Source organism: Gorilla gorilla, chromosome 3 (assembly GCF_029281585.2).
Source record: "Gorilla gorilla gorilla isolate KB3781 chromosome 3, NHGRI_mGorGor1-v2.1_pri, whole genome shotgun sequence".
Taxonomy (NCBI): Eukaryota; Metazoa; Chordata; class Mammalia; order Primates; family Hominidae; genus Gorilla; species Gorilla gorilla.
In genome coordinates, this window is record NC_073227.2 from 164,979,414 (window position 1) to 165,051,502 (window position 72,089).

General features: G+C 37.9%; 1 protein-coding gene and 1 long non-coding RNA gene across 4 annotated transcripts; one reads left to right on the plus strand and one right to left on the minus strand.

Moving 5' to 3' along the window:
- The first annotated feature begins 3,604 nt into the window (after positions 1–3,604).
- On the plus strand, positions 3,605–54,865 carry LOC129533074 (uncharacterized). Its single transcript, XR_010133515.1, has 4 exons — positions 3,605–3,738; positions 13,905–14,103; positions 14,601–14,680; positions 54,773–54,865. It is a non-coding gene; the product is annotated as an uncharacterized lncRNA (long non-coding RNA).
- On the minus strand, positions 19,934–51,375 carry LOC115932847 (glycophorin-A). Of its 3 annotated transcripts, XM_055384758.2 has the most exons (7): positions 51,256–51,375; positions 31,127–31,225; positions 30,326–30,418; positions 29,354–29,392; positions 27,478–27,563; positions 25,312–25,390; positions 19,934–22,033 (listed from the first exon to the last, which is right to left on the minus strand). In XM_055384758.2, the coding sequence occupies exons 1-7, from the start codon at positions 51,290–51,292 to the stop codon at positions 22,017–22,019; spliced, it is 450 nt and encodes a 149-aa protein (XP_055240733.2). In that variant the 5' UTR covers positions 51,293–51,375; the 3' UTR covers positions 19,934–22,016. The 3 variants fall into 3 exon arrangements, with proteins under 3 accessions (XP_055240733.2, XP_063561634.1, XP_063561633.1); XM_063705564.1 differs by lacking the exon at positions 31,127–31,225; XM_063705563.1 differs by lacking the exon at positions 29,354–29,392.
- Positions 54,866–72,089: the final 17,224 nt, after the last annotated feature.

The following is a 72,089-nucleotide window of genomic DNA, read 5'->3' on the forward strand; positions in this document are numbered from 1 at the left end:
AACTCTTGCTGCTGTAGTCCTAATTATGTTAGCGCATATCTCTTTGAATATTCTTAATTTCTGGTCTGATCTTAATTAATGGATACCAATGTAGGTACTTTGGATTTTTGGCAGACAGTAAAACCTGGGGTTCAGGAACAGCAATGTAAAGAGGCTATAAGTTTGCAAGTCCCAACTTTCATGTATTTGATATTTGTCATGAAAATCTATATAGTGCTTTCAGTGTTCCAAGGCCTGTGGTTACAGCAGCAAGTAAAACAAATTTCCTGCCGCGCTGGAGCTTACAATCTAACGGGAGGAGGGAGAGGGCCAATAATACAGTAGAAAATTAATATATAATAGGTCAGTAATGAATATGTGATATGTGAATATGTGATAGAGAAATAAATGTAGTAAGTGCTATGGAGAAAAAATAAAGCAGAATAAAGGAAAAGTTCTGTAGGTCAGATGTGCAGGCAGCAGAATCTGAGATGGAGACTGAAGTGCAGGAAGTTCATTCAAAGTCTTCTGAGGAAGGAAGCAGGGTTGGATAGAGAGAGAAGATGGGCTCCGAAGCAGACGCAGTTGGGCCTCTGCCAACTCCATGGGGAACTGGAAAGCAGGGATGGGCCTTCTGATTGCCTTGACTTGGGATATGGAGGCCAGGCCTTTATATACCTGCAATGGCCAGAAATTGGATGCAAGTTGTCCCCTGGGAAGGGGACTGTGACCTTGGTGACATGACTTTCCTCTGCTGAGGGCAACTCCCAGAGAGGCCTGACAGTAGTGAGCTTCCAGCCAGTAGCACTATGTTCATTACAGGTGTGTGTGTGTGTGTGTGTGTGTGTGTGTGTCTGGGAGGCAGGAGGTGAGATTGCTTTTTTAAAGGATAATCAAGGGAGCCTCTCTGAAAACATTTTGGGAGTAAATGTGAAGGACATGAGGGAGGAACCTCATGAAATCTGGGGGAAAGCAAGTAGATATCTGGGGAAAATATTTCTGAGGAAGATAATTTTGAACTTCTTTGGATTTTTCATATGGATTATCTATATGAGTAATGTCTATGCTCATCTATGGCTTTTCCAGTCGTGCTTATTGTGGTAGTAGTAATAATAGTAATAACAACAATAATGTCATTTTTATCAAGTAATTGCAAGCTTTGCTTTAGGAACTGACGTAAATCTTTCACAAGATCTTACTAGAGAATTAATTAGCTAATTAGTTAATTTACTTATTCATTCAGTCACACAGTGAGTGTTTATAAATGCCCACTGTATGTCAGTTACTATGCGAGGTGCAATGGACACCATGGTGAGCAGGACCAGTTAGTCCCTGAGTTTGAAACTGTTAAGGTGGGGAGACTGACAAGTGAAACAGGCAATTAAAAATATAGTGTAAACAGTGGTCCAGTGTAGTTAAACGAGGTAAGGAAGGTGCAGCAGGGAAACACTAAGCCAAACAAAGAAGAAACCAGGTGTATGAATAAATAGGGAATGGCAAAGCTTTCTTTGAATTGGGGTGGGATGGGGTGTGTGGAACAGAGGTGGGCAAAGTAGTTGAGATAAGTGGCTCTGGAAACGAAACCAAGTTTTGTTTAGTGACCTCTTACGTTGTCGGATGGGGTTAAATCCATAAGGGTCTATAAACATTGGCCTGCTATGTAGAAAACACATGTTTCAATGGCAACTCAGTTGTGGGAGAGGTTTTCATTGCTAACGATGGGCTCCTAGCATGAAGAGATTCAGGTAAATCCTGCCTCGAGGAGTGGGCTGGTATCTCTGATCAGAGCTGGCTGCAAGCTTGTGTAGTGACAATGGTGAGATCTCCAAAAGTGCCAACTCCTACCACCCAACACCCAGGAGAGAATAACTTCTTACTCCCCCCTAACAGATCCTGAGCTGAGCTAAACAACATCTTTAGTTCTCGCAATCCATCTCTCTCCCCCTCTACTGCCCCATTCATGCTGCAAAGATGTCACAGGACTATTTACTTAAAGATTACCTTTCTAAAGCAGATTTGAGTCTATGTTTTCTTTAAAGGCAATCCTGTTTTTTTTCTTTTTTCAACACTGACCCAACAACACTTGGATATAAACAGTAATATCAGCATGGTCAGAAGGTGGAAATTCCACTGGCTTTCCTGTTTCATTTAACATTCTTTGGCTTGGGGATGATACTAAAAATATAAAAATATTATAGAACGTTTTCAAAGTCAACTTGCTTTATAAGTCCCTTCAAAATTTTGTTTGTCCTCTATGTTCATAGCAATTTTAAAGTGTTAGTCTGTAAAACATTGTGTCTACGTGTACAGCTTTTTTTTTTTGATACTCACTTCTGGAACAGGCTGAAAGTCAGTCAGGAAAATTCAGTAAGACCGGTTTGTGGTTTATCCATATTCTTATGTAAACCTGAGATTCTCACATTTGTCACTAATGACAGTAATAAAATAATTAAAGACAAATGAGTTAGTATTTTATCATCTAAAATTTCCCCCTTTTTCCTGAACCTTCTTACATTTCTAGAAAATAGTTAGAAGGAAGTCTGACTGAGACCTCAGGGCTTATTGCTCCAAGTAAAAAGTAAGCTGAAAGAAAAGTTAAGTCATTGAAATTGATATCTACATTTACTTTCCCTTTTCTTTGTACTCTTTGCTCTTGACTTTAAATTCTTTTGATTCCAGGAGGAAGAAGACTGCTAATGCTCTGCCAAGCCTCGCTTTTCTGTCGTGATTGGAAGGTTTGATGTTATCCAGAATTACTTATGGAAGATGGAAGAGCTGCAGCATTACAATGAAAGCCATCTTGCAAGAACCTGAGTTCCTTTTTCTTTTACCTGAGTCAGGAACAAAAAATACTCATGTATATTCCCCAAAAGGACAAAAAGGATCCAATGAAAGGGCTAGGTTGTACAAAGGTCAGAGCATTTTAGTGATAAATGACACCTAAAATCACTGTCTCTGCACGACTTATATTATAAAAGAGAAAATTAAGACCCAGAATAAGATCAAGAGTTTTTCATTGGTCGTTATGATATTAAAGAAGTTTTGAAATATATGGCTAGCTTTCTCACATCTATGTGCCGATTAGACCTCAGCCAGAGACTTCAGGGGAGCCCTCTGCAAATTTCTAGAGTTCTTTGTGCAGCTTTTCCTCTTGGGTTCTCTGACTTGCAAACTCAAACCGCCAGGCTTTTCTTAGACTCAGCTCTGTCTCCTCATCTCAGAGAGACCCTACAGTGGGGCCTGGAAACCCTCCAGGCTCTGAGCTGGACAATGGAGCTCACCTCCATTTTGTTTATTTCCTCTCTCTCGGCAATCACTCTTCTGTGCTACTGATGCCCAGTGTCTGAAATTCATTGTGTTCATACCTTTTGTTTGTTTGCTTGGTGTCATTTCCTGCAGGAGGGTAAATCTGGCTCCTGTTGTTCCATCTGCCCTCCAGCAGCTTCCCATACAGGCAGCTCACTTCACTTCATTTTCAATTTTAATGACTTCTGTTCTTTATTACGCCTTTTGTCTACTTTTTTTTTTTTTTTGGTTATTCTCCTTGTTCTTTTTCTAACTTCTTGAGTTCATATTAAGTTAATTAGCTTTTAGTCTTTCTAAGTCAATTGCTGAATGTTTTGAAGTTTTCACTTTGGGTTGCTTTATATTTTTTAGGCTATTTATTAAACTAATCCACGTTCTGAACTGTTATTGCTACTGGAAACCAGTCGCGATCCAGACGCCAAAAGAGGATTCTTGGATCTTGCACAAGAAAGGGTGAGTCCATAAAGTAAAGTGAAAGCATGTTTATTAAGAAAGTAAAGGATAAAGAATTGCTACTTCATAGGCAGGGAAGCCCCGAGGGCTACTGGTTGCCCATTTTTATGGTTATTTCTTGATTATATTGGTATGAACAGGAGGCAAGGAAATATTGGGTAGAAGGGGGCGGTTCCCTGGCAAAGACACCACCCTCAAGCTTGGAAATCCATGGCCCTAAATTTGAATGGGCATTCCTGTTTTCACACCTTAATGTTGCCTTTTGTCCTGCCACGCCCCCCATCCTATACCCAAATAAACCCTAAACCTCAGGCTCCAACAGCAGAAGATCAGAGGAGCAGAAGAGTGGTGCAGCAGAGAAGGAGAGAAGAGAAGGAATGTCTAAATGTCAAGAGGAGTTCAGCTGGGGACAGTTGGAGAGGAGATAGGCCATGGGGCAGCCAAACTCTAGGGGAAGATCATCTTTCCACTCCATCCCCTTTCTAGCTCCCCATCCATCCCACTGACAGCCACCTCCACCACTCAATAAAACCCCTGCATTCACCATCCTTCAAGTCTGTGTGTGACCTGATTCTTCCTGGACACCGGACAAGGACCCGGATACCAGGAGGTCACTGAGCTGATTAACACTTAAGCCATCTGTGGACAGCAGAGCTGAGAGGTACTGTAACATGTGTATTGGGGCTTTGGGAGTTGCAGGCACCCACCCTTAGATCCTACCACGGGGCTGGAGCCCAAAGGCACTTTCTCCAGCTCTTGCACCTGCCTATCTGCATGCTCTCCCTCCCATAAGGGGTTTGAGCTCATGGTGGCCAAACAGACAAACCACACCCCTGTTGCACGTCCTGTGAGTTGGGGGTCAGGGAACTCTCCTGTTTCAACATGTTAAACAAGGGGTGGATTATTCATGCCTCCCCTTTTTAGACCCTATTGGATAACTTCTGGACGTTGCCATGGCATTTGTAAACTGTCATGGTGCTGTTGGGAGTGTAGCAGTTAGGACAACCAGAGGTCAGATCACCATCTTGGTTTTGGTGGCTTTTGGCCAGCTTCTTGACTGCAACTTGTTTTATCAGCAAGGTCTTTATAACCTGTATCTTGTGCCAACCTCCCATCTCATCTTGTGACTTAGAATACCTAACTGCCTGGGAATGCAGCCCAGCAGGTCTCAGCCTTATTTTACCAGGCCCCTATCCAAGATGGAGTCACTCTGGTTCAATTGCCTCTGACATTACTTCCAAGATGATCCCTTTTTGTCATTACGTAGTGGCCTCTTTATCTTTGAAAATACTTTATCTATCATCTATTTTATTTGATATTAATATAGCTACATGAACTTTCTGTATTTTTACAGCCTCTTTACCTATTTATTGACACATAATACCCATACAATAAATAGCATGTAAGGCACTGATCTTAAGAATAGAGTTTGATAATTTTTTTCTAATGTATACAGCCATGTACCCACCACCCAGATCAAGATAGAGAATATTGCCAGCATCAGAGGAAGTCACTAGCTTTATTTCAGTTGGTATTTTCCTCAGACATCTTTTTTTTCCATCCCTTACTTTCAGCTTATCTATTTATGTTGTAAAGATTTTACTTTCAAACAGTACGTGACTTTTAGTAAAGTTACAGTACACTGATTGATTGATTGTTACATTAAAACCCAAGCCACTAAGTATCAACAACATCCTCTGTTCCTATTTTCCCCTCAAATAAAAGTAGGCTTACCATATTTGTTTAGAATTTCTGTGTCTGCCAAGGGAGTCTTTAATTGCTAAAACTAAAAGACTCTATCCATATTTGCTTTTAGTGCTTTCCTGTTTTTATTTTAGTAACTTAACCTTAATTATGTGAAATATTTTATGTTATAAAGAATGAGTAGTACAGATCTATTTTTTTCTTCTTGAGTATCTGACAAGTTTTCTGAATACAGTGAAAGTGTATCTTTTTATGTTGATTTGAAAGCTGCTTTCTTCATGACACTAAATTATTACATCTATTTGAATTTACAAATGAATTGTTATATTTCACTTATCTGAATATATATTTCTTTACCCAGAATGTTCTTTTAATTAATGCTTAATATAACTCTATATTATAATTCCTGGCTGAAGAAATTCCCACTCATTGTTCTTCATTTTCATACTTTTTCTGACTATTAACACACATTTATTCTTCTAGATGGAGGCTGTTTAACCTTAGCACTATTGATATTTTGGACTGGATAAATAAAAATCTGTAGTGGGATCCTTCTAATTTCCTCTACTTTCTTTTTGTAGCTCTGTTTGGTGCCCTCAGGTGGGAATGCTATGCCAACTCTCCAGTACCTTCTTTCTTTTTGGCCCAAAGCAGATATTCTGCAGAGTTTCTTGTATGAGGTTGGGTTGTTTCTTGAATTTCAGAGTATATTATTGTTTATTCTATACTTTTCTTCACTCAAGCAGATTTCAAATATCTGGAATTTATAAATATTTTGTCAAGCCTCCATCTTCTCATTTTAACTTCCTTTAAGAAATATTTAAATTACCATTTTCACTTATCTGTTTTTAATTGGTCTGCTATTGTTTGATATTTACAAGTGATTTATTATTTTATCCTTTTTATTAGGTAAGAGATGTTAATGGTGAGTTTGAGATTGATAGGAGCTATTTTGTTAGAAATAAATGAGGAACTGTTGCAAGAATGAACTGTGATTTTTACCTTTTATTCAATTGTTTTGGGTTCTTACAGGCTCATGACACTTTCCTTAGTGTTTAACACAAACAACAAAAGTAAAATAACTGCCATTTCTCTCCTTGCAGTTAAACTGCAAACAGCTCTTTTTATAAGAACTGTGATTGCCTCTAGCAAGCAGTCTCAAGTACTTGATGTATAAACACACTATTGCCCTTTTCTCACACTTGAAGTTTGTAGAATAAACCACTAAAAATTTCATAGTGTCTGAGGAGAATGGACCTCTCCAGATAATGTTTTCTTGCCTGGGGCCAATATGTGCACCATAGAGTCCCCTCTATCTGCCATAAAACTTTGTTTATTGCTTTAATCAATCTTCACATGGTAGGATGATACAGGCAAAAGCTGAGGTCTTCCTATACATCTCTTTCAAAGTTTTCCTTCAAGACCATTTTGCTTTTAGTCATTTTTTTTTATATTTTCAGCAGCAGTTATTTATTTCATTTCATTCTATTTGACCCATCCAAATGTTTAACATGGTTTTATAAAAGTAAGTTTATTTTCAGCTTGTCTGTAGATTCAATTTTCTTGTAGTAGCTGGTATAAGTAATAGGGAAAAATGTATCAGTCTTATACAATAAAGAAGTTCACATGAGTGTGTGTGGGAGTGTGTGATATAAGAAGAACCAATCGGTATGTAACAACCGATTGTCTGCCTGCTACACTTTTAATACTTGTTAGAGTTTTAGTTTCTATGAGTATCTTGGACGTGCTGGAATATATATGCAAATTTCCTTCTAAAAGATTGCAACAAGTTACATTACCATAACAACAATAAGAATTTACTGCAGTCTTAGCACATTGGATATTAGAAATACCACTTTGTAGGTTTCATAGAAAATGAATAAATTTTCTGTTGTTTTAATTTACATTTTAAAAGTAGTGAGGTTGAAAATGATGCAATTTGAAATGCATGTGCATAAGAAGTTGAATAGAAGTTTATTTGTGGGAAGGTGGAATGAGTTTTGAACAAGTTAAATGTTTTGAAAAACAGTGTGAATGTACTGAACACTTTTGAGGTGTGATCTTCTAATTGCTCTAGCAAATTGTATTGGTCATAAGAAAATGTTTGAATTTTTCCAGTCAGTCAGTCATTGTATTAGTTCATTCTCATGCTGCTATAAAGAAGTGCCTGAGACTGGGTAATTTATAAAGGAAAGAAGTTTAATTGACTCACAATTCTGCGTGGCTGAGGTTTCAGGAAACTTACAATCGTGGCAGAAGGGGAAGCAAACACATCGTTTTTCACATGATGGCAGAAGTAAATGGGGAAGCCCCTTATAAAACCATCAGATTTCATGAGAATTTGCTCACTATCATGAAAATAGCATGGGGGAAACCGCCACAATGATTCAATTACCTCCCACTACATTCCTCCCACAACACGTGGGGATTGTGGGAACTACAATTCAAGATGAGATTTGGGTGGGGGCACAGCCAAACCACATCACTATGCCCCTGACCCCTCCCAAATCTCATGTCCTCACATTTCAAAACACAATCATGCCTTCCAAAAAATCCCCCAAAGTCTTATCTCATTCCAGCATTAACTCAAAAGTCCAAGTCCAAAGTCTCATCTGAGACAAGGCAAGTCCCTTCCACCTATGAGCCTGTAAAATCAAAAGCAAGTTAGTTACTTCCTAGATACAATGAGGGTATAGGTAATGGGTAAATGCACCCACTCTAAATAGGAGCAATTGGCCAAAAACAGGAGCTACAGGCCCATGCAAGTCTGAAATCCAGTGGGGCAGTAATTAGATCTTAAAGCACCTTAATAATCTCTTTTGACTCCATGTCTCACATCCAGGTAATGCTGATGCAAGAGGTGGGCTCCCACAGTCTTGGGAAGCTCCGCTCCTGTGGCTTTGCATGGTACAACCCCCCTCTTGGCTGCTTTCAGAGGTTGTCTGTTATCCAGTTCCAAAGTCACTTCTGCATTTTTAGGTATCTTTATAGCAGCACCCCACCTCTAGTACCAACTTACTATATTAGTCTGTTCTCATGCTGCTATAAAAAACTGCCCAAGACAGTGTAATTTATAAAGGAAAGAAGTTTAATTGATCTACAGTTTTGCATGGCTGGAAAGGTCTCAGGATACTTACAATCATGATCAAAGGGGAAACAAACACATCTTTCTTACGTAGTGGCAGGAAGAAGAAGAATGAGAGCTGAGTGAAGGGGGAAGCTCCTTTATAAAACTATCAGATTATGTGAGAATTTACTCACTATCATGAGTATAGCATAGGGGAAACCACAGCAGTGATTCAAGTACCTCCCACTGGGTTCCTCCCATGACACGTGGGGATTATTGGAACTACAATTCAAGATGAGATTTGAGTGGGAACACAGTCAAACCGTATCAGTCATTCCACATATTGAGTGATTTCTCTCTTCTATTCACTATTCTTCCACAGAGAGGGACCCATAGTCATTACCTTCAAGGAACCTAAATCCTGGTGTCTTTATGGTTATGGGTGGCATATAATATACAGGTAAGCCAATGTTACAGGATGTTGTGAGACTATTCCTATCCTTCCGTAATTAGCCACTAGGACCACAGCTGAAACCAAGAGGCACTGATTACCACCTCACTCTAAAGAGAATTACTGAGTTTGTGCTCACTGCTGGGGCCAGATCTCTTTGCAGGGCTATGTTAGGCTTTACCCAATGTGACCCTCTAGTCTGTACAAGGAGAGGAATGCAGAGGGAAAGAGATTCACTGGAGTCTCTCGTCAGTGACATGGTGGTGAATATATGGTAATGGGTAAATCCCACTTCACCTAATGAAGAAAAGGAGAAGGATGCACTTCATTCTTAGAATCTAAGCAGGAACAGGAAAGGGAAAATCTAGGAGAAGAGCTTACAAAGACTGTAAATGCCTTCAAGAAGGTGAGAGAAACTAATATTTGCTTTACTGTTAGCAGGCTGTTCGGGTGGCATTTTGCCAATATAGCCCTATCCCTACGTGAGTAAGGGAAAGGGAATTGTGGTTGGACAACCGAGTTCTGAGAAAGGCAGTGATTGAGCAGCTGAACTCCATCCATTTGGTGGGTGAGGACCCCAGAGTATTCAAAGGATCAAATGGAATGTGACTGAAGAGTTATCTTGCTGATCTTACCCAGGAGGACTGTCCCCTAGGCAAGGGGACACTAAACACAAAGAGGCATGGGATAAGGATTTCGTGATGAGAATTGGGCAGAACTGGTGTTTAATCCCCATGTCATGGTAAGGCCCTGTGAAATTCTCTCTATGCCTTTGAGAGACTCAGCATTTAGATTCTGACTCCTAGAGTCCCTTAGTGGCCAGTCAGTGTAAGCTAAATTAGTAGCTACAGCCATCAGGCACACGACTACACTGTGAATAGTGAAGTAAAAAAATTTCCTTTGTTTGCTTTCTTCCTCTAATCCCAATCCCAGAGGCGTGATAAACCTAGAAAAAAGAAAGTAGCTGTATAGCTTTCATTTACATCTAAGATTGGTGTTTTGAAATTTTAATAACAAAAAAGACCAGAAAGTTGCCTATCTCCCGGAGATGTTTCTAGTGAATAGGAATAAGAAATGGGAAAAGTATATTCCATGCAGTATAAGCAAATTTAAAGAATTAATTTTTTTTACCCTACTGAATTGAGACTTGCCAACAACCAGTTATACAAATAAAGAGGGTAGTCCTGGGAGCTGAGTGCTATGAAAAAAATACAGGAAGAAAATGAAAGAGAACTTAATGGGAAGGAGGGAAGAAGACTACAAGCTGCTTTGCCTTGGGTAGGCAGGGAAGACCTATTTCATTCAATGATATTTTACTGAGTTTTCCTGTGTTCTAGCCATTATTCTGGGCTCTGAGGATACATAGTAAACAAAGCAGATGAAAAATATAGTCATCAGAATTTTCTTTGAAGGTGTGAGACAGGAATAATATGGAGGCAGTCAAGCAAAGATATGAAGCAAAAAAAGAAGAAAAAATTAGAACAAAGTTCCTAAGAAAGGAGCAACCTTAGTATGTTGGAGTTTTGGGGGAAAGTTCAGTGGATGCAACCTAATGACAGGAGAGAGTGGGAGAGGGTTGGAGGGGGCAGGCCAGGTGAGCTGAGCATGTGGACAGGTCAGAACTTCAGAGAGCCTGCTAACAAGTGGTGATTTTATTCTGGTGCAGTGAAAAACCTACTGGAGATTTTAAGTAGGAGAAACACATGATCTAATTGACAGTTTGAAAAAATTGCTCTGTGAAGGAGGGAATATAAAAAACAAGAGTAGAGACAGGGAGACAAGCTGTTACTATATTCCATGTAACAAGGCTGTTACTATATTCCATGCCATCTCATCCATTCTTTTTAGTAAGAATAAATGCTGCTGGTCACTTTTTAGTGATTTCTTTTTAAAATTTCAAAATATTCAGAGATGGGGATACTTTAATCTGAGGACATTAAAATATTCAGCATTTTTATGCTTTGGTAGGCCTAGAAAAAGTTTAATAGACTTAGGTAAGACTTACATTAAACTGATTACTTTTGATTTATAGGTAATGGCGTTCAGCTGAGAATGGAAATAATTTTCACCTGGTTGGCAATATTTAAAATCACTTCTGAACCTTCAGTTTTATCCAGTTGAATAATACAGGTCTAAAATTTCCTTTATTTGCTTTTGTCAGAGCAAATTATGTTACCAATAATACCACCTACAAGAGAGAAGAGCCATGAGAAGGGTCAAGGACAATCTATGAGTAACTTAAGTGGAGGCTGATATAACATATTCTCTAATATATGATGCTCTGATAGCATTTGACAAGACCATTTGGAAGAGACCCAGATGGAGACAACAATTCTAGTTAATATGCTCCATTGAGTGATGTTCATCAGCTGATTCTGGAACTCAGGCTGAACTCTAGTCATAAAATTTGGAAAGAAGGCAGTTTGAGAAATGGTATATTCTTCACTGCGAAATGATTGACCTGAGCATGAAATCAATTCTAAAAATAATTAAGGGGCAGATAAGTTCAGGACCAAGCTTATAAAAATGAGAACTACTCAAAAGATCTCCAGTTTTATTCCTAAACCTATCTGTGCTGAAGAACTTTTTGGATGCTTCCCACAGGACTGAAATTCCTGTGTCTAATTTGGACAATGACAGTTCTCTGTAATCCACAATTGAATGGTCACTGGAACATGTTAGACACGCAACATAGTCAAAGAATGCATAGATTAGGGTAACTATGTCAATTATAAGTAAAACCCCATGTAGACTAATGTAACTCTGTTAGGGAGATGTGTACTAGCAACTGTCTTGTTGCTATATGTATATATGTATATATATATTTAGTTTTGGAAAAAGTCAATGGCTTTTGTTATTGTCTCTTTAAAAATGTAATATAGTTTTGTTACAGAAAATTAAGAAGCTAGAAAAAAAAGTATAAAGAAAAAAACAAAAATTAGCTATAATCCCAGCAAGTGAAATTAAGCTCTATACATATCCTGGCATCTCCCCCATCCCACAGCCCCCTTACCCACAGAAAGAACTTTTAATGTAGAACTGTGTGCAATCTTTTAAATATGCAACAAACACCATTCCTTGTCATCAGACCTACCAGATTTTATCATGGTGTGAATGTAATGTCTGAGGTTTCTGAAATACTTTAGAATTTATACCTTCAAAGCAGTCACCTTGAGAGGTAATAGCATTCATTTATTCAAATGCAGATTCTGAACACAGCAGATTTGTGACAATCTCTTACTGCTCACTTAGGGGAGGCATACAGCATATGGCCAAGGCCTGCTCTACGTTCTGTTTTTAGGATGGGAGAAAAGAGACCTCAGACACTCCTCCTTCTGACTCCAAGGATAAGGCAGTCAGAATGTATCTGGTGTGTACTCGAAGAGGAAACGTGCTGCACATTGGGACCCCAGGTCCTTTGGTTTTACCTGTCCTTTCTGAGGCGTGGGCATCCTGGAGTCCCTCAGAGATTTCTGACCCAGCCATCTCAGTAAGATCTGCTGTGTCCTGGAGGTGATGAGTGCTCTCCAGAGTTCATTTGAAAGTCAGGCCCTTCTCTATGTGCTCCTACCCCTGTGCCTGTCATTCTCTTTACTGTTGAGGAGGGACCTTAACTCCTGGCAGGCGAACTATAATTAAGATCAATGGATACTAAAGTAAGCCTATCAAAAATCTGGTTTTTGACAAAGATTTGAATAGAACTTGGTCCTTGCCCTCAAGGATCTCACAGTATGATAAACTTGTCTTTGCTTTTTAAATTACAGTGCCGTTTCAGCAGTCAGGCACCTTGGGTACTTGACTGAATCTTGTTCTTTTCCAATATATTTCACATGAGACTTCATGTTATCCTGGACAACCACCTAATGAGAGTCCAGGCTGAAGTCTTCATTCCCCTTCTGCATGTTCTCTGCTGTTGGCTTTGTTCAGACCCTTCTTTCTTCTCATCTATCCTACTGTAATGGGCTTTACATTTTAAACATAGCTTGAAATAACAAATCATGACTATAATACATGCAAATGGTTTGTATTTTGTTTTATTTTTATTTAGAAGTAGAGAATAGAGTAATAGTGAGGCAGGAGAACAGGGAATTAGGATAGCCAGGGGTTGGGGCATAAGCAAAGGAATAGCAGGTGCAGCCAGTTTGCATAAGCAAGAGAACAGCAGGTGCAGCCGGTTCTAGGCAAGATCAGGCAGCATGCAGGCCACATCCTCATGCCTGTGATAAAAAGACAGAAGTTTCCACTTCAGCCTCTGCTTGACCATGAGCTAAGCCTCCACTTCAGCCTCTGATTGGTCACAGGCCAATCCTTCATAGGGTGTAGCCAATTGGAGGCTTCTAAAGGGTACCTAGGGGTATTGCCAAGTTCTTTTGGCTTTATAAAAACCCTAATTGGAGCCGGGCACAGTGGCTCACACCTGTAATCCCAGCACTCTGGGAGGCTGAGGCAGGTGAATCACTTGAGGTCGGGAGTTTGAGACCAGCCTGGACAACATGGTGAAACCCCGTCTCTATTAAAAATAAAAAAAAAATTAGGTGGGATAAAGTAACAATAATCTCAGGCTGTGAAAATACTAAAAGTCAAATGGGTAGCAGCAAATAGGCTGGGTAGGTGTGGAATCGGGAGCACATCAAGGCTTGAGGATACAGCAAAGTATCTGCTTACAAGAATAGGGCTAGCCAAGTGGGCAGAAACCAGACAGAAGAGTTAGGTTTCAAGTCCAGTTTTCAATCCTGATGGAGGAATTGTGGGAAAAGTCATTCCTAGAAATACAAAAACCAACACTGGTCACTTTGCTTTAAGAAACTTCAAATCATCAAGAAAACTATTTTTACTTCCCTGTCTGCAGAATCCTTGACAAAAACCTCTAGGTCTGTCGTAGTTTTGATTTCAAAAGGAGTAAACTGGTCTATGTAATAATCACTTTGGTGGACTCTATTCTAGACACAGTGAAGGAGTGAGATGTGAAGGTGCTCTGTCATTGCCTCAGTCAAGGCTTTCATGGTACACTGGAAGAAAGAGAAGCGTGAACAAATTGTGTGATACTTGAGGTCATGCTGTGTACCTGTATTGAACAAGAATAAGGGAAGAAAGCTGGGAACCTGGATCTCCCATATATTGGAAGTTTTGTAAAAACCTTGAGGTGAGTAAATAAAAACAAATTCTGAAAGGTTTTTCAAAAAACAATTGATTGCATGGTTATCATGTTTTAGAGGATTCTGTTTGGCTTTAGAAGTGAAGAGCTATATGTGTCAGAGAATGTGACAACTTATAGGTTCTATATCTTTTGCTCAGATGGTCCCAGTGAGAGATGAGGGCTTCATTTGCTTTTCTTTTAGGTTTTCTTTATAAGTTGTATTAGTCCATTCTCACGCTGCCATAAAGAACTGCCTGAGACTGGGTAGTTTATAAAGGAAATAGGTTTAATTGACTTACTGTTCCCCATGGCTGGGGAGGCTTCAGAAAACTTGCAGTCAAGGCAGAAGTCACCTCTTCACAGGGTGGCAGGAGAGAGAATGAGTGCCACTTATAAAAGCCACTTATAAAAGCATCAGATCTTGTGAGAACTCACTCACTATTATGAGAACAGCATGAGCAGCATGAGGGTAACCACCTTCATGATTAAATTACCTCCCACAGGGTCCCTTCCACTGCATATGGGGATTATGGGAACTGCAATTCAAGATGAGGTTTGAGTGAGGACACAGCCAAACCACATGGTAAGTCCTGGTGGGAACCGTGGTCATTGCTATATAGGATGACTATTACACTTCTAGAAATAAACTCTTTCCTAGAGCAGACTTATTTTAAGGGAGAAACAACAGAGGCACATTTTTCTGCCTTCTATTGCTGGGAGTGCACTCTCTTGTTGCTTCCTCAGGTGCTAAAATGGAGAAGTAGCCCGATTTTTCAAACTAGGATTTGAATGATGAATTAAAATGTATTAATCTGATGAAGGATTATATACACACTTGCTTTTAATATTATGTCAAACTGATATATTTGACATATAGATGTTTATTTTATTTAATTAATGAATTTATTTATTTACCTTAAGTTCCAGGATACATGTGCAGAATGTACAGGTTTGTTACATAGGTATACATGTACCATGGTGGTTTGCTGCCCCTATCAACCCGTCATCTAGGTTTTAAGCCCCGTTTATATTTTTATTGAGGTAAAATATACATATATAATTTGCCATCTTTACCATTTTGCATATACACCTCAGTGGTAATAAACACAATTATGTTCTTTATTTTGCCTTCATCATCCCCCTCCCCACTCTCCTTCCCATCCTCTGGTGACTACCGATCTACCCAATCTACTTTCTGTCTTCATGAAGTCCACATGTTTAGCTCCCACATATGAGTGAGAACATGTGATATTTGTCTTTCTAATATGTTTTAATATTAAAAAAAGTTTTAGAAACACTTCACATTTAAAAAGTGGAATCATATTCCTTCCAAGGTATATGAACTAAGTTGTCTTATTGTTGAGTTAGGAAACAGATATTTCTGGCTTTCCTTCCCTTTGAAACATTTCTCCTTCAGCTTTCAAGGCTTATTTTTGCAGAGTCACAGCACTGTTGAAACACACCCCAAAAAACATGTTTCATGAGATATGAACATGGAACAATACCAAGATGTCTCTGGTCTTCAGTTTTGAAGTAGAGCTCTAGCTTAGAAATATTCAACAGGAACCAGAAATGTTAGTACTGCATTGTTAATCTGTAGCACTAGTTCTTGAACAAAAACAAGAAGAAAGAAACTACTGAGTGTTGAAGTTTTTCTTTTTGAGCTTTAAAATTTATGCACTACATATTTTTTTAGTTCAGAATAATCATACTATGTTTTCTATTTTTTCATTAAAAATTCATTTCTACACACATTTTCACTTGTAGACAAAGTGTACACACACTTTTTAATTGGCTACGTAATAGTCTATTTTGTTAATATGCTAATATATAAATTATAACTGACACATAGACATTACTAAGTTAGTGAACATTTGGGTTATTTTTGCTATTCACTGATGCAATTAATATGTAAAGTCAATTACAAAATAATAATTTACACTTTTTTGTAATTTTACTGGAGCACATTCTTCAAAATGGAAATACTGGGCCAAAAATTTATAGACAAATTTGTGAATTTTGGAATATATTGCTCTATCGTTTCTGAGTCAATTTACAGTTACTAATAATGTATAAGTATTTTTTCCCATTATGCCTTATCTAAGTCATCAACAAATGCTTTTGCTACATTAATACTTCTATCTGTATAATGGTTGTATTAAGTAAACAAGACTCATAGAATTCAATTAGAAATAATTTGAGTCATGTCTCTTGTGTCCTTTTAAATGTCTTCTGTAGAACTGGTCCTTGCATTGTTCCTCTGCCCAAACATCCCATTATTCTTCTGGTCACCATTAGGTAATACAAATGGCTCTCCAGTTTGTAATTAAAATGTCTATACCAATGCAATAATCAACATTTCCATTCTGATTTAAAATTAATGTTTGTATTTCTTCTCTTCCCTGGATTCAGGAAAGGAATGATCTAGTCAACTTCTCCCCAACCCCGAACTGGAGCATTTATTCCTTTTCTTCCATCTTGCTACTCAAAGTTTCTAAACCCTCTAGCACTGGAACACAGGAAGGAAAAAACTAGGTAAAGGAGTAGGAAAGTCCGACTAGACCAATATTTCACAGTGGTCCCACATTTTCTCTTGGCAGAGTTTTACATTTGAACCTTCCTCTTATAGGTATTCTTGAGGGTTCTTCAGAATTTTCCCATCACTTGGGACTTTTCATCTGATATTCTCTTGGCTTGCATAAATCCATGTCTGTTTCAGTTGTTTGCCTGCATCCTTCTTCCGTCCCTCACGGGTAAACAAAGTATTAGATGTCTGGCAACACTTCTGTTTTCTTTCTCTTAAAAGCTATTGGCCTCTCTAGGAAGTCATTTCCAACATGACCAAAGATAACTCACAGGAACATTTTTTTTTTTCCAGTTGGTGTGTATAGAGCCCACAAGAAACTCATTTTTTCACTGCCTCTTAAAACTGTAGGAATGCTTGTCATCCCTAGCTTTCCAGTATCTCCTTAATATACTTTCAGGGCAGGACTGGGGCCATTTTTTTGCCCTTTAGATATCTCAAGTAAGAGTCATAATTCTCTGACATTCCAAGGACACATTCTAGTTCTCCCAAGACCCTCTAGAGCTCTTGACAAAGTGAAGAGAGAACCTCCTCACCTCTCTTCCTTAGGAGCGACCTTGAAGACACACAAACAGCTCTCTTCTCTACACTCCCTTTTGTTCAGTCACCAACTCCTTACACTTTTATACTTTTGCTGTTGGTGAGAGTTTTAGAATTGTACAATCTTGAGACATTTCCTTTGTGAATTCTGTATTAAGTCTTATATGTCAACCTGGAATGCAGTCTTTATTGGATATAAGGTGTCAGCCCAATCATCTATTTTAATTTTCTATTACTTCAGCTAAGACTCTTTCTATTATAAATGACAAAAAGCCTAATTTAAAAAAACCAGCTTAAGCAAAGAGGGGATTTATTGACTCCCATAACTGAGAAGAGGTTGTGTCTGCTTAGGCACATCTGGATGCACAGCTCTTCGGGACCTAGCTCACTTTCTCATTCTTCCTGCATTCCTCTCCCTCTCTCCTCCATTCCTCTCCCTCTCTCCTCCAGCTGTCCTTCATGTGATGACTTTATGTTCAGACAGGTTATGCTGATGCATCCAGCCTAGTCTGCTTTCCATGTTCCAAATGATCCCAGGTGGTCTATATCACTTTCCAGTGTTCAAATTTGGAACCATACGCATACTAAATTTGATAATCAGTCAGATGATGAGCACTCTCACCTTCCCTTTCCCATGATTTCCTGGCCTGGCTGTGATACCTGTGCACAAGTATTTTGCACCATTCTTATTCCGGGCTGCTCAGCCAGTTGTCAATTTTAAGATCCCTCATTGTATGGTCACACTTTTGACATTTTAAGTGTAGGTTTAAGAAGAAATATTATCATACCTCTTAATAATTAATTTCTTTTCGTGGGTAAATAAGGTATTAGGAAATAATAAATGTATTTTTAAAAATGAATAATCACAACTCAGGGTACAAAACTATGACTTTATTTTTTCCATAATTGGATTTATTTTTTTATTTTCTTTTTCTTTTTCTTTTTTTTTTTTTTTTTTTTTTGAGTCAGAGTCTTGCTCTGGCACACAGGCTGGAGTGCAGTGGCACGATCTTGGCTCACTGCAACCTCTGCCTTCCAGGTTCAAACGATTCTCCTGCCTCAGCCTCCTGAGCAGCTAGGATTACAGGTGTGCGCCACCATGCCCAGCTAATTTTTGTATTTTTAGTAGAGATGGGATTTCACCATGTTGGCCAGGCTGGTCTGGAACTTAGGTGATCTACCCACCTCAGCTTCCCAGGGTGCTGGGATTACAGGTGTGAGCCACTGCGCTTGGCTGGATTTATTTTCTATTTTGAGAACCTACCTGTTGTGTCTTTTGCAGACAAGTAATATGGTATCTTGCAGGTAAACTTATAAAACATAACTGTGCTTATCCTTTTATTTTTCTTTCTCTCGTATTAATTATGGCTTAATACTAAGCTTAATACTAAGCTCTACATCTATATACAAATTCAATACAAGCACTTTTACATTCTTTAAAGATAAATTAGGGCTAGTTCTGAAAAGCTGCTTATTTTCCCATACAAAAGCAGATTTTGTATATAATCATGTTTGAGGCATCTTTTGCTGTAATATACCTCTTTCCATCAAAAAGCATTTGTGCGCTTCCTCCTTATGGATTAACCTTGGTTTAGTTTCTATGCAAAATTTAAAAAAATCCAGGGGCTTTAGTCTGAGGGAAACAGTTGTGGAGAATATCACTCTACACATTACATCAACATGTAAATAAACTAGACACTTGTCAGGTTTAAGAAGATACGGGAGAGAATTGCAAAAGTTGCACATGACTGCCGTGGGGATTATCTCTCACTACATGAGAGTAAATTTTTTTCCTTTTGTACTGATATTAATAGTTTCTTCTTGTTTTTCATTTTTCTGTATAAATATATAAATCTTGTGACATTTCTGCCAGGCAGTTATTCTAATCTTCATATTTCAGATAAAGAAACCAAAGTTATGTGAATAAATAGTGAGGGTTCAAATCCTGGCTCCAAATCTGATTCTCTGTCCACGCCACGCCAGACCAAACCTTTAAGAGGTCACTGTGTATCATGCCATTTTAAATATTAATAAAGGCTTCATGAAATAAGCAAATTTTGTTAAGCCTCTCAGGAGTTACGAAAATGAATTAAAGTTCTTGCTTTTAATGAATCATAGTTAAGAAGGGTATGGAATTCAGATCGTAGTAATGCTACAAAATATGTATAAGTGCTGTGAGGATTCAGAGGATATGTTTACATCTAGATGCTGAAAGTGGGTTAGCAGTTGGCAATGCACATGCCCCCTAAATACAGCTGAGGGCATGAATGCATTAGAACTGGTTGACACAGTGAGGGGCCTATGCATCACTTTGGGTCAAAGTATTTATTTATTTTTATTTAAATAACATTTGGCTTTTAGGAATTTCTTCTAAGAAATTTGCTACATTTGATAGGATAAATGTTTAGAATAAACCAGAAGGCTATTCTTCAATCACTATATATCAATATCACCAAAATATCCCTTTGCCCATGCTGTTCTTTGGCTCTCCATTCAGAGTTGTTTTCGGAGTTAAATTTCTATTGCAAGAAAAGGTCATTCTTTCTTCACAATGCCTCTCAGCCTTCTCCATTCATTTTTTCCCTCATTTAGATCTTTTGCTCACAACGACACAAGCAAACAACCAGGGCTGAAGAGTACAATTCCATAATCAGCATCACCAAACCTTCCCATCCCATCCCCAATTTCAAGAAATCCAACATGAGCCATCCATGGGGTCATGGTATCTTCACAGGAACGATTTCTTTATTACAATATTTTGCTGATTTAATTATAAAAATAGAAGGGAAATGGTCATTTCTTCCCCCACGAATACCAAATTTAACTATGAAAATTTCATTGCTGATTCGATTGTCACCTCTGGAACCTTTGTTGAAGTTTAATTGCTATTGTAACAGTGTTGGGAGGGGCCTTTAAGGTCATGATTAGGTCATGAGGACTCCATTCTCATAAATGTAATAATGCCTTATAGAGGGAATGGGCTTCTGATGAAAGGATGTGTTTGGCTTCATTTCCTCTCTCTTCATCTTACGCTTTTGCTTGCCTTTCTGCTTTGTTATCATGCAGTAAGAAGGTTCTCATCAGATACAAGGCAGATATCAGTGCCATGCCCTTCGCCTTCCCAGCCTCCAGAACTAGGAAGAAAATAAATTTCCTTTCTTTCTAAATTACCCAGTCTGTGGTATTCTGTTATAGTAGCAGAAAATTGGCTAAGACATTCATATATAGAAGTACAGAGAAATTGCTTGGAAAAGTTCAAGGAGGTCAAAGCAGTTTGTACTTTAATTATTCACTAAATTCTGTAGCTCTGGTTAAGAAGGCACATTCACTCTGATCTCTTCCTGTCTTTGACTTGTAAATTACTTTAGCGAAAAGGTTAATCTCACCCTCTCTTGTTTCAACATATTGCTTTTATTAAAAATGTAAATTTAAAATTACCTTGGCATTTGGGTCATTAATTGGATTAAATTAACCTAATAATGCTCTTAAAATTACTTTTAAAAAACATGTATCAACAGAAATGTTCCCTTCTTAGTCTCATTCTCTATTTTAAGTAGTCAATTTAGTACAAAAACACTGTGCGAACATACAAGTAGGTTAAAATTTAGATTTTTTAATTTATTAAAAGGTAAATTTCTGTTGCCATGCCTGAAAATATACAAAATACAAAACATTTACTTGGTTATCACACAATAATAAAAAGTCATATAGATTTTTATTAGTTCGGAAATAAAGTATCACAGGAAGGTCTTTTTCGTTTTTTGTTTTTGCTTTTTAAGTTTTACTACAAATGAGTGACAGCTGTATAGTCACAGTCCTTAGTTTCTGTATCTAGAAATTTCCTTTAAATGGTTTAAAGCAATTTCCAAAGTTTTATTAATAAGAGAAACTGGGACTGGACAGATTAAAGAATTTAATTGAGAACCTTATAGTAACCTATTAAAATATTCACCTGCATGTCCGGTTTGCACATCTTGTTGAATTTAGAGTTGAGTTTCTGTTATAAAGAAAGGTCATAAGTTCTTTTCCTTCGCCGGATACTCTACTTCCACAAATAACTCTTTCAGTGGAATGCAAGCTTCAGTGAGTGCTCCAACACGGTTCTACTGTTAGACAAATTATTTTAAATATGGCATTTTTATATATGTAATATTTCATATAAATGGGAAAATCTTTTGTGTTGATTTATGCATTAAATGATAAATGCGTGTGTTTGTGTGTGTGTGTGTATGGCATTTCTGAGCATAAGCTTTATTTGTGTGAACAAAATATAGTAATCATTCATGTAATATTATATCTTGCCTGTTCAGCAATGAAGGAAATGAATGATAGGACCTTAGTGTCCCCTTAATTTATTTAAAACAATGACACCAGACTCAAAAGTTTACAATAGGAAGAAAATCTAAACTTCATCTAGGTATTTCAAGCCTTACATTTGACAGAACCATCATTATAATACAATAGAATAGGTTAAGTTAGTATTAAACAAACGTAGATGAATTCAACTAAAGTTTTGGATCAGAATTCTCAAACAATTCTAAAAATTATGCTAACACACAAAAGCAAGCATTCAAGGAAACATTTGTTCTTTATCTTGAAATATTAATGAGCAGAGATTTTTTTCCCATCATTGAGTCACTGGAACTCATTATAATGAAAATTGCATTCTGAAATTGTACAACTTAGGCAGGAATATAATTTATTGGAGTGTCCAGTCCACATGTTAATTTTTCACTTGACTGAAGTCTTATGTCTTCTTTGTGTTCTTTCCACATTTGGTTTGGTGAACAGATTCTCATTGATCACTTGTCTCTAGAAGGATTATAGTAAAAAAAAATACAAGACCGAAATATGAAACATAGTTATGTTTAAACACAACAGGAAATTAATGCACAGTATACATTTTAGGATTCTACATTCTTGCAGAGTTGTCCTTGAATGTAATTAGTAGGAAACGAAAGGACTCTCCTTACATATTAGCTCTATTGTCAAGTTTTGTGTAAAGAAAAATACAGAATTTCTTAGAATATCTATTCTAAAAGCCTTAGGTAAAGAATAAATATAATTACTCTTCTCCTAGTTTCTACAGAGATAAGAAATGAACAGCCAAACTTGTATAGAGGCAAAATATAATGTGAAGCCAGTAAATGATAAGTTGAATCACATATGCATGTTAAAATTTAAGGCATGTGTCTAAGTCTGTCATGTCTTTTTTAATAATGACTTTTTTTTTTCCCCAAGGAGAAGTCTGCAGAAAAGCTTATGGCCAAGTTCCTCTCTGGTTCTAGGGTGTAAAAGAAGGGCACTGGGCTAGTTTTCTCCAGTAAACCCGATGCTCCACTTTTCCTGGTTGGAAGGTTGAATTTATGTTGCTCCTAGAAACTGCATGAAAGGGAGAGGGGAGTCCTTGCTCTTCCAGAAGCAGAGCTTTCCCAGTCTTCTTCTATTTGGGCACCACAGGAACTGTGCATCTCAAACATTCTCCTGTGGGAAATAGGCTAGTGGGTCACATGTGCATGCCACAGTGGGCAGCTGACTCAGATTCGCTTATTCTCATTTTTCACCAATCACAGATCATGTGCACTTTTAGAAGGTTAAAACAATTTATACTTTAATTACTCCTTAACATCATTAGTTCTTGTTGAGATGGTACTGTCATTTTAACTTCTTATGCCTTTGGCTTATAAACTAATTTAGAGCCATATTCTATAAAAGTAGGACTAAAGCATTTTAAATAACCTTCAATAATGTGTTTTCCTATGTTTTCTGTGAGGTGCAGTCAGAATTCATAACTTGTCTCACTAACATACTAAGACATTTAATAACTTCACTTGCACAAATGTGGGGAAATAAAGTGAGCCTAAAGGTTGGTTCTTCTGACTTTCCACTGCCATTACACATATTTGAGACGTGAACAGAGAACCAAAGCAGCAATCCTGCTAATGTGGAAATGCATACAATTCTTTAAGTAAACATATTCTGTCTTCCATGCTTTCACTCACTCAGGCTGCCCTTCTGCTAAAACTACCCTGCCCTAGGTAATATCTATCTGTCTTTTAAGGCTAATCCCAGGTGATTTCTTCTCCAGAAGCCTTTGATACCTGTCTCAGTCTCTGGGACAAGTGGAGCTATTGCCTCCACTACTGTAGAACTTGTTCACTGCAATGACATTCTGTTTTTTCCATTAGTCTCTCAGCTTCTAAAGGATGAAGACTCATATTGGTATATCTAATGTGAGTGTGGTGCCTACCCCACTGTATGCATTTAGCAAATGTTTGTTGCACTTAACTGAATTAAACTACAAGGACATCTTAATGCACTGTGGTGTATTAAATTGTGCCAAACATTTGAGATGCTTAAGATTGTATGAAGAAAAATGGCAGGGGAAACTCTAAACACTAAATTTGTCTCTAGAATAAATAAGTAGCTAAAAGTGTATATAAATTTCAGTTTGAAAAATAGGCTTTAGGTTGTAATTGCTCCACTTAAAAAACTGCATCAAGACTTTTTTGTGGAACAAGGCAGAATGCAGATAAAATGAATATTTTACAGTTACTTGTTCCAGCTGCCAGTCCAATAACAAGATAACCTTAGTAAATGAAGTGAATCTGGCATATGACTCAAAAACTTCTGTTGTTTCAAGTATCTGCAGATTGGATTTTATTAATCCTTTTAGCTGAGAATCATATCTATGCCATTCATTTCCACATAGCAGGAACGTCTTAGGATTATAAACTTATGTAACAATTACTGTTAAGCTTTAAGAATTCACATGATAATGTGATGTGGCAAATCCTGCATATAACCTGTGTAGCTGTGATGGATCTTGAAAACTCTGTGTTCTGTGACTCTAAAGTCTAGAAAACCTAGACTGGCCCAGGGTTAAAATCGAAATCCAGAAGCATACCGGACCTCTGATCTGTCATGATTTCTGAAAATTATGGGAGTAAAATCAATTGATTTTGTAGAAGGCAGAATGAAATCTCTTTTGCTTGAGAAATAAAGCTCATTCCAGAGACTTGTTCTTAGTAACTATCTCCCAAAATAGATGTCATTTGGGTTTATGCTTCAGGCAAAGTTTAATAGAAACTATATGCTTTCTTAGTGAGTTCATACCAGGGGCCACGGTGAATAAAACAAATGCAATTGGCTGGGGATTTAGACAGACAGTACAGGTAGCAGCCACTACTCAGCTCTTAGGAATTGGTCTCATGCTGGTATGAAGGCTCTCAGCGTTTTGGGAGTTTACATTTTTCCCCAGAGGAATAGCAATACTTGATTTTTAAAATGTAACAATTTCCGACTTTTAAAGGTTGACAATAAATATTCTTTTCAAAAAGCACTATGTGGTTTAATACTGTTCTGGATAAACAAAATATATCCATGGCCTTTCACATGTTTTGTATCTGCTTAGCACCTGGGAGTGGAGATGAAAGCATGTGCCAGATGGCTTGCCAGTGTGCACAGGAGGTCATTTGGGAATGACGCTATATTGATAACATGCTATATTGATATAGCATTGATGTCAGTGCTATATTGATAACAGCTAACAGGCATGAGGACTTATGATGGCCACGAATGGTTTTAAATGCTTTACCGGTTGTAGCTCATTTAATTCTCATTAAACTTTGTGAGGTTGATACTATCATTATCCCCATATTAAAAGAGGTTTAGTAGCTTGCTCAGGGTTACACAGCTAATAGGTGTTGGAGCATGGATTCAAATCCAAGTCTGATTTCAGATCTGGGGCTATTACACTATGCTACACCATACTGACCATAGAGTCTCCTATACACATAACTTTGCAGTTTGGGAAATACGAAGTACACTTGGTTTTCTCTTTTGCTTTTACTATTTGATTGAGTTTTTTTTAAAAAAAACAAAACAAAACAAAACAAAACACTTTGTGTCCAAAGGAGAATCTCACTATGCTGCAGACATTTCTAAAAAGTCAAAGAAGTAGAATTAATGAGATAGAATAGAAATGAATCATAACTGGTTTCCTCCTTCCTCAAATCAGAAAGAAGTAACTCACTGGTTTGATTGTTTTTTCCTAAAAGGCAAAAGGAACTGCAAATATTAACACCAACCTGGATTTTCTATTTCAACAGAACTTAAAGGCACGTCTGTGTCAGTTGAGGGGAGAGGTTTTACATCAGATGGGCTTTTCTGTGAAGAAACACCAGAAAATATTAATAACACAATTTTCTAGTCTTAAGACAGTAAAAAGTAAAATGCTTCAGCTTAAAAATATTTTTTTCTAAAATTTTTTTTCTTTTGGTTGAAATCCCCTTTGCAGAGATTTTGTTATTGTTGTTATTACTAGTTACTGGTATAAGCATTGATTTAAACTTGTATTTGTGTTCCTCTGTAGTATTTGGTATTTCAGTAGGAGAAATATCACCTCAAACACTGATACTTACATATTTCCCTGCTGTAATAAATAGTGAAAGTGAAAATAAAAATAAAAATAAAGTGTGTGATCTCTGTATCACGTTGACCAGGACAAAATTCATCCATATACATTTAGAAAATTCTCTGAACTTTGCCAGCTAAATATTTCCTTGGCTTTTTCAGGTTTTAGAACATTGACGAAGAGAGAAGACAACCCACTTTGCCATATAGGCCCATGTAAGACGATGACTTTTCTCTTTTATACTCCAGGCAAAAAAAGCTATCTTATATTAAAGTCCTTACAAAATATCTCACACAAGTGTAGGCATTTTCAGTTACTTTTCTTTGATTAACAAAAAGTATTATTTAAGGAAGATATATTTACATGGAATACTGAAAATCAATTATAGGATTGGATGATGGTAGAAGTTAACTGTTAGAAGTAGTTAAAAAAGAAAAGAGGTAAAGGAACTTAATGTAGATATTACTATCATTCTTCTTCTGATGGCCCCACAATTGCAGTGCTTTCACACCTCTCAGCCTTCTTAAAAGAATTATATAGTGGTTATGGTCTCAAAAATCACAAAGAGAGATTAAGAATAGAGGATGAATGAAAACACAACTGTACCAATCTCATGTGACTAAGTACTTCTGATCTAGGATTACAGAGACAGTGACAGCATCATAAATACACACACGCACATATTGTGTCTTAAATATCGTGAATAGAAAGTGATAGCAAAAGTTATGCACTTCGATAAGCTGTGTTGTATGGATGTAAAAATAGCATTAGTGGGCTGGGCGTGGTGGCTCATGCTTGTAATCCCAGCACTTTGGAGGCCAAGGACAGATGGATCACTTGAGGTCAGGAGTTTGAAACCAGCCTGGCCAACACAGTGAAACCTCATCTCTGCTATTTAAAAAATACAAAAATTAGTCAGGCATGGTGTCCCGCACCTGTAGTCCCAACTACTGCGGAGGCTGAAGCATGAGAATCACTTGAACCAGGGAGGCAGAGGCTGCAGTGAGCAGAGATTGCACCACCTTGCACTCGAGCCTGGGTGACAGAGGGAAACTCTGTCTCAAAAAAAAAAAAAAATTAAAAAAAGCATTAATGATTCAAAAAAAATCACTGATGTTAAGAATTCATGGGTGGAAATTTGAAAAATCTGTTTCAGAACATGTGAGAATTAAGAAAGGCAAAAGTTTTATTTTGTTTATTTTTATTTATTTATTTATATATTTATTGAGACAGGGTCTCACTCTGTTGCCCAGGCTGGAGTGCAGTAGCATGATCACAGCTCACTGCAGCCTTGATTTCCCAGGCTCAAGCAATCCTCCCACTTCAGCCCCCTGAGTAGCTGATACTACACATGTGCACCACCACGCCTTTCTAATTTTCATATTTTTTGTATAGACTAGGTTTCACCTTTTTGCTCAGGCTGGTCTCAAACTCCTGAGCTCAAGCAATCCTCCTGCCTTGGCTTCCCCCAAAGTTTTAAACATATGTAAATATATTATTTTAAATATTTTATACACTAATGGGGTAAATACTATAAGTAGAATCTTAATATTTCCTCAATATCCATCAAAATATGTGACAGCAAGTTAGACAAAAACTTAGGGAGATCTTTCATTGGGAAAATGGGGGACAGACTTATATTTAGACGTTCCCTTTAATTGGGTAAATGCAAAAAAAAATTCTGCTAGAGAAGCACAGTGACTTCTATGTGTCCAGTTGAAAAAGATGGAATTTTATGCAGTTCTGTTTCTCTTCTGAGTTTAACTGAACTCAGAGGAATAAACCCTCTTAGAGCTGTTCACATTGGTATTTAGAGCAAAATTAAAAACTGAATTCTCACCTTTATCAGTCGGCGAATACTGTAAGAAATTAAGAGGATCGTTCCAATAATACCAGCCATCACCCCAAAAATAATGAGTGTTATCTCTACAGGAGATAAAGAGAGCAGCAAAATTATGAAAGTCTGAAATAAATGACCATATAGCAACTGAAAAATAAGACAGATAACATCAGCATACCATCACCTTGCCTTTTAATAGAAAGCACAATTAATATACTATTATGTAGATTTTGTCTTTTTTTAAATTGTGTGCTCTACAGTAATCTTGCGGGAAACTGGGACTGTGAGTGATCAAGTCTTTTGTCCAAGGTCGCAAAATAGTTGATGACAGAACTAAGACCTGAAGCTTCTGATTCCAGACCCAGCGTTCTTCACTAGTGTAACTGTAGATAAGAACTCAGTGGACATTCTCCTCAGATATGGGGAAAAAACCACAAATTCTCCCATAGTTTGGAAGTTATGAGAGAAAACAATATCTTAACATATAAAAGAGCATTGAACAGATCATAGAATCATAATTTTGGAAAGAAACTGGTATAAACAGTTTACAAATGAAGAATAGCAGCTGAATAAGGTTAACTGAGCCTTGGTCAGACAACTAGTTAAAAGTAGAATTATAACTATAATGCAGGTCATCTATATTCTAAGCTTTATTCCTTCCATAGTATTCTTATGCATAGTCTCCAATGTAGTCACTAAAAATGCTTGTTGAGTCATTTATATGTTGGGAATGAAACAATTGAAATCAATGAAGTAAGAGATATTTCCATATTTATAGCATATTTGTAGTGCTTCCAGTTGAAGTAAATAGAATGGAAGGCTGGACATAAAGGTAAAATGGCTCATTTATTTGCCTAATTAATATTTAAAAGCCCTATTGTTGATAAAAAGTAAAAGTAGCATTTCCTCTTGCTGGTGTTGCCCAGTCTTCTTGACCACTTAGCTTGAATGTATGTGATAGTGATGAAGTTCTATGATGTGCTTTTTACCCTGTGAGCCGTGGACACAGCCAAGTGTGAAGGGAGGGTTGGAATGCAGAATAGCAAATGAGCACACACAGTGATACTCAAGTGAGGGGAAGGGATGTCCCTTCAGCAGAGGTTGTCAAGATGGTCCCTAAGTGGTTGCATTGGGCCAAAAATGAATCAAGGCTGACATTTACCCTTGAAATACAGTACCAGTTAATTAGATGATTTTAAATGCCTTGCTTTTTATATGAGGGAAGAGGGAAGTTCATTTGTTTTATAAGCTCTTATGAGGCTTTTTTCAAGTACTCAGGGTTGGTTAGAAAGGTAAAACATCTAACTTAAGAGAAAAACTATTACCAAATTATGTATTTCTATTTCCAAAATGTTTTTATTTATTTTTATTTACTTATGTATTTGTTTTTGAGACAGGGTCTTACCGAGGCTAGAGTACAGTGGCACAGTCATAGCTCACTGCAGCCTTAAACTCCCAGACTCAGGCAATGGATCCGATCCTCCCACCTCAGCCAGCCTCCCAAGTAGCTGAGACTACAGGTGCGTGCCCCATGCCAGCTAATTTTTGTATTTTTTGTAGAGATGGATTTCGCCATATTGCCCAGGCTGTTCTCAAATTCCTGGGCTCAAGCGATTAGCCAGGCTCAGCCTCCCAAAGTTCTGGGATTATAGGCATGAGCCACTGCCCCTGGCCCCCAAAATGTTTTTAAAAATAAGAAATGCCTATTTTAATTTTAAAAAGAGAATATTTTCTTTGCCTTTACAATTTTGTGTGAATAAAGTTAACAACATATGCTCTTCTGTTTTAAGATTGACACATTTTCTTAGGCATTTGAAACAAGCAATGGATAGTTTAAAATGGAATGACTTTTATTCTTTGTCAAATATTAACATACCTGGTCCAGAGAAACGAGGGACAAGTTGTATCCATTCTCCTATAAAGCAAAATTTCAATGTAAGTCCAAATTAGTAAGGCATGTGCAAAGAAAAAAACATTTTGGAATCAAACTATTCTGTGGGTTTCCTTTTCTTAATCATATTTTGAGAGTTTTTGGTCAACTTTCAACATCTAGCTAGTAACATTTATGAGGTAATGTGTCAGTCCTACCATTAGTAATTTCAGTATCTACTTTTAATGACCCAACAAGTATTCATGGATGAGAAATAAGCAAATTGTCTCATAACTGAGGGGAAAGGAATGAGAAAGTATTGGAAGAATCACTTATTGACTTCCACAAGAAGCAATGCATTTTTAAAAAATGTAAAAATAATGAGAAGAAAGGAGGCATATGGAGCCATTACTCCACAGAGATGCCATTCCCATGCAAAGAGGGATCATGCGGCTATCAATTTTCCAGATGTATGCCACAGCCACTGTCTGAATCTAAACTGTTACTGTGTCTCATTTGAGCTTTTGCCAATAGTCTCTCTGGATTCTATGTCAGCAGCAATTGATAGTATGGTTGCCTTACTGTTCCACCTGTGCTAACCTTCCCTCTCAGTCCACATCCTACTTTTGTCTCTGTCTCCACTTGCCATTTTACGTCATGAAGCTCTCTTACTACCGAAGCCACACAATTTTCTAGAGTTTAATTATTACAAATTACTTAGTATGTATTATGTTGTTTGATGATTGAGGATTCAGGTATATTTTTTCATTCTTTAGGCTTTACGTCCAAAGGTTAATTGGGGCTTGCCTTCTCTTTCTTGGTCACAGTTAATAGTTGTGGGTGCTATGTGGGCTTTGGAGTAAAAAAGATGGGTTTTCTGTCACGAAAGCTTGAGAACTGCCATGAGTTACAGCTCGTGCAAATAGAGTTCAATCACAACAATGACTCCAGAGCAACTATTTAAAACTAAGAACATACCGTTATCCTCTTCTGTAGGGTAAACAGTTGTAACAGAATTTTCTGAAACTTCATTAACACTATGAGCTGGATATGTGTCCTGTTTGTGCTTATCTGCATATAAGAGAAGTTGAGAAAGGGATCAAGAATGAGGTGACTGCGTGGACATAAAGCGTATCATGAAAGACAAATCTCCCACATCCCTCCCAGCAGCAGCTCCAGAATTTCTTCTTCTCCCCTGAAAACTAACAAGAGAGACTGCCACCAGATTCCTCTTATCTCAGCACCCAGCTTTGCTTATTGTTTATCAGTCACTGAGAATGTGTGAGGCTCTGAGCTAATAACTTTTAGATACATCTTCTTATTTAGCCTTTAGAGAAATGCTGTGAGATAAGTACTGTGTTATTGGCCCCATTTTAAAATTAATGGGATAGAAACCCTGCAGGGCAACTCACCCTGGGTCAGCAGCTGGGATAGAGCTGAGCCCGGGTCTGAGCTGAACTCAGTTTGCCTACAGACCCTCTGCACCACCGCACTATTAGGTCCCCTTTATCTGGCCCACTAGTTCATGGTCACGTGCATCATTTCTGTGCTTTGCCACATTGTTTTAATTTCTTTAAGTCACAGTATTATTTCTCTGAGATATTTCAGAGGCAAGAATTCCTCCATAGTAGGAATTGTGTCTACTTAGTAGGCTGTGTCTACTTAGCTTGCATTTCTCAGTGTTTCTCAGTTTCTCTGCAGTGACAGGTCCCCTAAAATAGGGTTGCATCACAAAAACGATTTCGGAGCCACAATTTAAAAATAAAAATGAAAACAAACCATTTGTCTGTGATGAGATGTAACTCTTTGTGACTGAAGAAGAGGTTGAAGTGTGCACTGCCACCTCAGTGGTACTTGATGCTGATATGCTCACAATTTCTGTATAAAATAGAAGTTGAGAAAGGGATTAAGAACGAGGTGACTGAGCGGACCATAAAGCATATCGCAAAAGACAAATTCCCTCACATCCCTCCAGTCCCTGAGCTAAGCGCTTTGGTATATATCTTACATAATCTTTAGAGAATTGCTATGTGGTAAGTATTGTATTATTGGCCTTATTTTAAAATTAAGGGGCCAGAAGCCCCTCCAGAATTTCTGCATAGCAGAGGTTTACAGATAAAGTGTGCCTTGGTTTTCTCATCTGTACAATAATAATACTTGCCTCAAAATGTCATTGTGAGAACGAAATTAGTTTAAATATGTGTGTGTATGTGGTATGTGTGTGTATGTAATGTGCATGTGTTAGTATAGTACTTGGCACATAAAGAGTATTACATATATGTTGGGTATTATTGTTATTATGCTTATAAAGGGGTAACTCAAACTTGCATTTTGGAAACTGTCTATGCTAAGAAAGGTGGAGGCGCGTAATAATTATATAGAACAAAAGTTCTGTCCCATATCTCAGTGTCTCCATCTGCTAGGGACAATCTTACTTCTTCAATGAAAATGGAAACAATAATAAAACACTATTACATTGTGTGAACCTAGGAGGCAAAGCTTGCAGTGAGCCGAGATCACGCCACTGCACTCCAGCCTGGGCGACAGAGCGAGACTCTGTCTCAAAAGAAAAAAAAAACCATGCATGCAAACATGAAATCAGAATGTAGACTCACATATATCATTTTAAAATCTCATTAAATAAATTGTGAATTATTTTTGTAATTAAACACTTTTTATTCTTAAATGCAATACATTTCAAATTTATAAGTTATTTTATAAAATTTTATAAATTAAATTCTTTAAATTGCAAAAGTAATATAGATTCAATAAAGAAAATTTGGGAACTACAAGAAAGCACAAAGAATAATATAAAATTCATCTACAGTCAGCCTATGCAAGGTTGAACATTTGACACATTTTGATATATAACCATCTGAACTTTTAGTTGTTATATCTAAATATGGGATCATGGTGTTTACATATATATGAATATGTATATAATGTTTACAAGTCTGACTTTCTACTTAATATGCCACAGATATCCCTATGCTGTCAAATATTCTTCTATGAGAAGATTTTTATGACTGCAAAGTATTCCATTATATGAATGTTCTGTGGTTTATATTTCAATCTCCTATTCTGTGCATTCATGTGTTTTTCACTCTTCTGAGAGTTACAAATCATTATGATAAACGTCAGTACCCTGAACTCTGTAGATGTACATTTGCTCATCTCTTTGAGACATTCAACTGAGGGGAATGGCACCCAAGTGCAATGGAGTGGAGGTGGAAGGGCTTCTTCTCAGAGGCAGCCAACTTGGCCCCTCAGCTGAGTGCTCAAAGTTTCCTGGAGAACCCACAAACAACAGAAAACATCTTCTCTGACACCTCTCATTAGTCTACCCAAGTGAAGACTTCTAAAACCTTCCTCTGTTTATCAGCTGATAGGTAATCAGTTTACCTCCAAATCATGGAGAAGACATGATCTATTTATTGTTCCTAAACTGTCTATGTTTTCTCTTCTCTTTTAGGTTCTTTTCTGGCCTTGCTCTTTAACTTGGCCTGCCACCTGATTCCATCATGTGTGTATAAACGATTGCCATATGAATTCACTAAGTAGCATGCAAAACAATTACTGAATGTTTCTAAGTTGTTCAGCACTCAGTATAATGGCTTTTAAGATAATATAAAAACCAATGCTTTTAAACAATAACCTGATGATAGGGATTTTGAAGTTCAACAAATATTAAGATTAAAATTACAGAAAGAAACATCTTTATGAGTCAACTAAAGTATGTAAAAATTATTTATAAAGATAACTAATGAACAAAAATAATCCATCTCTCTTAATAAATGTTAGATATGAGCTTCGGCTTATTTCTAGATAATGGAATATGGACCTTCTATTGTATTTTTGAAAAGGCATACAATCTGAGTAAAATAGGTTTAGCTATGAAAGTGTTATGAAAATAGCTAGTAAAATAACAAGCCAAAAAAAATCAAAAGTGTTAATGGCCAGAAGCCTTAAATGGGCATGTAACAATAAACTTGAGATCAGCCTTTGGCTCAGCTACATGGGAATACAACTGGAAAAGGCAGCTGGAGCTCTCATCCTTCACTCAGGTGTGCTCGTCACTTCCATTTCTAACTTTCATCCTCTCCAAGCTTCTCCCTTTAATCTTCCACTCCTTCTTTACACCTTTCAGTTCAGTGTAATCCACTTACATTTAGGGTGCACATTTCTTATCCCTGTGGATACCAAATGGGCTCTTCTGAAACATAAAACTTGTTCCTAGGACTTCAATATCCCATTATTTTGAATCTTCTCAGCATGAGAATAGTGCTTTATTCATAAAAGATGTTAAATGAGATGCTAATTGTTATAAATGCTTGGACAAATTCTTATGGAGAAAGAATTAGGTGAGTGGTATGGTTTGGATCTGTGTCATCATCCAAATCTCATGTAGAAATGTAATCTCCAATGTTGGAGGTGGGGACTGGTGGGTGGTAATTGAATCATGGGGCTGGTTTCTCATTGCTTAATATCATCCGCCTTGATGCTGTCTGGGAGATAGTGATTTCTCATAAGATCTGGTTGTTTAAAAGTGTGTGGCACCTCCCCACTCTCTCTTGCTCCTGCTCCAAGGCTCTGTCTCCCCACTCTCTCTCTTGCTCTTGTTCCAACCATGTAAGACGTGCCTACTTTCCCTTCGTCTTTTGCCATGATTGTTTCCTGAGGCCTCCCCAGAAGCAGAAGCACTATGCTTCTTGTATAGCCTGCAGAACCATGAGGCAATTAAACCTCTTTTCTTTTTTTTTATTTGATTTTATTTTATTATTATTATACTTTTAAGTTTTAGGGTACCTGTGCACAATGTGAAGGTTAGTTATATATGTATACATGTGCCATGCTGGTGTGCTGCACCCATTAACTCGTCATTTAGCATTAGGTATATCTCCTAATGCTATCCCTCCCCCCTCCTCCCACCACACAACAGTCTCCAGAGTGTGATGTTCCCTTTCCTGTGTCCATGTGTTCTCATCGTTCAATTCCCACCTATGAGTGAGAAAGAAATGCGATGTTTGGTTTGTTGTTCTTGCGATAGTTTACTGAGAATGATGATTTCCAATTTCATCCCTGTTCCTACAAAGGACATGAACTCATCATTTTTTATGGCTGCATAGTATTCCATGGTGTATATTTGGCACATTTTCTTAATCCAGTCTATCATTGTTGGACATTTGGATTGGTTCCAAGTCTTTGATATTGTGAATAGTGCCGCAATAAACATACATGTCCATGTGTCTTTATAGCAGCATGATTTATAGTCCTTTGGGTATATACCCAGTAATGGGATGGCTGGGTCAAATGGAACCTCTTTTCTTTATAAATTACCCAGTATCAGTTATTTCTTTATAGCAGTGTGAGAACAAATGGGTTTTCAGATTGCATCTGAATGTGAATATAATAATTTAAGTAATTAATAAATTTAACTTAATCATAACACATAATTAATTATAAATTAATCAATTTATAATTAATATATTTAATTAATACAATTGTTTAATAAATTAAACAAACCAAATGACAAAATAGCACATGCAGAATGAATGCAAGCATCTGGAAAAATAAGCATCATTTTAAGACCAATGAAATATTTTCAACATTTCAATAGTGAGCATACTTTTCTTACCATAAGAAAAAAAAACAAAAAGTAAAAAATAAAAATACACAAAACGTAGTCTGTAGATGCCATCTAGTAGTTTTGACTATGAGTACAAATATACATATTCCTCCAAGTTTCCTAACTGTTCAGCACGATGTTAGGGACTACCTGCTGCAATTTTCTTTGTGAACATCTGCAAGACTCTGCATGGTCCAGTCCTGCTTGCCTCACATCTTCATTGCTTCACCCTTCCCTTCCCTCTTGGGGCTCCAGCCATTCTGCACATCTGTTCCCTCTATGACTGCACCATACCCTTTTCCATGTCATAAATCTTGTGCCAGCTCCTCCCTTCGTCTGAAATATTTCCCTCCCTATCTTTGCCTAACTACTGGCTTTTCATGTCTCAGTTCAATGCCACTTCCTTTGGGAGGTCTTCGCTGGCCTCTCTAATAAGATTTAGACTAAAAGCTCTCTGGAGTCCCTGGTGCTTAACATGGTGTTGTAAAACCTTATGATTATTTAGAATCCAGATATGCATTCCTTAGGCCTTGATGTTTACTGGGGGCCTTGGGTGTTTCTTAATTTGTTCAATTATTTACAAAAGATTTTTTTTGGGGTGGGCAGTATAGGCCGTGGACTATGTACTAGGAATATAATGATAAATAATACATGGCCTTTCCTTTCAGGGTAATTCCAGTGCAGTAAGAGTGACAATTATTAATCTAAGTATAATAAGTATTTTAGGATGGTGGTGGAAGTGGGGACACAAAGGAGACACTGGTCAATTCTACTTGGAGAGGTAGAAAGACCTCATGGAGGTGTTTTTGAATTTATCTTGAAAGAAGTCTAGGATTTTTCCAGGCAGGCTGTGTGGTACCAGCAATGCCTTGGCATTTGAGACATCATTGCACGTTAGAAAAACTGCAGGATATCTATGTGGCTGCAGCACAAGGTGTGAGAAGGAGAGGAATAGAGAAATGGGTGAACAGCAAATGAGAGGCTGAAGAGGTGGTGAGGCACCAAATGCTGTGGGCCATGTTCTTGAATTTGGACTTTATCTTTAAGGCAGTGGAAAGACAATGAATGGTTTGAAGCAGTTTTTTATTTAGGGAAAATCACTGTCAGTAGTATGGAGGATAACTTAGGGGAAAAAAAACATGCCAGAGCTTTGCAGTAGAGGGTCCCATCTTGTGTTCAAGAGTGGCCAAGATAAGCAGTCCCTTTGCAAACAAGCCACTTCTGCTCACAGAAGGTCCTTATCACTTCTTAACATTCCTTTGGTGGAGAAGGCCTATAGCCTGAGGCTTTAAAGGGGGCAGAAACTTACAGCAGATTGTCAAAAGAATATGGCAAAGAACCAACAATGGGTGCTAACATCTCTTAAAATTGGCACTTCAATTATTTTAATTTTAAATGAAGTCAGAGGAGGTGAAAAGTATTTTAAATTTATAAGCAAAGTATATGTAACTTAAGAAAATGAAAACATGCTTAGGGAGAGCTTATTTAGATAAGTTTTGAGCTTTATCAAAACAATTTTAACACTCTAGCAAATAGGTAGACTTCTTTCTTCTTCAACAGCTACTCCTCACAGTAAAAGAGCACTTGGTGGAAATTTTGTTCTGAAGTGAAGGCTGAAACCCCAGAGATCAAACACTGTACTCAAGTTTACAAAGCTGGACTCAGACCCTAACACTGGCTTTAAAATTTGTCCTAAGTGAGACCATAATGCCTCTCTTTCCAGCTGGATCTACATGCCTCCACTCTGGCTTTTAACAAGGCTCTGAACTATTGTCAGAACTTGGGAATTTCTAACATTGAAGGTAACACATTGACACAATTTCCTCGATGTAAAATTGTATACACTTTATCCAAGTCCCATCTGAGCATGTTATGTCCTATTTGTACCTTACAAAAACTGATTGGTGGCCAAATTGATTTGAGACTGAAAGTTGCCACTTATGTTCTTAGAAATACTTGCTTTAATTCTCCAGAATCAGTTGCTCTGATACAACTTCTTATAGTCACCTAAATCAACACAGTAAGAAAATAAACATATAAATGCCCTAAAGATAATTTGATAAAAATTGTTTTTTATATCATTTCCTCAACAATCTCATAATGGTAGCTGACCTATAAAATGACCTTTTTCATAGTTCATTTTTCTTCCATTTCTGGAAAAAAGATAGCATAAACCTTTCAGTAGGAATTAATACCCGTGCTTGCTTAGTGGTAAGAGGAAGGCACAGAGGCTTGTTATTGGAAGCCTATAGTTTACAAAACAGTGTCATCTTGAAGGAACAATAGTTCCCATAAAAATGAGTTTTCATATTTTCTAGTATTAATTAAGTTTTAAATAATTTGTTAGTTATTCCAGAATAGAATCACAAGGGGGCAATTTAAAGAATTTCATCGATAGCTTCAAATTAAATAAACCAGCATCTGGTTTACCTGGAAGGAGAAACCAAAGAAACATCCTTAAATGCTAAATCTTCATTCAAAATTCAAGGTAAGGAAACCAAATTTCCACAATATGATCCCTTAAAATCACCAAGAATGTTCAAAACTACATTTGATAGCAACAGCTCACACAACTACTTGGCTCTCCTAGATTCCTAAGACCCTAACCAGCTAATAGACATCTGTGGACATATTCAATTCTGCAAAGCTGCAAAATATCTGTGAGAAGATGGTTTTTGAACAGGACTTTTTACTATAGCTATATACTATTTAGTTTAGTAAACTGGGTAGAAAGCATTTAAGCAAACTCGTAACCATTGAACAACAAGCTTTAGTTTCCCAAAACTGCTTAGGGACTGGATTAAGAGAAGGCTCTCCTGTTATTTTTATCTGTTTGCCTTTGGAGCTCTCAGCTTTCTGTAGCTAAATTAGCTTTCAAAAATCTACTTGTGTCATTCCTAGATGAAAGGTCAGTTTAAGTATTGCCCTGTTGAATTCAGAAGGTACATTTAAGGTAGAAAACCACTTGCAGCACATCTAATCCAAATTGCCGACTTTACAGATAGACATTTGGTCTCATAAAAATTAAATGACTAGCTCAGATTAGCATATCTGTTAAGCAGCAGAACTGAGACTTAATTCTGCTGACCCCCAATATTTGTCTCACCTTCCAGATCTCGCTGCCTGGTTGAGATCTTGTCAGCAAGATTTCTCTAATGTTTTAGTACATTAGTCAGCAAGCATTGGGGCATATTGTACATACAAAAAAGGACAACTAAATTCCTGAGCTCCCTGGACATCCTAAAAGCTAGAATTTTAATAAAAACCATGTAGTCTTCATTTTGATGATTTTTTTCCACACTAATTTACTGTATTACTTAGATTATATCTCTTACCCCTCAGTGTGCTTCTACTGTAGCCACTACGAGAAATCATGTTTTGCTCTAGCATTACTGAGATGAGAGTCAGTTACTTAACCCCTTCACATCTTCTGGCAGGAACACATCCAGTCTCTACCTGAAAAATTTCCCCTCTCTCTCCAAGTGAAGTATATTTACCTTGTGGTGTTAGGAAAGATGTGTCCAGCATCTGGCTACCCAGGAATAGACAGACCTTGTGCCAACACTGCACATTTTCTTAGCTGCATAGGCCTCTGAGAAACATACTCTCAAGACCTTACCCCATGCCTACTTGCGAATGAATCACTGGATGAACCCTGAAGGATGGGCAGAGTTTTAGGTGAAGATGCAGATGAGGAGGGATAAAGAAATAGCATGGGCTAACATATGGAGAAAGGGGAGTATAACATGCATTGATGTGGAGGCTTAGGGCACCTAGCAGGCAAGTGTTGGCAAATCTCTCAGATTGATAAGAGTTTAATGTTTAAGTGGCAAATTAGTGCAAAATAAAATATAAAGGTATGTTTTGTCATATTAGTGAGGCCTCAAACTCCTACTTTAAATTTATGTTTTTCAGTTTTCAGGCACTAAAATGGCATTTGCTATGGTACTTAGTACAAAGTAAATCTGTGTGACCTGAATTGAATTGTATAATTTAAGTTTGAGAAGGGTGGAATGAATTGGTATACTTTCTAGAAAATTAAATATTCAAAATTTGTGTTTGGCTCATCTCACAGCTTATACTTGTATAACATCGGATATGTTCCAGAACATTTCACCTCTCTTGTCTCTTATCCCTATGTGTTGGGGGAGAGAGCGTGGACTTCTGCCACTGTTCCCATTGTACCAAGGAGGTGGGGTGACTTGGGGGCCCAAGACATGTTAGGATAACAACTGGAAATAGCCAGCCTCCTAGCTCTCTGCTATATGCTTTATCTACCAGACCACTCAGCTTTCCCAAATAATTGACATTTCTAACCTGGAATGCTATTAGAAACAATAAAAATAAAATGTGATATTGTATAAGTACCCTTCAGTTTTGCTATATGCCAAAACTTCCAGTGGCTGGGCTCTTGTCAAGATGTGATAAGTCAGCTCATGCAGCTGCTGCTTTGAGTTTTGGTTTGCTCCTGACTTGCAGCTGAAAGAAGCCTTATCTTGCATAAGCAAACTCTTACAAGGACACACCCTTCATATGAAATGCCTTAAATAGTTTCCAAGTCTGAAAACTAAATTTGCTAAATGCTACAGTTTTTTGTCATTGCAATGACCACGAAAACTACTTGATAAATGCATCTGTGGAAGTTATGCTCAGCTAATTTGTGGTAAAACTGGGACAAAAACCCATATCAATTGACTTCCAACTCAATGCCTTTTCTGCCAGATCTCATTGTCTTGGACAGAATTAACTTATAAATGGGAATCTTGTCTGTGCTAAAAGATGTTTGAAGAAGACTGTTCCCATGAAGCAATATTTTAAGGGAACGATTTTGTTTGGCTCTTGAACCAAAGAATTGGCAAGTTCAATCTTGGTCAAGTTGTGATAATATAGTTAGATACCCATACTGTATGTGGCCATTCATTTTTCTTTTTTGGAAGGTTTTTATTAAGCCAAAGCAGCCAACTACAATTTAGAAAAATTGAACGTAAGGATAAAGTGCTTTGTGTGACAGCCTCTGAGCCTACTGTTTTGGATAGCCTATTCTCAATACTTTTTATTTGAACTCTTCAGCCAATGGCTCTGGAGAAAAGCATGGACTATTAACTGGTGCAGTTAGTGTGCTAGGTGCCAAATGGAATGAGCCAGTTTCTGCTCATCTTCAGACTGGCGTGCTTTGGCAGCCCCCATACAGCTAATTGGTAACACTTCTTCCTTTCCTAACTTGGTAGAGAAGGGTGCTTTATCTATTCTATCTCGAAGGTGTTGTGGCCTAGGAGGACTGCAGCTTCCCTTCGGGAAGCCTGAACTTTTTAGCCTGGCTCTGTACTATCCAGCTTCTGGTCATCCACACTGTCCCAAACCATTGCTGAGACAGCAGAGGTGGAGAAAAAAATCGGTCAGTCTGTCATTCCAGCCAGTGCACATTCTTCAGCCTGGACAGATGGAAATCAAGATGAATTTCTGTCCACTGTCCCAGTGGGAAAGGAGAGCAGAGTTCTATTCCTGGCTTTGCCACCAAATGGTTGAGGGATCTGTGCAAGTCTCTGAAATTATCTGAGCCTCAGTTTTCTGGCCTCTAAGATGACAGTAGTGGAACAGATGTCTCTCTTTTTAAACTTTAAAAAACGTTTTGCTTTTTTCTTGAGATAGGGTCTCACCATATTGCCCATACTAGCCTCGAACTCCTAGGCTCAAGCAATTCTCCTGCCTCATTCTACTGAGCAACTGGGACTATGGGTGCGCACCACCATGCCTGGCCTGGAATGGATGTCTTCTAAGATGCTTCACCATTCATGAATCATGGAAATCTGTATGTCTAAGATAATAATATTTGTAGTTGACACTTACTGCACACTTACTTCATTCCACACATCTCTCTAACCATTTTTAAAACAACTAGCTGAGACCCTATTGTTATATGTTAATTATTCTTTGTGGAGGAGGAAAAAAAACATCAGAAGCATTGCCTGACTTGCTTAAGTTCACACAGCCGCCAAGTGGCAGAGCTGGATTTTGAATTCAGACTTATGTAACTACAGAACTGTCTGCCAAGGTCTACTGTGATCTATGTAGCAGAAAGAGAACGAGGGAATCAAGTAAGTTGTCATTGAGAGATTAAATTCTCACCAAATTATAATGCAACCAACTCTCAAGCAAGCCTTCACTTCAGCAAATCAGGGCTAAATGAAGAGATATAAAGATAATAATTCACCTTGTTTATAGCCTGAGAGTAAGAGTGTTGTACCTCTAACATAGCATTGTAGGGTGACCGTCAGTGGCAAATCCACATTACGGAAGAGCAGATGGTTCTGGTTATTAACAGTTTGTTAACTTGAATCTTAATTTTTCCAGCTAAGCATATTCCAATCTGGTCACTCCTGCCTACTAAAGAATCCTCAGAATAAAAGGGGATTTCACTTATTTTACCTGTGTCCGCTTTAGTCTACGGTTTGGTATTTCTGTAGCTAAACTTCACACACATTAAATTTGGGCTTAAGGAAGTTGGGCTGGATGAAAATAATTTTAATTGAAAACAAAAACTTTATCCCAAAGTTCTCACACCACTGGTACTTCCTTTTCACTGGTTGAACAATAAAAAAAATTGCAGAAATGAAACTAGTTTGTTCTCATCCTTGACTGCATGGTAGAATCATCTGTGATATCCCAGGAATTGGATTCAGATGTGTGGCCAGCAGTGAGAACAACTGCTCCAGTTGGTAATATAGATTAATATATGTAAACTTCATCTTCCTGAGTTTCGAGATCCATTCTTACATTTTCTATGGTTCTAGTGTCACCTTTATCTATAAAGTGAACAGCTACAGTATGCAATATTAGCCTGAATGACTTTAGAAATAACATCATTTGCCATCTTAAATGTTGGTGTTTCTTAGGGTTTTGTTTTAGAGCCACAGTCTCCCTCACTTCCTCCCTCAATTCGCATTTAATTTTACTTTAATCACTTTCCAAGGATAAGCTCATCAGTGTGTGAAACAGACAGAGTTGAACTGCTTGGTGGAATCCGGCCTGAGTGTTTGGCCTGCAGCCTCACAACCTGTTCCCATCTCTACCTGGCAGCTTCAGAAAGCTCCACAGGAATTTAGATTGGAAATCTTTAGTCTAAAACTTAAGTTTTTCAGATTGTCTGTTGAGATCCCTTAGCACAAGTATTAGTAAACTTCCTATGTAAAGGGAGAGAGAGTAACTACTTTAGGCTTTGTGGACCATCTATTACAAATATTGAACTCTGTCACTGTGCAAAAGCAGCTACAGACAATATGTAAACCAAAGCATAAATAAATGAGTATGACTATGTTCCAATAATGATTTGTGGGCAGTAGAATTTGAATTTCATATAATATTCACATATTATTATTATTATTTTGATTTTTTTTTCTTTCTTTCTTTCTTTTTTTTTTGAGACAGAGGCTTGTTCTGTTGCCCAGGCTAGAGTGAAGTGGCATGATCTCGGCTCACTGCAAGCTCTACCTCCCGGGTTCACTCCATTCTCCTGCCTCAGCCTCCCAAGTAGCTAGGACTACAGGCGCCCACCACCAAGCCTGGCTAATTTTTTGTATTTTTAGGAGAGATGGGGTTTCACTGTGTTAGCCAGGACGATCTCGATCCCCTGACCTCGTGATCCGCCTGCCTCAGCCTCCCAAAGTGATGGGATTACAGGCTTGAACCACTGCACCCGGCCTATTTTGATTTTTTTAAGCACTTTAAAAAGTAAAAATCATTTGTAACTTGTAAGGTATACAAAACTAGGGGGCCGGCTGTTCACAGGCTATAGTTTGCTTGGCCCCTATATTAGCATAACTAGAATCTCTGGATATGAAACCCAATCATCAGTGCTACATAGATTCTCTGAGAAAATTCCAACCTTCAGTCAAGATGGTGCATTCCTCTACTAATGGGCTATGAAATCAGTCCAGTGGGTTGTCACTGGCACTAAAAAATTAAGTTGTAGTCTAGGTGTGGTGGCTCATGCCTGTAACCCCAGTGCTTTGGGAGGCCAAGGCAGGAGGATCGCTTGAGGCCAGGAGCTCGAGACCAGCCTGGGCAACATAGCAAGACCCCATATTTACAAATTAAATAACAAAAAAATTAGGTGTTTGAGCATGCCTGAAGTCTCAGCTACTTGAGAGGCAGAAGCTGGAGAATCACTTGAATCCAGCAGTTCAAGACTGAAGTAAGCTATGACTGTGCCGTTGCAGTCCAGCTTAGGCTACAGAGCAAAATCTTGTCTCTAAAAAAAATTAAGTTGTATAAAACAGGAGAGAATATATCAAAGTACATCACACAGAATAAGGGAAGGTATTATTTTGTGGAATTTTATTTCAGACTAGTGTGTGTGTGAGTCTGTGTGCTGTGATTTGTAGTGCACATTAACTATTTCTCAATAATACTTGATTATGTTTTAAGCCTGATGAACCTGGTTATACCGTAACTGAATACCTGGCTGCCAGATCAATAGCGTATGACATACCTGAAATGCACTCACGGCCTGCACAAGCCATTGACCAGTGGCTCATGCACACCTTTATCCAGCCTATCTAGCTCCAGAAAGCACTTAGACTTTCTATGTGTGCTCCACCACTAAAATGGGAATTCTGAGAGAGAATGCTTTCAAAAACATAAAGTTAGCTAATGGGACAATTACAAGAAGGCTATATACTTTAGAAACACATGAAAGGATAAGGGCAAATAAAACATAGTATATATATCAAAAGAGCAGAAACAAGGAATCATATAATATGAAATAGGATAACAGAAATAAGTTACTAAATGTCAGTTGTGAATTAATGAATGCATATGGATTATGGTTTTGTATTAAAAGACAGAAACTTTTAGATTGAGTCAAAAGAGATAGGTTAGGACTGGTGCAATGGCTCATGCCTGTAATCCCAACACTTTGGGAGGCCGAGGCAGGTGGATTGCCTGAGCTCAGGAGTTGGAGACCAGTCTGGGCAACACAGTGAAACCCCGTCTCTACTAAAATACAAAAAATTAACTGGGCCTGGTGGTGTGCGCCTGTATTCTCAGCTACATGGGAGGCTGAGGCAGGAGAATTGCTTGAACCCGGGAGGCAGAGGTTGCAGTGAGCCGAGATCGTGCCACTGCACTCCAGCCTGGGCGACAGAACGAGACTCCATCTTCAAAATAAATCAATAAATACATATAAAACTAAACAGGAATAACCGTATTAATCTTAGGCAAAGTAGAATTAAGAGCAAAGACATTACAAACAATGAAAAAGATTTACTTGTGTCATTAAGCAATATATTTCACAGTGATTCTTAAGTAATTATGGACCATTATAGCCCAATAATATAGCAACGAGAAACATAAAGCAGAATAAGAAATTGGCAAAAATACAATACCATTGAGAAATTTTAAGTTTTCTCCAATTGTGATAGATCAAGAAAGCAAAAAACAAATACAGAAAGTATCTGAAATACATCTGCTTGCAATCACAAGCTACGGATTTATATGATTTTTTGCTAACGAATCAATGAGGACAGATTTTATTAGGCATTCCCACATTCCCATACACTCATTTTGAAAGAACATTTCTGTATTTCCTGATACAATGTTTTTGAAGTCTGAATCTAGCAGAATAGTTCAGGAAAGGTAGCAAGGGGAGAACTTTTGTGGTCTTTTTCCTAGCAAAATGCAATTTCAGTGCCATGATCTCTATTCTCAGTTGCCTCAAATAGCTGTACTATTCATGTTTTATGTTTTGTATTTATTTCCTTCTATTTTGGTTTTTAAAAATATAATGATGACTGGGAAATAAGTGATAACATCAAAAGGAGGCCTCCAGAATTTAAAAACATTTTCTATAGCCCATATAAAAAGGAGCAAAAGGCTAACATAACAGCCACACAGTTAGAGTTCCTTAGCTGCACCACGTGAGGAAGACAGACCGTCAACCTTCATTAAAGTCTTCAGCTTGGTAAAAGCACAAGCAGAACACTGAGTGACAATGTTGTAAGAGTAACGGAGCCAATCCTGGGACATCACTAGTTATGGTACAGGCAACATAACATATTCTCTAAGTGCACAGATTCTGCAGTGGAACTGCCTAGGCTCAAACTAATTCCTCTAGCAACTACCTGAGACCTTGCAAAATTTACTTGATCTCTATATTTTTGTTCCATCATTATACATGGATTAGTCTCTACCTTATAGAGTTATTGAACAGATTAAGTTAAAATGCACATAATTTTTTTTTTGCAAGAATGGAAAACCTAATCCTAAAATTTCTATGAAATTGTTAGGGATCTAATTAGGCAAAACAATCTTGAAGAACAAAGTTTGGTGAATCACACTTCATGAATTCAAAACTTATAACCAAGTAACAGCAATAAAATCTGTGTGATTTTGCCCCAAGAACAGACATATTCTTAGGATAGAATTGGGACTCCAGAAATAAACTCATATATCCATGGCCAATTAACTTTCAAGAAGGGTGTCAAGACCATTCAATGGGCAAAGGATAGTCTCTTCAACAAATGGTGCTGGGACAACTGCAAAATAATAAAGGTGGACTCTTATCATACATCATATAGAAAAATTAACTGATAATAAACTAAAGACCTAAATATAAGAGAAGAACTACAAAACTCTTAGAAGAAATCATAGGGAGAAATTTTTATGACTTTAAATTTGGCAATTATTTTTAGATATGATATCAAAAGCGTAAGCAACAAAAGAAAAATAAATAAATTGGACTTGAAAATGAAAAACCTTTGTGCATCAAAGGACACTTTTAAAGTAAAAACAAAAATCTACAGAATGAAGGAAAATATTTGCAAATAGTATATCTGATAAGACTCTTTATCCAGAACATAGAAAGAACTCTTACAACTTAGCAACACAAAAAGTAAAATAGATTGAAAAATGGGTGAAGGACTAGAACCAACATTTCTCCAAAGATATGCAAAATGCAGTTACCAACAATTACATGAGAAGATTCTCAGCATCATTAGTTATTAGGAAAATGCAAGAAACCACAGTGAAAAACCATTTCATACCCTCTGAAATGGCTATAATTAAAAAAATGAAAAAGTACAATTTCTGGCAAGATTGTGGAGAAATTGGCACCTCATACGCCCTGGTGAAAAGCTAAAAAGGTGCAGCTCCTGTGGAAAAGAGTTTAGCAGTTCCTTAGTAAGTTAAACATAAAATGACTATGACCCAGCAATTCTACGCCTATACATCTTTGAGTATTAAAAGTGGGTTCAAACAAAACTAGTACAGGAATATTTATAGCAGCACTATTCACAATAGCCAAAAGGTGGAAACGATACAAATTTTAATCAAATGATGGATCGATAAGCAAAATGTGATATACCAACCCAAATTTTAATCAAATGATGGATGGATAAACAAAATGAGATATACCAACACAATGGAATAGTATTTATTATAAAAGGAATGAAATACTGATACATGCTACAATATGGATGAACTTTAAACACATTATTTTAAGTGAAAGAGGTCATACACAAAAGGCTACCTATTATATGATTCCATTTATATGAAATATCTACAATGGGTATATCTGTAGATGTAGAAAACAGATTAGTGGTTTCCAGGGGCTGGAGGAATTGGAAGTGGCTGCTAATGGGTAAGAGGTTTCCTTTTGGAGTGATGAAAATGTTCTGGAAATAGATAATGGTGATGGGTGTGCATCATTTTGACTGCATTAAATGCTACCCATTGTACACTTTAAAATGGTTCAAATGGTAAATTTATATTATGTGTATTTTACTACAATTTTAAAAATTAAGTGTATGTAAATTGCTTAGAACAGTGCATGGCACAAAGTAAGTGCTATATCAGTGTTGGTTATTATTATTCAGAACCTGCCTATGTACGGAACCTAACCTGCTGTATATAAATCTAGGGATGGAAATACCAAAGTTGATTAAATAGCTGTTTATAGAACTTTGTACACTACAATCAAAGATGACCTCATTTTTCCACTGCTTACATATAATAATTTGGGTTAGACAGAAATTCTTAATAAATATCACAATAAATTGTATAGTCATAGTCTATGACCAACGTACAAAAATTAAAGACTTCTTAGAAAGCAGAGATTGTGTTTGTTCGGTTTACTTTTTAAAATATATTAAAACTTGTCCTGATTATATTATATGGTTCTCTTTGCAGAAAATTTAGAAAGTATTTAAAATGAGAAAAAAAAACCTTGCAATCCCAACACTCAGACATAAACCTGGAATTTTTTTTCAACATTTTTGCTTTAGTTTTAGTTCAGTTCATTTATCACAGAAAACTACACAGATAGGTACTTACTAAAGATGTGGATATGATAATAATGGCTGGAAATCTATGATGTAAAAATGTAGGTCCAGCCTGATTTTGTCAGCACCATATAAGTAGGATTGGGTTTTTTTTGAGCAAAATATATTACATTTGCAGTTGGTGTCAAAATATAATCTATAAAGATAACTTGGGGGAAATTCCCCAAAAGTATACTTCTCAAATAGTCTCACAGATGTTTTGAATACTCTTCTAGAAACCAAGGTGAAAAGAAATTTATCACAAGAATGTGAAGCTAAATTTCCTAATTTAAAATCACTACGAAGTAAGTTTGAGATACCATCCCTACTTTCCCCTCTATTCAGACCTTTTCTGCAAAGGAGTTCACAGTGGGTGTCTGTTTCTTTCTAAAATCCCTATTTCACACCATGCTAAAGATATTTATAGGTTTGGCAACTAGTCCAGCTCATCTCAGGCTGAATTTTGGGGATTCATTGGGGTTTACAGATTACAAATGATTGTAGATACAATCTACTCGGTGCTTTATTGAATAGGCACAAGAAAACTGAGGCCCACGGGTGTTAAATGATTTTTCATGGCTAAACTAGTCTGCCGCAAAATTCTGGTCATTTGTCATTTGTCATTTTGAGTAGTTGATATTGACTGCCTACTATGTGGCTGACAATGTGTGGGACACATAAGCGAAGACACAGGTTTTGCTTTTCAAGAATTTATAGTCATGTATTCCCTGGCATACAGTTCCTGTAACTCTTTCCTGTACCAATTAAATAGACAGCTAGCAAGGCTCTCTTCTTGGATCCCTGAAAAAAAAAAAAAAAAAAAGAGATGCCTTGTTTCTTCACTTAACATGTGCTTTTCAGACTAATGTACCTGCAGGGGTATGAGTCAGATGCACAGGGTAATAATGATCTGTCTATGCGGAGCACTCACTGTGTCTAACCAGATGAAAACAAATATTTCCTCTTTCCTTTCCTCCTCCCCTTCCTCCTGTCTCTTCCCTTCCCTTCTCTCTTCTCCCTTCTTGCCTCCCTCTCTCTCTCCCTCCTCTCTTCTCCCTTCTTGCCTCCCTCTCTCTCTCCCTCCTCTCTTCTTTCCTTCCTTCTTTTTTCCTTTTCTTTCTTCCTTCCTCTCCCTCTCTGCTTATCTCTCCTTCTCCCTCCCTTCACCTCCTTCCTTGCTTATTCAACCAATATGCTACTATAAATACCAATCGGGAACTGTGCTAGATTCTGGGGATACACGGATGAATAAAGTAGGCATGGTGATATCATACCAGTGCCTTTGTTTCCTCCAATTAAATTAGTATATCATGACCTAGAATGCAAATTTTGTATGAATTTTTAAGTAAACACAAAAAGCTTTTGGAGACTCCTGGTTTATGCCATAATTTCCTAGTCGAAGTGATATAGTACTGTATTTTCAAATTGGTTCTTAGCTTCAGAATCTGATTTTCAGATAAAAGCTCCAGCTTTTCCTTGAAAACACTAACTTACCTGCTGTTTCAGAATTTTTGCTCTTGCTCTTCCCTCTGCCTTCCGTCCTCTTTTCCCAGAATTTTCAGGGTTGGCTCCGTCTCCTTGTTCCATGTTTAGCATAAATGTCATCTACTCAGAAAATAACTCCCTGCTACCCTTTTCTTAAGCAGCTTTCGGCATTCATGTTTATCATCTTACCTGGTTTTATAAGCTTTGTATTAGTTTTGACTGTTTTTATCTTATTTTAATAAGATAGTTGTTGTTCCATTTAGTATCTGCGTTCCCTCCCACCATCCACTGCGCCCACCCTCCATGTATCCTCCCTGGGAGCCCATTTTTCTTCCTGCTGTGGGCTCAGTGTCTGGTTCACAATCTGACATGTAATGACTGAATCATCAAATGAGTGCAGGAATTCAGGGACTGGGAATTAAGTCGTATTAGAAAAAATGGATTCTCCATTTGGAAGGAGATCTTTGGTAAGTTTAGAATTAGAAATATCGGCATTATTCTTAAGATTCCTGGAGAAAGCAAGGCAATCATCTTTTTTTTTATAGCAACATAAAAGAAAAAAAAGAAAAAGACTTCACCATGTTTCCTCTTCAGCTAATCAGTATGGGGGAAAAACTTGATCTTACACCTTTCTGTTATACTATAAAGTAGCCACATCAAGAGAGTTTCCTTGGAGGGTTTCTGAAGCTACGAAGATGATAACAGCTTGGGTACTGGAGACCATTGTAGCTTTCAGGGTCATCTTGCCCCAGTGACCAAGTGCCATTTAAGGCTTTAATACACTATCTGCTTGTGTAGTTGTAGAAATTAAAAAAAAATCATTTGTTTGCCAGGAACCCTTTCCAAATTTGGGGCACTTGTAAGTCACACAAGTTTTCCCAAATGCTGGGCACACCCCCAGTAGAGTATGCAGTGTCTAATTTTGCTTGAGTTACATCCAGTTTGGTTTGCCCCATGGAGCAACACAAAGAATACATCTTTTTTTCTGTGTAATAGCACTTCAAATATATGAATATATATACAAATATTACACTACATCCCTTTCATTTGTTTTCTTTTCTTCAAACTAAATGTTTTCATACTTTTCTGCTTAAAAAATTTGAGTAGCTATGTTTGTTTTCTGTTTTCTTTCTGTAATTTTCTTTTCTCTCTGACTTTTCAGAAATCACCAATCACATACATAGGTTTGTTCCCTAGTCTGTAACTATTGATAGCTACTACTTATTTTAATAATATATTATTAATACTTATTAATCACGATAGTTAATTCTAATCATAGAAAATGCATAGTAAGCTTGACATTTTACTTTGTTTCAGGCATCAGTAAGTGTATTCCATTAAATATTTTGTTTAATCTTTACGCAATTATTATGAGGCAAGTACCAACATTGCCTGCATTTTAAAGACGAGGACACATAAAAATGTGGGCGCATAATTTGCCTTAATGTTCCCCAGCCTTGAGAAGTAAAACTAGATTTGAACCCAGTTCTGTCTGTTCCTCATGCCTGTGCTCTTAACTATTGCACTATTTTATCCTCCCCTAGGGTATCTTAGAAAATGCTGATCTCTCTTCCCTGTATGCTACAGAGTATGCTCAGTAGATCCTCTCTTCCCTGTATGCTACTGTATGCTCGGTAGATCCTTGATACTTGCTCTAACTGGGTTACAGCAATGTCTAATAGACTCCGAATGTTTCAAGCAACTGCCTGCCCCCTGTGTGCTGGGCACTAGTAATGCTAACACATAAGCACTGCACTTGAGGGGATGTTTAACTATAATATTCTCAGAAAGAGGCCAAAATCATGTTAATTTAATACACTAAATTAATAATTAAATTTAGACTATTAAATTCAAATTATTGACTTAATACAATTTAATAATAACCCATGATATTTCTTTATTTTAATGGATTTAAATTTCTCCTAAAATTCACATGACACCTAAGCCAGTAAGAGTTGTTTTTGTTTTTGTTTCTTCCTATGTGACACTTTAGTAATGGACCCACAGAGAAGTGAACAACTCCCCACGGTTTCAGTGTTCATGCTTTTGGCTTCTCGCCATTTGGCAGAAATAGGAAATTATACCTTTTTAAAACTAAAAGCCATATAGCTACCAACACCTTCGTTAATAACTCTTTAGTTTGAAAATGAATCTCCTTATAACTCAAACAAAGCAATACATTTATTCACAGAGAGGTATTTCTCATAGCATTTGATAAAATTATTTTAATTCTAGCTAGACTTAGAATTGAAGTAAGCTTCTCATACTAGAAAACTGGATTTGGCCATAAATACTGGGCTCCCTTGTGCCATTTCCCCCACATTGGTAGCTGAGTTCCAGTAAAATCCATCCACCAGACTGGAAGAGGAAATACTACTCATTTATTGATTTAAATAAGATAGAACTAAAATAGGGTAGTTCATATTTTATTCTATGATCTCGTACCCAATATAACAGAACCAAGATGAAATAAAATCACTTACCTGACAATAGTAACACAAAGATTATTTTTCCATACATCCTGAGATCATGAGCTGGTTCCTGAAGTTAGCGCAAAAAAACTACCAAAGACAACTGCAAGTGTCAGTGTCTGGCCTTAGCCTGCCAGCTGTTATCTTCCAGGCCCACCTTCCTGCGGCCATCATCAGCTGATAGGCAGGGGAGGCATTTTAAATGATGCAAGTTGTTAAGCGCCTGTTAATAAAGATACATGGATATCTTGGGGCTATGAAAGTGGTAAGTACAATTTTCACTGCAAGGAACAGGTGGCTACTTGTGATATTAACTTTGCATAAGTTAAGTGGGCATGGTAAGGTGGTAGACAGGAGCCACCCAACTGGACAAAGAACTGGACTGTGAATCTCTGAGGCCAGGGCACGTGCCAGGCTGAGGTAGCTGTTGTGGAGCCATGGACCTTCTCATTTCTAATGTCAAGACCCGGTGGTCCAAATGAAAGTGACTTCCTATATGTGAAATGAACGTATTTGAGAAATTTAAATCATTTGAGTGTTCTGAGGTTCTGAAAGACTCCCAAACTCATGGTGAGTCACACAGCAATGTAAGAGACATGAGATGCAACAAATCTTTCAGTGAAAATAGAGTTTGAACTGAAGAGCTAGTGCTGTGCAGCTATGAAACCAGTGAGCTGTTTCTCTCTGAAATATACCTTGCTAAGTAAGCATAAATGAATACCAAGACAATAAATGCAAACAGTCAGAAACAAAACCCAACAAACAAAAAACCTTATGAGTAAAGTAGGTTAAAATGAAAGGTATGAAAATGTGAGGAAGCTCAATTTTAAAGGGACACAGAACAAAAAATATAAATTAGGTCTGAAATGGTTCAACAGAAGGTGAGTGGATACTCCATCTCAATCATCTTACTTCCTGTAAGATTTTTGTGAAAGTCTTTCCTGCCCGACCCAGAAAATCAATTTGCTATGTGAGCAATTTGCCACATATAACATACATACATATTTACCCAAAGTGTGGTTTAAAAAAATCATTTATGAAGCTAATGTTTGCAGTTTCAGGAAACCGGGCGGCAGAGAAAAAAAATTATTTACTGGAGAAAGATGGAGATAAGTATCAGCAGAGCATCCCAGAGAGGGAGGAGCCTGAGAATGAGGGACTAGTGGATGGAGGCAGCGGAGATGCAGACTTGGGGAGGATGGAAGAATGAGTGACACAGAGGGGGTAATCTGAGCAGCAGGACAAGAATCCAGAGTGCCTCTTAAGGCCCTGCCAATTCATGTAAAACAACTGCAGCAAATTTCATTAAAAAGTTAAAATTAAACAATACATAATAACTTAATACCTTCCATAAATTCAGTGTTTGTTATGGCTGGATATCAGGTTGAGTTGCAGGAATTGTGCTCAAGAGTCAACCAAGTAAAGGAAATGTTGTTGATATTCATATAAGCAGTAAGAATTAATTCACATGATTTTATATTGACAAAGGGAGAGCGATTAGCATGAGTCTTAAAAATGCTATTTCTGAAAATGGGTAAATAAATGTCACTATTCTTATGATGGACTATTAGAGCAACTATTAAAATCATGTTTTCAAAAATAAAGATATGGAGACTCAGGATAAAATGGATAAGTGGAAAACAGCAAGATCTCAAAATTGTATATACACAAATAAAATCCTATTGGATTCTTTTCTTCCTGGGTTGTGCTGTCTTCACCTGGAATACACCTACTCCTTTTTAGGTGGCCTCCAATTCTGCTTGGGGTCTCAATTGAATAATACTTCCTCCACAAAGCCTTCCCTGACTTCCTGTCTTTGTCAGGTGCCCCTACTCTATACTTGTGTGGTTTCATCTGCTTCTCTTATCATAGGACTTATTACACTACATTGCAATCATTGTGTCTCCACTGGACTACAGTTTTTAAGTGGGCACACCCTAAGACTGTTTTATTTACCAATGAGTGCTTGGGGCACACTTGACAATAAATATTTCTAAAATCAATAAATGACAAATAAATATTGCAGTGCAGAGGAAAGCAACTTCTCACGGGCAGTCCTGGGTGTATAGGCTGATCATTTTTTATATATCCTGCGGGTAACCTATGTCATGTCCTAGCTTCAGGTTCCCTCCAGTATGGAGGTCCATTGCTAAGGCAGGAAGGGGAAAATGAAAAGGAAACTCAGCCTAAAATTCAGCTTTCATACCTTCTTCAGCCTGGACTGGTCAGAGTCTGAGAGTGCTTTCTCTTCCATGACCTCCCACTTTCCTTTCCTGCAGAATCACATCGTTAGCAATTCTCTAAACTCCTGTAGTGCTCACACATGCCTGTTTATTAACACCTGCCTCAGGTTGTTCTGAACAATCTGTTGCTTTGTATTTGTGGGTCCTGTCTCTGTTGTTCTGTTTCCAGCATCTGGCACAATGCCCTGTAGAGTACCTGGCCCTATTAAAGTAAGTCAAAACCTGGAGGGTTCTCAATGAGGAAATCAGAGGTCAGATTCAGCACCTCACACAGGGTGTGAGGTACAGAGCCGTATAGTGCCCTCTAGTGGCCTATCTGCACAATGGAAGGAAAAAAATGTGAGCCCTGAAAATGCAACAGAAAAAAATATACATCAGATTACATATTTCTTTTTCAGGCATTCCCTAATCTTCTTTAATTTTTTCAAAAATATTTTTACTGAAGTACACATTCAGAATTATCATAAAATTCTACCTATGAGCTATATCATGCAAATTATTAGATAAATCCACATCTTTTAAGAATTTTGACTCTTTGCATAAAATAAAACAAGCACTTTTGAGGCATTTGATCAAACATAAAAAACTTATCCAATTTTCTTGATACTACATGTCTTTAGGCTATTTTTTAAATTGCCTGAGTCATTTCTATGACGTAGTTAAGAAGGATGAAGTTCAATGTTATAATCTAGGAAAGGCAACTTGGATCGATCAACACAAACTTATACCTTGCTCGTTTCATGACAGAGAACGATTCATTTTTGTCAATTACTTACCTCTCAACTATTTCAGGCTTAGATTATTCCTGAAGATGGTTGCATGCTAGTCTGATCTGCCAGTGGAGAAGTCTGCTTTTCATGTTTTGCATGGAGGAGTGGAGAACAGGGGAGGGGCAGGAAAGTTGAGGCACAGTGGTTTATACTACTAGCCTCCTTGGTACCTCATCGCCTTAGAATTTTCCAGCCTGCTTTGCCAGAGTAGTCTAAGAACTTTCCCTGACCTTTGTTAGTTTATCATTTCAAAATTTTTTAAAATAAAAAAACAAATACAAGGTAAGATAAATGTAACGCTCAAAATAACCCTGTTAGGCAGAACAGATATTAGCATTCTTATTTTATATATGAGCAAACTATGGAATGGAAAAGAGAATACGAGTGTATTGCTTGATTTGATTTGCCCTAAGTGTTTTTTAAACGTATGGATTTAGCTGCCAACATTTAAAAAGAAGGTATATTTTAATTAAAAATCAGGAATTGATTTAATTAAAAATTTGGCTCCTCTTACAGGAAGATCTGGCAAGAGTTAGCATGCAGTTCTACATTGTGACGATCCATGAGAGCTAAGGACTGGCTGTCTCTTGGGACAAATAGGCTTTCTTGAGTCTGGTAAGTGCTCCACCTGATGCTTGCTTCCATTTCTTAGATTAGGTTCTACTGTGGTAAGGCCTCAAAATCTCAGTGTCTTGCAGCAACACTGGTTCATTTCCTGCTCACATTACATTTGGTCTATGATGGTGACAAGTTCCCGGATCAAGACTGAAGGAGCCACCCCCGTTTGGAATATGCTGTTCTTGTTGCAAACTGGGGGAAAAAGGCCAAATAAGGAATGGCTTTTAATGCTTCCTCTCAGACATGGTATGTGTTATTTTTTTTTCTCACATTCTATTAGCCAAAGTAAATCAGTGGCCAAGCTGACCTCAATGGGACAAGTAAATATAATTCTTCCAAATGGAAGTCCTGCAAGTCATAGTTCAATGGTGAGGATATATAAAACACTTACAGGAAGGGCCCTAATAATTGGGAGCAAAAACGCAATCCATCACATGCATTTATACTCTTTCTAAGCTTTTGGCATTTGGGTTTGGAAATCTAATTTATTTAGGAGTCTTCTTCAACACCTTCTAGTGATGAGATTTATTTAACCCAGTTTTCAGTTTCCTTTCTTTAAAATTATAATGAGATGTGATGTGTGTTGAAGAAACCCCAGAAGTGAGAAACTCTCATCACTACAATGGTGACGCAGACAGTGATAAACTGTTCCCAGTTGCCTCTAAGTCCATCGTGCTATACTGCTGGAATCAGGTATCATACATGATCTTTCTGCTGAGAATTGATAGGTCCAGCTTGTTCTACATCCAAATAATAATTCAACACATGATTTGTGAGCACCTACTGGGCACTGTGCCAAGTGTGGAAGACACAACCTTCAGTAACTCAAGTTTCCCTTCAGGAACTGACAGCTTAATTGGGAAACAAATTAAGAAGGCAACTGCATTATGGAGTGTCAAGTGGATGATAGTAGTAAGCAAAGGGTGTTATAAGAGTACATAAGAGGGGTACCTAACTCAGGGTTGAGGTTCTGGAAAGGTTTTCCAGAGCAAGCAATGAGACCTAAAGGATGAGTAGACAAGTCACGGGAGAAGTAAGAACATTTTAAGCAGAGAAAACAGCATGAGCAATGGTCTGATATCAAGAAAGAGAGAGATAGTGCAAGAATACACAATGTAGTAGTTTTCAAAACTGTTTGAAATTTTAATCTCACATTTGTTCTTTTCAATGTCTAGGATATCAATTCATTCTGCCGTTTACCTTTGTAAACATGAATTTAGCCCTGTTTCTCTATATGAATACTAGCGGAAGTATATTGATAAAAGAAAAGGAACAAATATGTAGTCATTTCTAAGATTTATTTTTATTAAAATGTAACACTCACAAACCGTAAGTGTATAACTCATATATATATATATATACACACACACACATACATGAGTATATGTGTGAAACTGTCACTCAAATCAAGACATAGAACATTTCAGATGTATTCCAGAGATCATGGTGGATGGGAGGCAGGACTGGATTGCAGCTCCCACTTGGACAGACACAGCAGCGTGTGGAGGCTTGTATCATGAACTTTGACTGCAGGAATAAATCAGGAATGCTGAGAGAACCCACAGACCCTCTGAAGGAAGTGAATTGCTCCTGCAGGTCTCAGGAGACACCCCAAATGCTGTGGGAGCCCAAACTGCAAACTGTGGAAGTGGGAAAGGGGAATAGTCAGCTCCTGAACACACATCCTCACTGGGGAACCTATAGGTCTAGATCACAGGAGAAGATTTTGACCTTACTTGGAGCTGAGTCAATTAAGAGAGCCAAGTGACATACACTGCTAGAGAAAGCAGCGCGAAAAGCCCTGTGGGCTCACTGGGTTCCCTAGCCATCCATTTCTGCCTTGCCTCTCAGGGGTCCTTGAGGAGGGCTACCAGAGGCACTGGGAAATGGTCACAAAGAGAAGGAAACTTCCAGCTGAACTTTGTAACAATTTGAACAGATTGAGAAGTCTCCTGGCCAGAACTTGGGGTAGGGCATGAATCCAGTGTGCAGACTCCACAGGTGGGGAAGTACCAAAGCCCTACTTGCTTTTGCAGCTGGGAGGCTGGTAGCCTGGGGCAAATTCTCAGCCCTGCTCACCCACTGCCTGGAAACAGACTCAGTGCTGTTGTAGGGGCTATGGTGGGAGTGAGACCAGCCCTTTGGGTTATGTGGGAGCTGGGTGAGGCCTGTGACTTCAACTTCCCTGACAACCTGCATGGGATAAAAATCAGGGATAAAAATCACTACAGCTCTGTCCTCAGGAAGCCACATCCCTAGGAAAAGTGGGAGAGTACTACCTCAAGGGAACACCCCGTGGGACAAAAGAATCTGAACAACAGCCTTGAGCCCTAGACTTTCCCTCTGACAGAGCCTACCCAAAGGAGAAGGAACCAGAAAGCCAACTGTGGTAATATGACAAAACAAGGTTTTTAACACCCCTCCAAAATCTCACTAGCTCACCAGCAATGGATCCAAATGAAGAAGAAATCCCTGATTTACCTGGAAAAGAATTCAGAAGGTTAGTTATTAAGCTAATCAAGGAGGTACCAAAAAAGGCAACACCCAATATAAGGAAGTGAAAAAAAAAAAGATAAAATGATACAAGAAATGAGGGGAGAAATTTTCAATTAAATAGATAGCATAAATAACAAACAATCAAAACTTCAGGAAAAAATGGATGCACTTATAGAAATGCAAAATGCTCTGGAAAGTCTCAGCAATAGATTCCAACAAGCAAAAGAAAGAACTTCAGAGCTCGAAGACGAGGTTTTCAAATTAACCCAAACCAACAAAGACAAAGACAAAAGAATAAGAAAATACAAGCAAAGCCTGCAAGAAATCTGGGATTATGTTAAACAACCAAACTAAGAATTATCAGCCTTCTTGAGGAAGAAGAGAAATCTAAGTTTGGAAAACATATTTTGGGGAATAATCAAGGAAAACTTCCCGGCCTTGCTAGAGACCTAGACATCCAAATACAAGTTCAAAGAACACCTGGGAAATACATTGCAAAAAATCATTGCCTAGGCATATTGTCATCAGGTTATCTAAAGTTAAGATGAGGGAAAGAATCTTAAGAGCTGTGAGGCAAAAGGACGAGTTAACCCATAAAGGAAAACCTATCAGATTAACAGCAGATTTCTCAGCAGAAACTCTATAGACTAGAAGGGATTTAGGACCTATCTTCAGCCTCCTTAAACAAAATAGTTATCAGCCAAGAATTTGTATCCACCGAAACTAATCTTCATAAATGGAGGAAAGATACAGTCTTTTTCAGACAAACAAATGCTGAGAGAATTTGGCGCTACCAAGCCAGCACTACAGGAACTGATAAAAGGAGCTATAAATGTTGAAACAAATTCTGGAACAACATTAAAACAGAGCCTCTTTAAAGCATAAATATTACAGGACCTATACAACAACAACAACAACAACAAACAAACAACAACAGCTAAAAAACAAGGTATACAGGCAAGAAATAGCACAATGAATGGAATGGTACCTCACATCTCGTTGCTAACATTGAATATAAATGGCCTAAATGCTCCACTTAAAAGATACAGAATTAAAGAATGGATAAGAATTCATAAAGCAACTATCTGCTCCGTCCATGAGACTCAACTGACACATAAGGACTCACATAAACTTAAGGTAAAGGGGTAGAAAGAGACATTCCACGCAAATGCAACCAGAAGCAAGCAGGAGTAGCTTTTCTTTTTTTTTTTAATTTTATTATTATTGTACTTTAAATTTTAGGGTACATGTGCACAACGTGCAGGTTTGTTACATATGTATACATGTGCCATGTTGGTGTGCTGCACCCATTTACTCATCATTTAGCATTAGGTATATCTCCTAATGCTATCCCTCCCCACTCCCCCAACACCACAACAGTCCCCAGTGTGTGATGTTCCCCTTCCTGTGTCCATGTGTTCTCATTGTTCAATTCCCACCTATGAGTGAGAACATGTGGTGTTTGGTTTTCTGTCCTTGCGACAGTTTGCTGAGAATGATGGTTTCCAGCTTTATCCATGTCCCTACAAAGGACATGAGCTCATCATTTTTTATGGCTGCATAGTATTCCATGGTGTATATGTGCCACATTTTCTTAATTCAGTCTATCATTGTTGGACATTTGGGTTGGTTCCAAGTCTTTGCTATTGTGAATAGTGACGCAATAAACATACATGTGCATGTGTCTTTATAGCAACATGATTTGTAATCCTTTGGGTATATACCCAGTAATGGGATGGCTGGGTCATAGGGTATCTCTAGTTCTATATCCCTGAGGAATCGCCACACTGACTTTAACAATGGTTGAACTAGTTTACAGTCCCACCAACAGTGTAAAAGGGTTCCTATTTCTCCACATCCTCTCCAGCACCTGTTGTTTCCTGACTTTTTAATGATTGCCATTCTAACTGGTGTGAGATGGTATCTCATTGTGGTTTTGATTTGCATTTCTCTGATGGCCAGTGATGATGAGCATTTTTTCATGTGTCTGTTGGCTGCATAAATGTCTTCTTTTGAGAAGTGTCTGTTCATATCCTTCGCCCACTTTTTGATGGGGTTGTTTGTTTTTTTATTGTAAATTTGTTTGAGTTCATTGTAGATTTTGGATATTAGCCCTTTGTCAGATGAGTAGGTTGTAAACATTTTCTCCCATTTTGTAGGTTGCCTGTTCACTCTGATGGTAGTTTCTTTTGCTGTGCAGAAGCTCTTTAGTTTAATTAGATCCCATTTGTCAATTTTGGCTTTTGTTGCCATTGCTTTTGGTGTTTTAGACATGAAGTCCTTGCCCATGCCTATGTCCTGAATGGTATTGCCTAGGTTTTCTTCTAGGGTTTTTATGGTTTCAGGTCTAACATTTAAGTCTTTAATCCACCTTGAATTAATTTTTGTATAAGGTGTAAGGAAGGGATCCAGTTTCAGGTTTCTCCATATGGCTAGCCAGTTTTCCCAGCACCATTTATTAAATATGGAATCCTTTCCCCATTTCTTGTTTTTGTCAGGTTTCTCAAAGATCAGATAGTTGTAGATATGCGGCATTATTTCTGAGGGCTCTGTTCTGTTCCATTGGTCTATATCTCTGTTTTGGTACCAGTACCATGCTGTTTTGGTTACTGTAGCCTTGTAGTATAGTTTGAAGTCAGGTAGCGTGATGCCTCCAGCTTTGTTCTTTTGGCTTAGGATTGACTTGGCAATGCAGGCTCTTTTTGGTTTCATATGAACTTTAAAGTCGTTTTTTCCAATTCTGTGAAGAAAGTCATTGGTAGCTTGATGGGGATGGCATTGAATCTATAAATTACCTTGGGCAGTATGGCCATTTTCACAATATTGATTCTTCCTACCCATGAGCATGGAATGTTCTTCCATTTGTTTGTATCCTCTTTTATTTCATTGAGCAGTGGTTTGTAGTTCTCCTTGAAGAGGTCCTTCACCTCCCTTGTAAGTTGGATTCCTAGGTATTTTATTCTCTTTTAAGCAATTGTGAATGGGAGTTCACCATGATTTGGCTCTCTGTTTGTCTGTTATTCGTGTATAAGAATGCTTGTGATTTTCGCACATTGATTTTGTATCCTGAGACTTTGCTGAAGTTGCTTATCAGCTTAAGGAGATTTTAGGCTGAGACGATGGGGTTTTCTAGATATATAATCATGTCATCTGCAAACAGGGACAATTTGACTTCCTAATTCAATGCCCTTTATTTCCTTCTCCTGACTCATTGCCCTGGCCAGAACTTCCAACACTATGTTGAATAGGAGAGGTGAGAGAGGGCATCCCTCTCTTGTGCCAGTTTTCAAAGGGAATGCTTCAAGTTTTTGTCCATTCAGTATGATATTGGCTGTGGGTTTGTCATAGATAGCTCTTATTATTTTGAGATGTGTCCCATCAATACCTAATTTATTGAGAGTTTTTAGCATGAAGGGTTGTTGAATTTTGTCAAAGCCCTTTTCTGCATCTATTGAGATAATCATGTAGTTTTTGTCTTTGGTTCTGTTTATATGCTGGATTACATTTATTGATTTGTGTATATTGAACCGGCCTTGCATCCCAGAGATGAAGCCCACTTGATCATGGTGGATAAGCTTTTTGATGTGCTGCTGGATTTGGTTTGCCAGTATTTTATTGAGGATTTTTGCATCAATGTTCATCAAGGATATTGGTCTAAAATTCTCTTTTTTTGTTGTGTCTCTGCCAGGATTTGGTATCAGGATGATGCTGGCCTCATAAAGTGAGTTAGGGAGGATTCCCTCTTTTTCTATTGAATGGAATAGTTTCAGAAGGAAAGGTACCAGCTCCTCCTCGTATCTCTGGTAGAATTTGGCTGTGAATCCATGTGGTCCTGGACTCTTTTTGGTTGGTAAGCTATTAATTATTGCCTCAATTTCAGAGCCTGTTATTGGTCTATTCAGAGATTCAAATTCCTGGTTTAGTCTTCGGACGGTGTACGTGTGGAGGAATTTATCCATTTCTTCTAGATTTTCTAGTTTATTTGTGTAGAGGTGTTTATAGTATTCTCTGATGGTAGTTTGTATTTCTGTGGGATCGGTGGTGATATCCTGTCATTTTTCATTGCGTCTATCTGATTCTTCTCTCTTTTATTCTTTATTAGTCTTGCTAGCAGTCTATCAATTTTGTTGATCTTTTCAAAAAGCCAGCTCCTGGATTCATTGATTTTTTTGAAGGGTTTTTTGTGTCTCTGTCTCCTTCAGTTCTGCTCTGATCTTAGTTATTTCTTGCCTTCTGCTAGCTTTTGAATGTGTTTGCTCTTGCTTCTCTAGTTCTTTGAATTGTGATGTTAGGGGGTCAATTTTAGATCTTTCCTGCTTTCTCTTTTGGGCATTTAGAGCTATAAATTTCCCTCTACACACTGTTTTAAATGTGTCCCAGAGATTCTGGTATGTTGTGTCTTTGTTCTCGTTGGATTCAAAGATCATCTTTATTTCTGCGTTCATTTCGTTATGTACCCAGTAGTCATTCAGGAGCAGGTTGTTCAGTTTCCATGTAGTTGAGCAGTTTTGAGTGAGTTTCTTAATCCTGAGTTCTAGTTTGATTGCACTGTGGTCTGAGAGACAGTTTGTTATAATTTCTGTTCTTTTACATTTGCTGAGGAGAGCTTTACTTCCAACTATGTGGTCAATTTTGGAATAGGTTTGGTGTGGTGCTGCAAAGAATGTATATTCTGTTGATTTGGGGTGGAGACTTCTGTAGATGTCTATTAGGTCCACTTGGTGCAGAGCTGAGTTCAATCCCTGGATATCCTTGTTAACTTTCTGTCTTGTTGATCTGTCTAATGTTGACAGTGGGGTGTTAAAGTCTCCCATTATTATTGTGTGGGAGTCTAAGTCTCTTTGTAGGTCACTCAGGACTTGCTTTATGAATGTGGGTGCTCCTGTATTGGGTGCATATATATTTAGGATAGATAGCTCTTCTTGTTGAATTGATCCCTTTACCATTATGTAATGGCCTTCTTTGTCTCTTTTGATCTTTGTTGGTTTAAAGTCTGTTTTATCCGAGACTAGGATTGCAACCCCTGCCTTTTTTTGTTTTCCATTTGCTTGGTAGATCTTCCTCCATCCCTTTATTTGGAACCCATGTGTGTCTCTGCATGTGAGATGGGTTTCCTGAATACAACACACTGATTTGTCTTGACTCTTTATCCATTTTGCCAGTCTGTGTCTTTTAATTAGGGCATTTAGCCCATTTACATTTAAGGTTAATATTGTTATGTGTGAATTCGATCGTGTCATTATGATGTTAGCTGGCTATTTTGCTCATTAGTTGATGCAGTTTCTTCCTAGCCTTGATGGTCTTTGCAATTTGGCATGTTTTTGCAGTGGCTGGTACTGGTTGTTCCTTTCCATGTTTAGTGCTTCCTTCAGGATCTCTTTTAGGGCAGGCCTGGTGGTGACAAAATCTTTCAGCGTTTGCTTGTCTGTAAAGTATTTTATTTCTCCTTCACTTATGAAGCTTAGTTTGGCTGGATATGAAATTCTGGGTTGAAAATTCTTTTCTTTAAGAATGTTGAATATTGGCCTCCACTCTCTTCTGGCTTGTAGGGTTTCTGCCGAGAGATCCGCTGTTAGTCTGATGGGCTTCCCTTTGAGGGTAACCTGACCTTTCTCTCTGGCTGCCCTTAACATTTTTTCCTTCATTTCAACTTTGGTGAATCTGACAATTATGTGTCTTGGAGTTGCTCTTCTCGAGGAGTATTTTTGTGGCGTTCTCTGTATTTCCTGAATTTGAATGTTGGCCTGCCTTTCTAGATTGGGGAAGTTCTCCTGGATAATATCCTGCAGAGTGTTTTCCAACTTGGTTCCATTCTCCCCGTCATTTTCAGGTACACCAATCAGACGCGGATTTGGTCTTTTCACATAGTCCCATATTTCTTGGAGGCTTTGTTTGTTTCTTTTTATTCTTTTTTCTCTAAACTTCTCTTCTTACTTCATTTCACTCATTTCATCTTCCATTGCTGATACCCTTTCTTCCAGTTGATTACATCAGCTACTGTGGCTTGTGCATTCGTCACATAGTTCTCGTGCCTTGGTTTTCAGATCCATCAGGTCCTTTAAGGACTTCTCTGCATTGGTTTTTTTGGTTATCCATTCGTCTAATTTTTTTTCAAGGTTTTTAACTTCTTTGCCATTGGTTTGAACTTCCTCCCTTAGCTCAGAGTAGTTTGATCTTCTGAAGCCTTCTTCTCTCAACTCATCAAAGTCATTCTCCATCCAGCTTTGTTCCGTTGCTGGTGAGGAGCTGCTTTCCTTTGGAGGAGGAGAGGCACTCTGATTTTTAGAGTTTCCAGTTTATCTGCTCTGTTTTTTCCCCATCTTTGTGGTTTTATCTATCTTTGGTCTTTGATGATGGTGATGTACAGATGGGATTTTGGTGTGGATGTCCTTTCTGTTTGTTAGTTTTCCTTCTAACAGTCAGGACCCTCAGCTGCAGGTCTGTTGGAGTTTGCTGGAGGTCCACCCCAGACCCTGTTTGCCTGGGTATCAGCAGCAGTGGCTGCAGAACAGCAGATATTGGTGTACTGCAAATGCTGCTGCCTGATTGTTCCTCTGGAAGTTTTGTCTCAGAGGAGTACCCGGCCATGTGAGGTGTCAGTCTGCCTCTACTGGGGGGTGCCTCCCAGTTAGGCTACTTAGGGGTCAGGGACCCACTTGAGGAGGCAGTCTGTCAGTTCTCAAATCTCAAGCTGCGTGCTGGGAGAACCACTACTCTCTTCAAAGCTGTCAGACAGGGACATTTAAGTCTGCAGAGGTTACTGCTGCCTTTTGTTTGTCTGTGCCCTGTCTCCAGAGGTGGAGTCTACAGAGGCAGTCAGGCCTCCTTGAGCTGTGGTGGGCTCTACCCAGTTCGAGCTTCCCGGCCACTTTGTTTACCTACTCAAGCCTCGGCAATGGCAGGCACCCCCCCCCAGCCTCACTGCCACCTTGCAGTTTGATGTCAGACTGCTGTGCTAGCAATGAGCGAGGCTCTGTGGGCGTAGGACCCTCTGAGCCATGTGCGGGATATAATCTCCTGGTGTGCTGTTTGTTAAGCCCATTGGAAAAGCGCAGTATTAGGGTGGGAGTGACCCAATTTTCCAGGTGCCATCTGTCACCCCTTTCTTTGACTAGGAAAGGGAATTCCCTGACCCCTTGTGCTTCCCGGGTGAGGCAATGCCTCGCCCTGCTTCAGCTCATGTACGGTGTGCTGCACCCACTGTCCTGCACCCACTGTCCGGCACTCCCCACTGAGATGAACCTGGTACCTCAGTTGAAAATGCAGAAATCACCCGTCTTCTGCCTCGCTTATGCTGGGAGCTGTAGACTGGAGCTGTTCCTGTTCGGCCATCTTGGCTCCACCCAATCCTACACTTTCTACAAGGCTGAATGGATGCACTTTCTCTTTTAGATCATGTTCCTTCTTAAAAGTGTATTTTTGAGTGTACATACTTTGATAGCCCAGCTTTGCCATTCAGGCACAGACTATTCAATCTAATAATAAGATAAAATTGATATTTCTATGCAGATACTGGATATTTTTGCTGACTTTTGCAAATTAGCTTTTTTCTTTTGCCCTGCTAACTTCACGTATTACTTCTAGTAGTTGTTTTTTGTATTTTCTATAATTGTTATGTAAGCAATCATATAATCTGAAAATAGAGACAGTTTTACTTCTTTCTTTCTTATTTTTATGAACTTACATATTCTTTTTTCAGGGTAGCCTTTGATATTTTACATCTTTGAGGCGGGTTGTAGAGATGCCCTTTCACCTATTAGTTTTAGAATCAGGTTGTTAATTTCCACCAAAAGAATGTCCTGGAATTGCATTACATCCTTAAATCTTTTGGGGAGGAATTGAAACCTTAACAGTATTGCATTTTCCAATCCATGAACACAGTATCTGACTCTATTTGTTTGGTTCTCTTTAGTTTCTCTCATCAATGTTTGGTAATTATTTATGCAGAAGTCTTCCTCATTCTTTATTAGATTTATGCTATTGTATGTGGCTTGTTTACTTTAAATTTTCAATTGTTTATTTTTATATAGAAATACAATATTTTAATTTTGATTTTATATCAAGTTATCTTTCTAAAATGCACATTAATTCTAATAGTTTTATGATATTATTTTGTATATTCAATGTACATAATCCTATTAGTCTGTAAATAATGCTAGGTTTACGTTATATGTATGTGCATGCACACAAACACAAACACACACACACTTGCTTGTTTTGCACTGTCTAGAACCTCCAGTAATGTTTAATAAAGTGATAGTAGTAGACACATTTTGTCAAATAAGACAGTTGTATTTCTAGTTATGAGAAACTTTATCATGAAATATTGTTAAATTTTATCAAGTGCTTTTCCTGCAGCTATTGCAATTATCATATCATTTTCCTCTTTTTATCAATAAATTTTATTATTTACATAAATCTATTTTTGTTTTTTATTTTTTTCTGGAAAAGATTAAGATGAGGTATTTTTGAATTTTAAAGTGACATTTCGTTCTAGAGTAAAGCCAATTTAGACATAACGTATTATCAGTTTTTATATACAGTGAGACTTAATATCCATATATTTTAAAGACTTATAAATTTACATGTATAAGAGCTAATGCCCTGTTATTTCTCTCTCTCTCTCTTTTATTTTATTTTTATTTTTTTATTTTGAGACGGAGTCTCACTCTGTCACCCAGGCTGGAGTGCAATGGCACGATCTCTGCTCACTGCAAGCTCTGCCACTGGGTTCACGCCATTCTCCCACCTCAGATTCCTGAGTAGCTAGGACTACAGACTCCCGTCATCACGCCCGGCTAATTTTGTTTTTGTGTTTTTAGTAGAGACGGGGTTTCACCGTGTTAGCCAGGATAGTCTCCATCTCCTGACCTCATGATCCACCCTCCTTGGCCTCCCAAAGTGCTGGATTACAGGTGTGAGCCACCGCGCCCGGCCTATTCCTCTTTTTTACACTCTCTTTTCAGGTTTTGTTAGCAAGGTTTTACTGTATTCATAAATAGAAAGCTTTTTCAATAATCTGAGTTTGTGTGAGATTAAAATTAATTATTTTTTTTAAGTTTTTTTCTTTTATTATTATACTTTAAGTTTTAGGGTACATGTGCACATTGTGCAGGTTAGTTACATATGTATACATGTGCCATGCTGGTTAAATGTTGAAAAACTTTAAAATAAAACAATCCAGGCCTGAAGTTGTCTTTGTAAGAAATGTTTTAATTTCTTTAAATTATGGATTCAACTGGATTTCACAGATACAACTTCTTTATCAAAGTACAATTCAGTTTATCTATTTCTTTTTTAAAAATTATACTTTAAGTTCTGGGGTACATGTGCAGAATGTGCAAGTTTGTTACATAGGTATACACGTGCCATGGTGGTTTGCTGCACCCATCAACCCGTCATCTACATTAGGTGTTTCTCCTAATGCTATCCTTTCCCTAGCACCCTAGCCCCTGACAGGCCCCAGTGTGTGATGTTCCCCTTCCTGTATCCATGTGTTCTCATTGTTCAACTCCCACTTACGAGTGAGAACATGTGGTGTTTGATTTTCTGTTCTTGTGTTAGTTTACTGAGAATGATGGTTTCCAGCATCATCCATGTCGCTGCAAAGGACATGAACTCATCCTTTTATATGGCTGCATAGTATTCCATGGTGTATATGTGCCACATTTTCTTTATCTAATCTATCATGATGGGCATTTGGGTTGGTTCCAAGTCTTTGCTATTGTGAAGAGTGCCACAATAAACATACATGTGCATGTGTCTTTATAATAGAGTGATTTATAATCCTTTGGGTATATACCTAGTAATGGGATTGCTGGGTCAAATAGCATTTCTAGTTCTAGATCCTTGAGAAATCACCACACCGTCTTCCACAATGGTTGAACTAATTTACACTCCCACCAATAGTGTAAAAGTGTTCCTATTTCTCCACATTCTCTCCAGCATCTGTATTTTTCTGACTTTTTAATGATCACCATTCTAACTGGCATGAGATGGTATCTCATTGTGGTTTTGATTTGCATTTCTCTAATGACCAGTGATGATGAGCTTTTTTTCATATGTTTATTGGCTGCATAAATGTCTTCTTTTGAGAAGTGTCTGTTCGTATCCTTCGCCCACTTTTTGATGGGGTTGTTTGTTCTATTCTTGTAAATCTGTATAAGTTCTTTGTAGATGCTGGATATTAGTCCTTTGTCAGATGGATAGATTGCAAAAATTTTCTCCCATTCTGTAGGTTGCCTGTTCACTCTGATGATAGTTTCTTTTGCTGTGTATAGTATTGGAAGTTCTGGCCAGGACCATCAGGCAAGAGAAAAAAATAAAGGGTATTCAAGTAGGAAAAGAGGAGTGTCAAATTGTCTCTGTTTGCAGATGACATGATTTTATATTTAGAAAAACCCCATCATCTGATCCCAAAATCTGCTTAAGCTGATCAGCAACTTTAGCAAAGTCTCAGGATACAAAATCAATGTGCAAAAATCACAAGCATTCCTATACACCAGTAACAGACAAACAGAGAGCCAAATCATGAGTGAACTCCCATTCACAATTGCTACAAAGAGAATAAAATACCTAGGAATCCAACTTACAAGGGATGTGAAGGACTTCTTCAAGGAGAACTACAAACCACTGCTCAAGGAAATAAGAGAGGACACAAACAAATGGAAAAACATTCCATGCTAATGGATAGGAAGAATCAATATCGTGAAAATGGCCATACTGCCCAAAGTAATTTATAGATTTAATGCTAACCTGATCAAGCTACCATTGACTTTTTTCACAGAAGTGGAAAAAAGGTACTTTAAATTTCATATGGAACCAAAAAAGAGCCCACATTGCCCAGACAATCCTAAGCAGAAAGAACAAAGCTGGAGGCATCAGGCTATCTGACTTTAAACTATACTACAAGGCTACAGTAACCAAAACAGCATGGTGCTGGTACCAAATCGGATATATAGACCAATGGAACAGAACAGAGGACTCAGAAATAATACCACACATCTACAACCATCTGATCTTTGAGAAACCTGACAAAAACAAGCAATGGGGAAACGATTCCCTATTTAATAAATGGTGTTGGGAAAACTGGCTAGCCATATGCAGAAAGCTGAAACTGGATCCCTTCCTTACACCTTATACAAAAATTAACTCAAGATGGTTTAAAGACTTAAACATAAGACCTAAAACCATAAAAACTCTGAAGAAAACCTAGGCAATACCATTCAGGACACTGGCATGGGCAAAGACTTCATGACTAAAACACCAAAAGCAATGACAACAAAAGCCAAAATAGACAAATGGTTGAACTACTTTACAGTCCAAAATAGACAAATGGGATCTGATTAAATAATCTATTTCTTTTTTTAAAAAAAACTTTTATTTTAGGTTCAGGGGTACGTGTACAGGTTTGTTATGTCACACATAACAAACCCCACGTCACAGGGGTTTGCTGTACAGAGTATTTTGCCACACAGGTACTAAGCCCAGTACCCAATAGTTATCTTTTTCTGCTCCTCTCCTCCTGCCACCCTCCACCCACAAGGAGACCCCAAGGTGTGTTGTTCCCTCTTCATGTTCATGAGTTCTCATGATTTAACTCCCACTTTTAAGTCAGAACATGTGGTATTTGTTTTTCTGTTCCTGCATTCGTTTGCTAAGGATAATGGCCTCCAGCTACATCCATGTCCCTGCAAAGGATGTGATCTTGTTCTTTTTTATGGCTGAATAGTATTCCATGGTGTATATGGAATTTTCTTTATCCAATCCAACATCAATGGGTATTTAGGTTGATTCCATGTCTTTGCTATTGTCAATAGTGCTGCAGTGAACATACATATGCATGCATCTTTTTTTTTTTTTTTGAGATGGAGTATCTGTCACCCATGCTGGAGTGCAATGGCACAATCTTGGCTCATTGCAACCTCTGCCTCCTGGGTTTAAGCAATTCTCCTGCCTCAGCCTCCTGAGTAGCTGGGATTACAGGCACACCTGGCTAATTTTTTTTTTTTTTTTTTTTTTGTAATTTTAGTAGAGACAGGGTTTCACTATGTTATTAGGCTGGTCTTGAACTCCTGACCTTGTGATCCACCTGCCTCGGCCTCCCAAAGTGCTGGGGTTACAGGCATGAGCCACTGTGCCCAGCCATGTGCATGCATCTTCACGGTAGAATGATTTATATTCCTCTGGGTATATACCCAGTAACAGGATTGCTGAGTTGAATGGTAGTTCTTTTTATATTTCTTTGAAGAATCACCACACTGCCTTCCACAATGGTTGAACTGATTTACATTCCCACCAACAGTGTATAAGTGTTTCCTTTGCTCCACAACCTTGCCAGCATCTGTTATTTTTCGACTTTTTTGTTCATCTTTTTTTTTTTTTTGAGACAGAGTCTCACTTTGTCACCCAGTCTAGAGTGCAGCGGCGCAATCTCTGCTCACTGCAAGCTCCACCTCCCAGGTTCACGCCAGTCTCCTGCCTCAGCCTCCCGAGTAGCTGGGACTACAGGCACCTGCCACTGCGCCCGGCTAATTTTTTGTATTTTTAGTAGAGACGGGGTTTCACTGTGTTAGCCAGGATAGTCTCGATCTCCTGACCTCGTGATCCGCATGCCTCAGCCTCCCAAAGCGCTGGGATTACAGGAGTGAGCCACTGCGCCTGGCTGACTTTTTAATTATAGCCATTCTGACTGATATGAGATGGCATTTCATTGTGGTTTTTATTTGCATTTCTCTAATAATCAATGATGTTCAGCTTTCTTTTCATGTGCTTGTTGGCCACATGTATGTTTCCTTTTGAAGAGTGTCTGGTCATATTCTTTGCCCACTTGTTAATGGGGTTACATGTATTTTTCTTGTAAATTTGTTTAAGTTTCTTATAGATACTAGATATTTGACCTTTGTCAGATGCAGAGTTTGCAAAATTTTCTTCCATTCTGTAGGTTTTCTGTTCTTTATGTTGATAGTGTCTTTTGCTGTGAAGAAGCTCTTTAGTGTAATTAGATCCCATTTGTCAATGTTTGCATTTGTTGCAATTGCTTTTGGCATGAAATCTTTGCCTGTTCGTATGTTCAGAATGGTATTGCCTAGGTTTTCTTCCAGGGTTTTTATAGTTTTGGGTTTAACATTTAAGTCTTTAATGCATCTTGAGTTGATTTTTGCATATGGTTTAAGGAAGGGGTCTAGTTTTAATCTTCAGCATACAGCTAGCCAGTTATCCCAGCACCATTTATTGAATAGGGTGTCCTTTTCCCATTGCTCGTTTTTGTCAGCTTAGTCAAAGATCAGATGGTTGTGGGTGTACAGCCTTATTTCTGTGTTCCACTGGTCTATACATTTGTTTTTGTACCAGTACTATGCTGTTCTTTTCTGTTCCATTGGTCTATACATTTGTTTTGCACCAGTACTATCTTCCCTTTTCTGTTCCATTGGTCTATACATTTGTTTTTGTACCAGTACCATGCTGTTTTGATTGCTGTTGCCCTGTAGTATAGTTTGAAGTCAGGTAGCATGATGCCTCCAGCTTTGTTCATTTTGCTTAGGATTGCCTTGACTATTTGGGCTCTTTTTTAGTTTCATATGAATTTCAAAATTTTTTTTTTTTTTTTTTAGTTCTGGAAGAATGTCACTGGCTTTTTGATAGGAATAGCACTGAATCTGTACATTGCTTTAGACAGAATGGGCATTTTCATAATATTAATTATTTCTATCCATGAACATGTAACGTTTTTTCCATTTGTTTGTGTCATCTCTGATTCCTTTGAGCAGTGTTTTGTAATTCTCATTATAGAGATCTTTCATGTCCATGGTTACCTGTATTTCTAGGTATTTTATTCTTTTTGTGGCAACTGTGAATGAAATTGCATTTCTGATTTGGCTCTTAGCTGGGCTGTTATTGGTATAAAGGAATGCTAGTGATTTTTGTACATTGATTTTGTATTCTGAAACTTTGCTAAAGTTGTTTATCAGATCTAGGAGCTTTTCAGCCAAGACTATGGAATATTCTAAATATAGAATCACATCATCTGCAAACGGAGAAGTTTGATTTCCTATCTTCCTATTTGGATGAACTTGATTTCTTTCTCTTGCATAGTTACTCTGGCTAGGACTTCCAATGCTATATCGAATAGGAGTGGTAAGAGTGGGTATACTTATGTTGTGCCGGTTTTCAAGGGGAATGCTTCCAGCTTTTAGTCATTCATTACGATGTTGGCTGTGGTTTTGTCATAGATGGCTCTTATTATTTGTAGGTATATTTCTTCAATATCTAGTATATTGAGAGTTTTTAACAGGAAGGGGTGTTGAATTTTATTTAATATCACAAGGCTTTTTTTGTATCTATTGAGATAATCATGATTTTTGTCTTTAGTTCTGTTTGTTATGAATAGCATTTATTGATTTGCATATGTTGAATGAACTTTGCATCCCAGAGATAAAGCCTAGTTAATTGTGATGGATTAACTTTTTGATGTGCTCCTGTATTCGGTTTGTAAGTATTTTGTTGAGGATAATTACATCAATGTTCATCAATGATATTGGCCTAAAGTTTTCAAATTTTGTGGTGTCTCTGCCAGGTTTTAGTATCAGGATGATGCTGGCCTTGTAGAGTTAGTTGGGGAAGTGTTCTTCCTCCTCAATATTTTGGAGTAGTTTCAGTAGAAATGGAACCAACTCTTCTTTGCACATCTGGTAAAATTAGGCTGGTCTGGGCTTTTTGT

Excerpts from the sequence above, each read along its gene's own strand:
- LOC115932847 (XM_055384758.2), bottom strand. The coding sequence starts at position 51,292 with ATGTATGGAAAAATAATCTTTGTGTTACTATTGTCAG. Across the intron at positions 29,393-30,325 it reads CCCTACAGAAGAGGATAACG|GAGAATGGATACAACTTGTC; the intron begins GTATGTTCTTAG and ends TTTGCTTTATAG. Across the intron at positions 25,391-27,477 it reads GTATTCGCCGACTGATAAAG|AAAAGCCCATCTGATGTAAA; the intron begins GTGAGAATTCAG and ends GTTTCTTCACAG.